Source organism: Loxodonta africana, chromosome 5 (genome assembly GCF_030014295.1).
Source record: "Loxodonta africana isolate mLoxAfr1 chromosome 5, mLoxAfr1.hap2, whole genome shotgun sequence".
Taxonomy (NCBI): Eukaryota; Metazoa; Chordata; class Mammalia; order Proboscidea; family Elephantidae; genus Loxodonta; species Loxodonta africana.
Genome location: NC_087346.1, coordinates 19610129 through 19682217, shown reverse-complemented (window position 1 = coordinate 19682217; position 72089 = coordinate 19610129). Strand labels below are relative to the sequence as shown.

The window sequence follows — 72089 nt, the reverse complement described above, 5'->3', positions numbered from 1 at the left end:
CCATTTGAAGACAGAGACAGGGATTGGAGTTATGCTACTACAAACCTAGCAGTGTCTAGGGCTACCAGACACTGGAAGAGGCAAGGAATGTTCCTCTCACTGTGGCTTTGGAGAGAGAATGGCCCTGCTGATACTTTCATTTCAGACTTGTAGATCCTGGAACCATGAGAGAATAAATTCCTGTTGTTTTATGCTACTCAGTTTGTGGTACTTTCTTATGGCAGCTTGAGAAAACTAATACACTTCTCAAGGAAGACTGACGAGATTGGGGAAGAAACTGGATATGAGTGGCTCAAACATCTCATTTTCTCTCTCCTTTGAAGAAATGTGTGCCTAGGCGGCAGCCATTCTCTGCTAATCCATGTGATGTGTTTTCCAGGTAGACTAGATATCTTCTGTACACCTCCTTCGCCCCATTCCCCACTCCCTTTCAACCTGGTCTCTGTACCAGGAGACTGGCTGACTTGGGTGGATTCTAGCAAGTGGTTCCTTTTCCTCTGGCTTCTGGATATGTGTGGCCTGGCAGAAGATTGAATGAAGGAAACACTTTTAGTCCAAGTTATTTATTGCTCTGGCTGTCTCCCAGCAGGGATGCCTATCTCCTCTCAAGGTGGTAGTTCTCCCTACATGACTCTCTCCTGTCAAGCTTGGTCAGTCCATGGGCACTACACTATCCCTTTTGGCTTTCTTATGCTCTGTCCACTCATTTCTAAGTAGTTCCTTTATGGAACCTTACATAAATGACCCTAATTATATTCTGAGACCACGGCTGATAACAAGGAACAGAGATTTTCGGGAAAGTAGGTTTAATTCAGAGAAATATTAGAAGCCTGATTGTGGGTCTATTTCCAACCTTCACTCTCTAATTCAATCATACTCATAATAAGGTTGTTAATATAACCAGTTAAACCAGCTGCCGTCAAGCTGATCCCAACTCTTGGCAACCCCATGTGTATTAGAGTAGAACAATGCTCCATAGGGTATTCAGTGGTTGATTTTTCATAAGCAGAATGCCAGGACTCTTTGCAAGGTGCCTCTGGGTGGACACGAACCTCCAAACTTTTGGTTAGCATCTGAGTGTGTTGAGTGTTTGCACCACCCAAGGACTCCAAAAGTTGGTAATAGATCACCATTTCTCTTAGGCTGATGTCTAATTTCAGAGTAGGTTCAGAATTAAAAAGGAGAAGAGAGGAGTGTTATTTATAACACTATAAAACTCTAATGGATCAGTGCATGATCAGTAACCTTGAGGAATAGAAAAGTCCTGGCATTGGAGGCCTAATAGAATATGTGGAGTGTGAGGTTTCTGCTGCGGCCAGGTAGGGGATATTAAGAGTCAGGTTTAAGTACTTTAGTTAATGTGGTCTTTGCCATTTTCCCCCCCTTGGCACTTTGCAACAGCTTATATTGAGTTTGTACAGCTGTGCATACTTTTTAAAAAACTGGAACAATCTTCAGTTAGATACCTTGGCCTTATCTCCTGACCCATGGCTGATACCCTGGGTAGAGATTTGTGTGAGGTAGGTTTAATTTAGAGAAATATTAGAAGCCTGATTGTGGCTCTATTTCCAACTTTAGTATGTAGGCTTCTGTGGTTAACCTTGAACTACACAGAGATACATGTGGCCAAGACAAGATTTTGATCAAAGTAAAGTCTCAGCTGAAAACAGGCAGTGCTTCGGCAGAAAGAGCGTTTGGGTACTGGTGGGCAGATACGTTTTTCAACCCTTATGCAGCATGTCTCTCAGTTAGTTCTTCAGCTGCCCATGACTCTAAAGGTCAAAACGCAGCTCTTCAGTACATGATACTGAATATTACTAGAATATCATTGGAATATTATTAGGAGTTAGTTTCTACATTGTTAAATGATAGACATTAGAAAGAAATTTCATTACCTTCCATGGAACGGCACGAAGGCCAAGGAGAGAGGACCTGGGCTCCTTTAGCCGTGTGTCTGCACCACTTGATTACAGACCCTCCCTTCCAGCACCTCTCAGTCTAGGGTCTCAAGTTTACTCTGATTAGTTAATAATAAAATCTATAACTAAGGTTTTAGATTTTGGAGACTCTGATTGTGACTTCACTCACAAAAATGGTGTGCATTTCATAGAGGAACAAACAAGAGGGAACGGAAAACTTCCTTCCATTTTCTTTAGTTGAGAGTACCCTGAAAGTATCATTAACCCAAGGCTGAAAAAGAACATCAAAAAAAGTTTGTAGCTGCCACATCTGTCTGCAGGAATCAGTTTGTTCAGGAAAAATTGGTTTTGAACCATATACTTTGGTTTATTGTCAGAATAAGAGAATGTAGAAAAGAAAGAAAAATAGGGAGATCCAGCTGGAAGAATTAAGTGGTTTATTTACTATGCCAGTTTATTAAGTGCATACTATTTTTTTATGCTAGGTTCTGGGGTGACAGTGGCCAATGAGACAAAATACTGTTCTTGTTTTCATGGACCTTATACTTTAGCAAAGGAGACAGTTAATAAATGATTAAAATGTATATATAATAAATATTTGAGATTTATAAATTTTATAAGGAAAATTACAGGTAAAGGAGGAAGAGATGTGGGGAGCCTTGTGCTGTTTTAGCACGAAGTAGTGAAAAGCAAAAGGCCTCTCTGAGAATGTGTTTTGAGCAGACACTTAAATGAAGTGGTGGAGCTAGGGATGTGACTGTCTTTTGGAATAGCATTCAGGTAAAGGGACTCGTGAGTGCAAATATTCTGAAGTGGGAGTAAGCTGGATTTGGCCACAGTTCAGAAAAATGCCAGTGCAATTCAGGCAGTGAATATGTGGAGGTTATAGAAGATGAAGCTCAAGAGACGGCCAAAGGCTTTTTTTATATGACCTAATCCCTGCTCTTACTTCATCTTTCCTGGCCCAAGTCTGTGATGGGGGAGGCCTGCTTCCTCAGGCAACGTTGTTGTTAATCAGTCCAGGGCTGTATTATCAACCACAATGTAAGCTTCTATGAGCCAGGAAGGTCAAAGGTAGAAAAGACCCATTTTCATTAAAACAACAAAATGTTCTTACTTGGCCCCAAATGGAAATTCAGTCTCAGTGGTCTGAATTATGGTCTCCAAATGATTGTCCCTCAACATTTCTGGTTAATGTGCCAATGGGAAGGAATAAATAAAACCCATGCCATCCTCTCCAAGTTCTGACCCAATGGAAAATAGATACTGAAGTCAGAGAGATAAAGACCCGTCTAGATGCTTTATTGCTGATAAAGCTGAAGTGAAGAGAAATTCTTTTGACCTGTGGCTACCATCACATTTCCGAATATGTTTGCCCTTGGATTAAATTTACCAGCCCCAAGCCTCCACCAGCCAACCTTCCGGTGGGGCAAAACAATCTCTGATACACTTATAGCATGGACCCAAAAACCCAGTGCTGTCGAGTCATGGAGGAACAGGCAATGTGGGCGTTGTAATGACAAGCCCCTTGGAAGGAAAAACCTAGAGGAGGTTCCCTAGTTTACCAGACACCACTATGTAAACTTCTTAGTCTTTACTAGGAAGGAGTGAGAGACGTGGGTAGAGGAGGGCTAGGAGTTACTCCATCAGAAATCTCTCACGGAAACCCAAAGACATGAGAGAGTAGACGCCATTAACAACTAACCTCTTGGCCCCCGGTTCCTCTGAATCCCGGAAAAGAATTGGGGTGATCTGAGGTTTCTCTTGCCCCTGAAGTGGTGTTCAAGTCAGTTCCATTTAGATTTCAAAGTGAAGGGTACCTCAGGTGATATATGCATTACGTTTGTAAAGTCACATTTCCTTTCTGAGGTACGTTGTAATACTGGTTAGATTTTGTGAGATTGGATCAGGCTTCCACGAATAATAAAACTGTAAATGCAAATTGTGGTTAGAACTAAAATTACACCTCTCACATACTTCGCTATCACTGGATATTTGTATTTCTTTCAAAAGCAAGTAATTTGTCATTATAGATTATAGTACTTTTATGGGGCATTATCCATAATTAATAATTCTAAATTGGCACATGAATTGTCACTTACTGTGAAGATAATTGTTCAGTGAAGTGACTCCACCCTCATATGACCCTATTTTTACCATTAAGACAATACCACCACATGTTTTAAATAGCAGGCCATTATCTGTTCAAGTAATACCCAGAATCATAGCCTCCGTCATGAGCCGTGTTTCATGTATGATATCCAGTTTCTAAGTGAAGAAACAACTTAAACACAGAAGGAAAAATATTTGTAAACACAAAATAATCCGTGTGTGTTTATGTGTTTCTGTGTGTGCTACTGTACCAACTTGGGACTCTTCTGTTTTAAAATTTCTGAAGTCACACATCTATAGTTAAAAACGCCCCTCTCCTATCAAAATGAAATTATCCCCAAGATTGTCTTAAATTAGAACAGAAGCAGATATAATGGGACAGATCTCCTCTCTAAAACTGCTGACGATGAGAACCAATCTCAAAGGTTCTTTTCCAGCTCTCTTTAAATGAAAGCACATGTCATCATCTGCTGTCAAATGCGTACACAGTCGCCCTGCCCCCAAAGCTTGCACTGCCACTGAGCAGACTCATCCCTGGCGTCTGTAAAGTGCCAAGCCGTGTAACTCAGGACGCATGTGCAGGACGGATTCTGGGAGGGTGTATGCAGGCCATTCTCTTTGCCTTCCCGCTTCTCCCCAATCCACTGAAACACCTCCTTGTAAATCTGGAGCAAAATTGTCATAAAGAATGTCACATGGTTTTTCCCCTTTCAAGGTAAGCTTGGGAAATGGAATTTTTAGAGGAAATCAGCAATGAAAGAAAAGTGTACAAGAAGCTTATGTCTGTGATGTGAACACTGTGCTTCATCTAATTCAGCAACCTCCTCACTGTTCTGAGCACCAAAGGCTTAGGTTCCAAGGAATGACTCCACTTCTGGCACTGGGGCTTTCATTGTAGAACCAAGTAATTTTGTGTGGAGATGGAGTCTTTATAACTGGTGATAGGGATGGTTGCTAATGAGACAAAATCCAAGTAAAAAAAAAAAAAAATTTTTTTTTTTTTAATTTTAACCCCAGATAATCCTGTTGGATAACAGATTCTGCATCTGAACAGCTGCTTCATTTTGCTCCATTCATGTCACCGATCATCATGAGTTGCTTATGGACGTAGATTGATTTCCGAAACTTTGCACTTTTGATCCTTCTTTTTTTTAAGAAGTCAAACATACTAAAAATAAAATAATGAATGCTTATTTAATTTCACTCTCCTGATTCAAAAAATGTTAACATTTTGCCATACCTTTCTGATATCTGTTTTTACGAAAAATGCTACGGATAAATGTTGAATCCTTCTTTGTGCCCTTCCCCAGATGCAATAATCATTGCCCATGAGTTGGTATCATTCCTATCCATGTGTTTATATTTTTATTATTTATGTCAGGCATTCATAAACTATAAATAGCATTACTTTTTATTTCTTAATTTCATAAATTCTATCATACTATTCATATATTTTTGCAACTTTCTTTTTTCATTTAAGACTTTATTTTGAGAGGTATTTTTGTTGACCAATCGGTTCTAATATATTCATTTTAACTATTATATAATATCCTAGTTGGAATTGACTCAATGGCACTGGGTTTGAGTTATGAATATAATACAGTATATTTGTCAGTTTTCCTAATGATGAACACTAAGATTTTTTTAAATAGTAACACTGTCTGTAACAATGCTGCCATGAAAATTTACATGTTACTGTTTGTACACATGTGTGAGAGTTTGTCTGAAGCATACATAACTGACGGTGAAATAGTTGCACTACAAGGTATCTGCTGCTTCAAATTCACCAGCGGGTGCCCTCCATAGGTTCCTGAGTGGTGCAAACAGTTAACACTCTCAGTTGCTAATGAAAGGTTGGAGGTTGGAGCTACTTCTGAAGAATCAACCATTGAAAGCTCTATGAAGCACAGGTCTGTTCTGACACATAGAGGGTCACTACAACTTGGAATGGACTCATGCCAACTGGTACTGATGGTAGCTACTCTCCATAGTAAATGCACCAGTTTATATGTCCATTAATGTGGTATCAAAATTTGCCTGAGAAGTTATATTCTCAGATGTTTTTAGTTTTGCTTTTTCCTTTTTGCATTTGATGGAAGTACAATGCTATCTCATTGTGGTTTTGAATTGCATACCTGATTATTGGGAGGCTTGAGTGTTTTATTTTCCTATGTTTATTAGCTATTCTCTGATTATCAGTCCATGTCATTTGTCTATTTTTCTATTGAATTATTTGCCATTTTTCATTGATTTGTAGGAATTCTTCATATATTCTTTATGCTATTTTACTGTTTACTTTTTTTCCTTAGGGAACGTTGATAAGACATACATTAAATTAATCCAAATGAGAATGACATTCATTGAACTCTGCAAGCCAAAGTTAAAACAACCTCTAAACTTAAAAATCAATAAGACCTTGGGAAATTCAAACCAAAATCTATACTTTCCACTAAATACACTAAGATTTTCTCCCACTTTGTTTTCTAAGCTTTTGTTTTTCACCCAATGATTGTTTCTGACAAGATCATTTCTTTATATCAGGGAAGCATGAGGAGCTCACTTACTTCCGTAATCACAAATTGGGCCTGATAATAGAAAAATGACAGAACACCTCTGTCTTCCAAGTTTAAGTGAAAATTCAGGTCTCTAAAGTTTGAATCATGATAAAAATTTGACACACTGTTAGGTACATATCATGTGTGTTAATGTGATTAAATTTTGTTTTTGGTTTTTTAGTAAACCCGTGAAGTGTTTTCTCCTGTTTTCACAAGTGACTACATACTCTGTGGGCAAAATGAAAATGCAGGGTCCCCTGTTCAAAACTCTTAAAAATTTCAAGATAATGATAGCAGAGCATTAAACCAAGTGTAAGGCCATTTTGAGCACAGGGCTTTTTCTGACTATACAGGTCACACGGCCATGTTTATTTTACAGTTTCTATACCCTCATCAAATTCCATCTATTATCTTATACTAACATATATAAAATGTATATTTTTCTATATTACACAATTTAATTTTGACTTTAAAAATACAAAATTCAATCTTTTAAATTAAAAATTATTTATAATATTCTTATATAAATTTAAGAATTAATAAAATATATACACTATTTTAGGGGTACTTAACTGAAAACAAAGATAGAAAAAAGCATAAAATACTGATATTTATCAATATCAACTTTATAAAGGATTTATTTCTCAATATCAATTTTATGGTGGTGATGAGCCAGCTGTGACGAAACTCATCCAAGTTTTTTGAGTGATAAAAAAATTTTTTTTTTTATAGGTACTATAAATTCTATTGAATACTTGCAATACCACATTCCTGGGGATAACCAACCAAACCTATTTAACCAAAGGGGGATATCAAACAAGATAAATTGGTTGAAACTAGCAGAACGCTAGTGTGGTTTAAGGGCTGTCACAGTGTAGGTGGAAGACCAGGTCAACAGGGAGAACAAATTAATAAGTCACGCTTCAAACAAATAGGTGAGTCAACAAATACTTATTAATCCCTTCCTGTATGTCTGTCTAGGAAGTTGGGAATACAGCTAAGAACAAGCCAAAAAAAAAGTACTGGTTTTTATTGAGCTTCAATAGCTGTCTCTGTAGTGTAAGGTGGTTTTAGAATACAGACAGAAGAAGTAGTTGTAGTCTGTATTCCTTGACTCTTTTCCCATAAGTGGAAAAATAGGAGAGGTTCAACATGTTAATGAGGCCGTGAGGAATGTAGGTGTTTTTCTTTTTGACGGTGAAATACCTAAGCTGTATCAGTCAAACTCTATCGCAAGGACTGGCATAAGCAGGAGCAAATGCCAAATTTCCTTAGATTCTGCCTGAAATTAGGCCTACAAAGTATTGTGTAAAATTTCCACCTGAAAATTAGAATGATGATATTTAGTTATGGTAAAGCATTAGTTCTAAATACCCCTAGTTTGTCCTTTTATTTCTAGAAAGCCATTGAGTTTTTACTTTAGAGGTCCAAATTTTTATTTTAATTGGAAACATTTTGAATATGACTACTTTTCAAATAATTGGCATACTACCTAATTTCTTAAAGGGAATATTTGCATAATGCATATAATTTTAACATAACCTCACTGTGACGGTACTGGACTTCTTGACACTGTATGACATGAGTCAGCTAAATCTGGGTGGGAGCACTGTCATCTCCCTGATCATTGAAATTGCTTTGATAAATCTGGCAAACCAAACCCGTTGCTATCGAGTCGATTCCAACTCATAGCAACTCTATACAACAGAGTAGAACTCCCCCTTGGGGTTTCCAAGGAGCGCCTGGTAGATTTGAACTGCCAACCTTTTGGTTAGCAGCCATAGCCCTTAACTGTTATGCCACCAGAGTTTCCAAATCTGGCAAAGGCATCTTCTTTCTCCATCATATCTTCATTCTTGTCTTTTGGTTAAAAAGAATGGCACTAACATAAGGTGGCACAGATTTTCCCTATCTGTCTTGATTCATTTCCTAACTCATTACCTATCTCCTTCCACTTTCTGGTAACTGTTAAGTAAAGGCGTCATCTATTACTTCTTTCTAATGTGGGTCTATAAATGATATATTATTGCCCATTTCTGGTTTTTCACTTTTAGTTTTTTGTTGTTGTTAGAATTCAAATACCTGTATTTTAAAACTGTTAGAGTAAGAGGAAACTGTTAAGTGACAACCTGAGGGCTTCTTTTATGAGTAAATACATGAAATTCGACAATTTGTCGTCTTCACATTATTTTTGAGTCATTTTTAGTTTTTCAAACTTATGGATAAATAAAACATTAACCTATAGAAAAACATGTTTATAATTAATTCAAAATATCTCAGTAATTTTAACTTAGTCTTAAGTATATAATTATTAAAATTGTGGTCATTTTGGAATTTCCTATTCAATATTTTGTGGATACAGTGTAGAATTGACCAGGTTACTAGACTGCAGAAAAATGGGTGCTTCAATTACTTTTACATTAAATAATTTACATAATTTAATATATACTAAATCATTTATATATTATAATAGTTTACATCTGTCATACATAATAATATATTCAATATATAAAAATAGCTTATGTCTTATGCTTTGGGCAAATTGCTGCAAAATACCTCTTTAAAGTGTTAAAAACAAAGATGTCACCTTGAGGGCTAAGGTGCACCTGACCCAAGCCGTGGTTTTTTCAATCACCTCATATGCATGCAAACGCTGGACAGTGAATAAGGAAGACCAAAGAAGAAATGATGTCTTCGAAATATGGTGCTGGTGAAGAATATTGAATATACCATAAACTGCCAGAAGAACAAACAAATCTGTATGGAAGAAGTACAGCCAGAATGCTCCTTAGAAGCAGGAATGGCAAGGCTTTGTCTCGCGTATTTTGGACATGTTATTCTGAGGGACCAGACCCTGGAGAAGAACATCCCAAGAGTCAGGTCCATTTCTGGTAGACATTCAGACTATCAATCAAAAATCCATCTGGAATGAAACCTGTGGGACTGGATTAGAATGAGAAATACTTGTATAAATTCATTTTTATCGTTGTTAGCCACCGTCAAGTCAATACCAACTCATGGCAACACCATGCACAATGGAACAAAATACTTCCCCTGACCTGTGCCATACCCCTGATAGGTAAGTTTGCAGATCAACTGTGTTCTGTTGTGCTCCATAGGGCTTTCATTGTTTGATTTTCAGAAGTAGGCCTTCCCTTCTATCTTTTCTTTCTTCCTGTCTTAGTCTGGAAGCTGCACTGAAACCTGTTTAGCATCATACCAACTTGCAAAACTCTACTGACAGATAGCTGGTGATTGCACAAGAGATACGTTGGCTGGGAATCAAGCCTGGGCATCCCTCCCTCATAAAGGTGAGAATTCTACCATGGAACCACCACTATATATATATATATTTTGAACCACCAACTTTTCAGTTAGTACTTAAGCACTTAACTGTTTAATCAATCCATTTGTACATGTGATTTTGTACAAAATCACATATTTAAGGTGCCCTTTAGTGGCGCAATCATTAAGCACTCAACTGCTAACCAAAGGGTAAGCAGTTCGAACCCACCTACCAGATCTGTGGAAGAAAAGACCTGGAAATCTGTGTCTGTAAAGATTATGGGCTAGGATAGACTATGGGGCAGTTCTACTCTGTCCAATAGGGTCACTATTAGTTAGAATTGACTTGATGGCACACAACTATGTATATACATATCAATGAAGCCTCAGTACTCAGTAATAATAAGCACACTCAGATCTTGGTTTCTAAATTCCATTCTTCAATAAGAAGAACATGCACCTCTTGGAGAAATGGTTGATTTGGGGCTGGGCCAGGGAAAGACATGATAATGATATGCCTGGAGTATCTTATAGTACCACAAAATAAGTAAGTGCTAAAAGAAAAATTTTAAAAAGATGAGGCATATCAAAAGGACACAAGAGCCAATTTGAAAGAGTTCAAAATGGCCAAAGCTGGAACAATTTTAGCAATACAGGTAGTCTTTGACTTTTGATGGGGCTCCATTCTAATGATACTATCATAGATCAGTTCTGACGTAAATCAAATACCTCATTTTTTTTTTTTTTAGTTTTCATTATTATTGCCTGTTATTATCAGTATCTTTATAAATAATAACATTGAACATCTGCAAGTGAACATCTGAAAATGATAACATCAGCAAATTATGCATTGCCACATAGTATGTAGCACATATTATTAAGGATAAGATGTACATACACACAAAAAAACAACAGGCAGTCATAAGTGCAGTTTGTCTTAACTTGAATACATCATAAATTGGGGACTACCTGTACTAAGCATTGGATTATAACCCAAAGAAAAAAACAAATATCCGTGAGTCTATCCCAAACTCATTGCTGTCAAGTCGAATTCTGACTCATAGTGACCCTATAGGTCAAGAGTAGAACTGCCCCATAGGGTTTCCAAAGAGCAGCTGGTGAATTCAAACCACTGACCTTTTGGTTAGCAGTTGTAGCTCTTAACCACTGTGCCACCAGGATTCCTATGAATCTGTAGAGATATAAGTAAATTAATGAATAAAAAAATAGAAGGGGCAAATCTTTCTTCAGAAGAATCCCAAGTAATATACGTAGATATTTGCCCTTCCACATGGTAAGTTTAATTCCCTTCTCCAAGACTGTGGGCTGAAGTCAGTGACTTACTCCCAATAATAGAATATCAAAAGAGAAAATATACATATATGTAATTTGACAAAGAAGAAAGCTGGGAGACACCAAGTGACAGAGTTAACATCATTAGTGATATCATGTGCCCACTGATACGATAGGCTAAAATAGGCATATCACTTTTGTTGTAGTCTTTCCAGACATTTATAATCTAGTCTAATTATGAGAAAATATAGGCAAATTCAAAATGAGAAATATTGTACAAAATGCCATTAAAACTCTCCAAGAAAGACTGAAAAGGTATCACAGAATTGTGGAAGATAAAGGAGCAGTACAATTAAATTCAATGGATCCAAGATTGGATCTAGGAACAGATAAAGGACATTAGTGGAAAAACAGGTGAAATCTGTTTGAAATCTGTGATGTACCAATGTTAATTTCTTAAGTTCGACAGATGCGCCATGATTTATAAGATATTACAATTAGAGAAAGGTGGGTGAATGGCATATGAGAACTCTCTATCTTTGCAATTTTGATATGAATCTAAAATTATTCCAAAATAAAAACAATTAAAACCCTATCTGAATATTCTGTTGCCTGAAGACTAAATTGTACAGTTAACATCCAGCAAAACTTCTATAAAATGATGAGAAAAAGGAGAGTTAACTTACATAAGTGCCTATCTATATGTCTATATACATATGCACACGCACACAATAAACAGTGAAGAAAATATGCACATCTACTATACTCTTCACTTCTCTAATGGTCAAAAGGCAGTAGTTGATATTTATAACATCTTTCTTTCACTAGCCACATTCCATGTTTTCTTACTCAAGCCAGGAACTCAGATGGTTGGGTTTCTTTACTTGATATGATGACCCAAAACTTTATTTCTTAAGGATATCAATCCATATTGGCTCTGCCTGTTTTGATTAGTGTAATTTTCCAATAAAATTTGTAAGTGGACTAAGTACTCAGAGGAGTCCCAGAAAAATCTCATTGATTCTACTCATAGTCTTTCCTACTACCATTATTTAATTTCCTCCCTGGTAATTGGGATTCATCATCCTATCCAGGAGAGAAGAAACGTCTCTGCTGTTGATTCAGCAGCACAAAGAGCTCAAAGTTTCTAGGTAGCAATCTCAACGTCTAATTCCATGGGACAATTCTTGTGTCCCCTGATGAAAGCATTCCACCATTGGGAGCTAACTGGCAAAGTTCAAAGTTGTGTGGATGAAAACAAAAAGTCTGAATAGAATATTAAATATAATTGTTATTAAAGCCACTCCCACTTCTGCTCTTTAATTTCTTGCTAAACAGAAGCAGACCCCCTTCTAGGAGATACAGGACTTTTCCTTTAATTTAAGGATGCCCTGATGGCCTTGACAAAGTTTTTTTAGAACTTCACTGCAGTTTATCTGCTTCCGCCCAAACTTCCTTCTTTCCCTCTCTCCTTCACTCAGGCTCAGACCTGTATTATGGCTCCTTTTCTATTTTCTTTCACAGTTGTTTATGTTATACATTTCTTGTATGTCTAATTATGTCTTGGTAACAGCTTCTCATAGAATCTAGTCTAACATAATAGGGAAGATATTTAAATAATTAAAACTTAGAAGCTTGGGGGAGGGGCCAGATGGAGTTGAAATTCAGATCTCCAAAATGGGACAATGTTCCATTGGTAATGGTGTGTCTAAACTTGGAGGAAAAGCTCTATGGGGCTTAGACCCATACTTCTTGCAAGTGACAGTAGCCTATAGGAACTCATAGCTCAGGGGGCACATCGAGGCTGACTCTGTAGCTGTTTGAAAAACTTCAAAATGGATTTGGTTGCTGCTACAGGAAGGACTTGCTCCTGCCAGAGTGAAGAAGCATTGCTAGTCTGAGAATTACAGAATGGAATCTGACAGCAAGCCACCAGTCACACACAGCAAGGACATAGTGCCTTCTCTCTCTTCCAGCTCAGCATGTCTCTCTTGCAATCCCCATTTGCAGAGCATAAGACAGTAGTGACAAAATAGAAAAAATGGTTCATAGAGTCCTGGGCCACAATATTAAAAAGCAAAGTATAGAAGGGTAGACTTGGAGCTGAAACAAACTAGAATAATTTGGGTATAATATTAAAGTTGGAATTAGTGATATGTTTAATCTTACAAAACACTGGAAATGCTAGAGGCTAATTTTACCCTCCTTGCTTATCTGTACTGCTGTTTAGGCTCTAAATACAGCATAGTATATTAATTTGGTGCTAGAAGTGTTCTGCTTCCTTAGTCATCATGAAGTCAAGCTTTTCTTTTTATAGGGCTTATATTTTTTTTTACAAAGTAGAACCAGTTGTCTTCCTGGGAAGGATTTCTTGAATTCAGTGGCAATTCTAGAGAGCAGGTTGCAATGTACATCACATTTGTTTTCCCTAAGAGAATGACATTTTAGGTAATATTAAACACAGTATCTGAGCTATATTACGTAATTAATAAGTGCATGATATAAAGATAAAAAAAAGTTATACATATACCCTGTATTGGTATATTGTTGTTGATGTATAACTCAGTAATAATTCACATTTGCTAATCTGTTAATTTTTACTATGTTCAGCAATTGTGTTATTAATTAATGAAGTAAATCATTATTTCATCTAATGTTTATTAAGGACAATCTATTTCACTCCCGGTACTTGTCACTGTATTAGAGCAGATAATACGACAGACAAGGACTTTGGCATTTTGGAGCATATAGGTGGTGGTAGTATTCAGGAAAAGAAATGCATTCAACAAATAATTACTCTATACTTTAATTTCAAATGTGTTAATAACAGGAAGGGCCTGCAAGCAGGAAAATTAATGGAACTTAACCCTGTCTGGAGTGTGTAAAGATATTCTTTCAGGAAATAAAGTTTGACATGAGACTAGAAGGAAGAGAATATTTGGTTAGAGAAAGGGATGAAGAGGAGAGAGACTTGCCAAAGAAGAGACCAAAATGGGTAAAGTCCTCTTGGAAAGAATAGCAGTTTGTTCATTGTGGTAGAATATTTCACCCTCATCAACTCACTTACTTGCAAACCCTCTATGAAGAAGGTATGCTCATTATTTCCCTTTTTGGGAGATTTATTGAGGACAAAGTAAGGCTTAGTAACTAGCCCAGGGCCACAGAGCCAGTAATTTGAGGTTAGACTTGAACTCGGAAATAATAAAGCCTCCTTTCTTAACCATGAGTTAAATTGCCTGTCCTTGCATTAAAATACTCGAAGATGGCTCAATTAGCAGCGACATGGGATTAATTTTTCCCAGCCACATCAACAGTGGATATATACCTGAACTTCATGTATGGGCTTGTTGTGAAGTAGTTTTGTCACCAAATTTTAAGAAACCTTTAATTTTGCTCTTGAACCAAAGAACATTTAACGAAAGATAAACTTTAATCTGTGGTGAGGAAAGTGAAACATAATACAAATTACCATTAAAAGCTTTTAGTTGCAAAAAATCTAAAGGATGCAAATGATGAACATTTTTTATACACAATGACTCTTTGGTTGTCAGTAAAGAGTGACTTTTTCCCATGTCATAATTTACTATTTCTCTTTGCTTATAGATAGAGAAAAAAAGTCACAACAAAATACCTAAGCTTTCACTAATGATAATAATGCTTAGTTAGTGCATGAATCTAACCAGGGACATGAAGGGCTTATGGAATGAAAACTATAAAACACTGCTGAAACAGATTAAAGAAGAGTTAAATAAATGGAAAGATGTTCCATGTTCATAGATTAAAAGACTTAATACTGTTGTGTCATTACTATCCAAAGCAATCTATAGATTGAACACAATACTGATCAAATTCCAACAGCCTTCTTTACAGAAATAGAAAAATCAATTCTCAAATTTATATGGAATGTCAAGAGGCCTTGAATAACTAATGTTGAAAGAGAAGAACAAAGTAGAACTCACATTTCTTGATTTTAAAACATATTATATAGCTGTAGTAATCAAAACAACCTCGTCCTGGTATAACAATAGACACATTGACCAATGGAATAGAATTGAGAGTCCAGAAATAAACCCACACATCTATGGTTAACTGATTTTTGACCAGGGTGTTAAGTTCATTTGATGGGTAAAGAAGAGACTCTTCAATAAACGGTGCTGGGAAAATTGGATTACCACATGCAGAAAAATGAAACAGGATCCATGCCTCACACCATACACAAAAACAAATTCAAAATGGAGTAAGGACCTAAATGTGCTAACTAAAACAATAGAATTCTTAGAAGAAAAAGTAGGGGCAACATTGTCAGGCCTTGTTATCTAAAATAGTAACAAAAGCACAAACAGCAAAAGACAAACCAGAGAAATGGGACCTCATAAAAATTAAAAACTTTTATTCATCAAAAGGCTTCACCAAAAGTGTGAAAAGACAAGCTACTGAAACTGGAGAATATCTTTAGAAACCAAATATATGACAAGCATCTAATAACCAAAATATATATAAAACTTCAATGACTTAATAACAAGAAGATAAATACCCAATCATAAAATGGTCAAAGGACTTGAATTTCACCAAAGAGGACATTTAAATGGCCACCAAACACATGAAATATGCTCAGCATCATTAGCCACTAGGGAGACGCAAATCAAAACCACAATGAGATACTATTTCATTCCGCTAGGATAGCTAGGAGCCCTGGTAGCACAGTGGTTAAGAGCCCGGCTGCTAACCAAAAGGTGGCAGTTTGAATCCACCAGCTCCTCCTTGGAAACTCTGCGAGGGACAGTTCTACTCTGTCCTATAGGGTTGTTATGAGTTGGAATTAACAGCAGCAGGCTTTTTTTTTTTTTTAGGATGCTAAGGTAAGAAAAAAAAAAAAAAATGTTGGTGAGGATGTGGAAATTGGAATCCTTATCCGTTGCACTATGTAGGCCACACAACCGTGTTGCTGAAAGTGAAGGGGACTTGAGGCACTTACTGCTGAAGATCAAAGACTGCAGCCTTCAGTATGGATTACACCTCAACATAAAACAAAAATCCTCACAACTGGACCAGTAAGCAACATCATGATAAACGGAGAAAAGATCGAAGTTGTCTAGGTTTTCACTTTACTTGGATCCACAATCAACACCCATGGAAGCAGCAGTCAAAAAATCAAAAGACACATTGCACTGGGCAAATCTGCTGCAAAAGACCTCTTTACAGTGTTAAAAAGCAAAGATGTCACTTTAAGCACTAAGGTGCGCCTGACCCAAAGCGTGGGTATTTTCAATCGCCTCGTAGGCATGTGAAAGTAAGACAGGGAACATAGGGCCCCCCATATCTGCAAACAAAATACAGGGAATGGGCCAGGACGCAGAAACAAAGCCATTCCCCAGAACAATGGGGCAGGGTATCAGAAAATAGCCCGCAAAATTTAAAGTTGTCTTTCAGAAGCAGCTGGAGAAAACCAACCCCAGGGACATGTGCAAAACATCCACGTGTGACTGCTGTGTGACCTTCCACCAGGGGCAGTGAGGTGCTGCAGCAGCAGATGGGGAATCAAACCCAGGAAGAGAAAGACTGTGCAGGCACGACACCCCATAATAAGTCCTGCTACTAATCCCAGAGGCCTCCGGGACAGGAGCTATCTTAGAAAGCTGCTGCGCATGTACCATAATTAACGTATCTCTGCCTATGCCTATGAATAAAGATGAATCTTTTCCCACCCCAGAACTTTTGAAAACCCAGGCCCGTCTTTTGCTCTGTGAGACAGAGGTAAGCGTTGCTTTAGGCCCTTCTCATCTCCGTTTGCAAGCCTCTTCAATAAAGCTTTGCTTGTGTGGAAAACTCTACGTGCCTTACTTGCTTATTCTTGACCAGTGAGAGGCAAGAACCCTATTCCAGTAACAAAAGCTGGACAAAAAATTAGGAAGATTGAATAAGAATTGATGCCTTTGAATTATGGTGTTGGTGAAGAATATACACTGCCAGAAGAACAAACAAATCTGTCTTGGAAGAAGTACAGCCAGAATGCTCCTTAGAAGCGAGGATGGTGAGACTTCTTTTCACGCACTTTGGACACATTATCAGGAGGGACCAGGACCTAGAGAAGGACATCATGCTTGGTAATGCAGAGGGTCAGCAAAAAAGAGGAAGATCCTCAATAAGATGAATGAACACAGTGGCTGCAACAATGGGCTCAAGCAAAGCAATGGTTATGAGAATGGCATAGCACTGGGCAGCGCTTCCTTCTGTTGTGCGTAGGGTCACTGTAAGCTGGACTGACTCTGTGGCACCTAACCAAAACAGCAACAACCCTTTGCTGGTGGGAATACAAAATGGTACAGTCATTGTGGAAAACAGTAGGTGGTCCCTCAAAAAACTAAAAATAAAACTACCATATGATCCAGCAATTCCACACCTAGGTATATACCTAAAAGACTTGAAAGGAGAGACTCAAATAGCAACTTTTATACCAATGTTCATTGCAGCACTATTCACTATAGCCAAAAGGTGGAAACAACCTACATGCCCATAAATAAATGAACAGATAAACAAAATGTGGTACATACATACTATGGAATACTCCTCAGTCAGCAGGAGAAACGAAGTCTTGATACACGCTACAATATGGCTGGAACTAGAAGACATTATGCTGAGTGAAATAAGTCAATCAAAAAAGGACAAATAGTGTATGACCTCACTTGCATAGAGAAACAAGAAAAGGCAAATGTATAGAGAACAAAGCTTATTAGCAGTTACCAGAGGTAAAAGGACAGGGGAAAAATGGGGTTAAAGGTGATTGATTAAGGGTACGATTGTACAGCTGATTATTGTAATTGCTGTCAATAAGTTGTTCACCTGTAAAAAGTAGAAATGGAATAGTTGTGTGGTAGACATATTCACAATAACAACAACAAAAAAAAAAGAGTAGCTACTGAGGCTGCTTGTATACAACTTCATGGGATTTGGTTTCTTGGTTTGGAGGTTTAGGATCATGGTTTCATGGGACATACCAGTTAATTGGCTTAATAACTTGATTAGTATCTCTGTTCTACATCCTTTTTCATTGTGTAGTACCTGGGGTCTTAAAAGCTTGCAGAATTGCCACAATTGGTCTCTATTTGCCTGGAGCAAAAAAGTAAGGAGGTGAGTCACGAATAGAAGAAAGATATGTAATGTGTGGCTAATTGCCTTCGTGAACAACTGCCGCCTTTGCAATGAGACCAGAAGTACTGGATGGTGCCCCGCTATCATTACTAAACATTTTGATCAAAGATTCTATAGAAGAATTCTGATCAAAAAGCGGAAAATGCAGAATTTCAAATTGTCATGGATTACAGACTTCGCGGGGCCACGAAAGTTGGATGAACCCCTGAAACTACTGCCCTGATATAATCGTTAATGTTTAAACCGGAAATATCCCTTGAAGTCTTCTTGGAACCAAACAATAGCTTATATTAACTAGCCATAAGCGTCATGCTCTTTTAAGAAATACCTACATGGGATCAAATGGACAACAGCAACTTGAAAGATTTGATAGGAATCTTAGGGGGCAGGAAATTTATGCCAATGGGAGAGGAACAAAACAGAAAAGGAGTGCAAAAAAAGTTTCAACAACTGAAAGAAGGTAATCAATGTCACTAAGTGATACACATAAAAATGGTTGAATTGGTGTATGTTTTGCCGTTTATATTCTCAACAACAAAATAAATTAAAAAAAAAATAATGCTTAGCTAGGATCAAATTCTAAAGATTATTTTGAATAATTTATTAATTATGACTGATTCTTGGTACTATCACAAAACAAAACTATGTGGTTTTGTTTTCCCCATTGCAAAAACTGAGTTGATAATTCCAACTTTATAAGCTAGCAAGAGGGTTAGGAAATATACATATGCATGAAAATATTCTCTGAAAGGAATTCAAAGTAGGAGTAGCACAGATAAAGGGCTGATGATAGTACATCATACACAAAGATCAGATGTAAGAAAGATTGCTGTTTTTTTTTATAATTTTTATTGTGCTTTAAGTGAAAGTTTACAAATCAAGTCAGTCTCTCACACAAAAACTTACATACACCTTGCACCATACTCCCAGTTACTCTCTCCGTAATCAGACAACCCGCTCTTCTCCCTCCACTCTCTCTTGTCCATTTTGTCAGCTTCTAACCCCCTCTACCCTCTCATCTCCCCTCCAGGCAGGAGATGCCAACATAGTCTCAAGTGTCCACCTGACCCAAGAAGCTCACTCCTCACCAGCAACCCTCTCCAACCCATTGTCCAGTCCAATCCATGCCTGAAGAGTTGGCTTCGGGAACGTTTCCTATCCTGGGCCAACAGAAGGTCTGGAAACCATGACCACCCAGGTCCTTCTAGTCTCAGTCAGACCATTAAATCTGGCCTTTTTATGAGAATTTGGGGTCTGCATCTTTTTTCTTTTTTTTCCCCCCACTGCTCTCCTGCTCCCTCAGGGGTTCTCTGTTGTGTTCCCTGTCAGGGCAGTCATCAGTTGTAGCCAGGCATCGTCTAGTTCTTCTGGTCTCAGGATGATGTAGTCTCTGGTTCTTGTGACCCTTTCTTTCTCTTGGGCTCGTAATTACCTTGTGTCCTTGGTGTTCTTCATTTTCCTTTGATCCAGGTGGGTTGAGACCAATTGATGCATCTTAGATGGCTGCTTGCTAGCATTTAAGACCCCAGATGCCACTCTTCAAAGTGGGATGCAGAAAGTTTTCTTAATAGATTTTATTATGCCAATTGACTTAGATGTCCCCTGAAACCATGGTCCCCAAGCCTCTGCCCCTGCTTTGCTGACCTTCGAAGCATTCAGTTTATTCAGGAAACTTCTTTGCTTTTGGTTTAGTCCAGTTGTGGTGACCTCCCCCGTATTGAGTGTTGTCCTTCCCTTCACCTAAAGTAGTTCTTAACTGCTATCTAATTAGTAAATGCCCCCCTCCCAACCCCTCTCCCTCCCCCTGTCATAACCACAAAAGAATATTTTCTTCTCAGTTTAAACTGTTTCTCAAGTTTTTATAATAGTGGTCTTGTACAATATTTGCCCTTTTGCAACTGACTAATTTCACTCAGCATAATGCCTTCCAGGGCCCTCCATGTTATGAAATGTTTCACAGATTCATCACTGTTGTTTATAGATGCTTAGTATCCCATTGTGTGAATATACCATAATTTATTTATACATTCATCCATTGATGGGCACCTTTGTTGCTTCCATGTTTTTGCTATTGTAAACAATGCTGCAATAAACATGGGTGTGCATATATCTGTTCGTGTAGAGGCTATTTCTCTAGGATATATTCCAAGGAGTGGGATTGCTCGATCATATGGTAGTTCTGTTTCTAGCTTTTTAAGGGAGCACCAAAATGATTTGCAAAGTGGTTGTACCATTTTACATTCCCACCAGCAGTGTATAAGTGTTCCAATCTCTCCACAGCCTCTCCAATGTTTATTATTTTGTGTTTTTTGGATTAATGCCAGCCTTCTTGGAGTGAGATGAAATCTCATTGTAGTTTTGATCTACATTTTTCTAATGGCTAATGATCGTGAACATTTCCTCATATATCTGTTAGCTACCTGAATGTCTGCTTCACTGAAGTGTCTATTCATATCTTTTGTCCATTTTTTAATTGGGTTATTTGTCTTTTTTAGCTGAGTTTTTGCATTATCATGTAGATTTTAAAGATCAAGCACTAGTAGGAAATGTCATAGCTAAAAACTTTTTCCCAGTCTGTAGGTAGTCTTTTTATTCTTTTGTTGAAGTCTTTGAGTGAATATAGGTGTTTGATTTTTAGGAGCTCCCAGTTATCTAGTTTTTCTTCTACATTCTTTATAATGTTTTATATACTGTTTATGCCATGTATTAGGGCCCCTAATGTTGTCCCTATTTTTTCTTCCATGATATTTATTATTTCAGATTTTATATTTAGGTCTTTGATCCATTTTGAGGTTGTTTTTGTACATGGAGTGAGGTATGGGTCTTGTTTCATTTTTTTGCAGATGGATATCCAGTTATGCCAGCACCATTTGTTAAAAAAGATTGTCTTTTCCCCATTTAACTGTATTGGGGCCTTTGTCAAATATCAACTGCTTATATGTGGATGGATTTATGTCTGGATTCTCAGTTCTGTTCCACTGGTCTATGTATCTGCTGTTGTACCAGTACCAGGCTGTTTTGACTACCGTGGCAGTATAATAGGTTCTAAAATCAGGTGGAGTAAGGCCTCCCACTTTTTTCTTCCTTTTCAGTAATGCCTTATTTATCCAGGGCCTCTTTCCCTTCCATATAAAGTTGGTGATTTGTTTCTCCATCACATTAAAGAATGTCTTTGGGATTTGGATCAGAATTGCTTCAAATGTATAGATTGCTTTTGGTAGAATAGACATTTTTATAATGTTGAGTGTTCCTATCCACAAGCAAGGTATGGTTTTCCAATTATGTAAGTCTCTTTTGGTTTCTTGCAGAGGTGTACTGTAGTTTTCATTGTATAAGTCTTTTACATCTCTGGTAAGATTTATTCCTAAGTATTTTATCTTCTTGGGGGCTACTGTAAAAGGCATTGATTTGGTGATTTCCTCTTCGATGTTCTTTTTGTTGGTGTAGAGGAATCCTACTGATTTTTGTATGTTTATCTTGTATCCCGGTACTCTGCCGAACTCTTCTATTAGTTTTAGTAGTTTTCTTGAGGATTCCTTAGGGCTTTCTGTGTATAAGATCATGTCATCTGCAAATAGAGATAATTTTACTTCTTCCTTGCCAATCTAGATGCACTTTATTTCTTTATCTAGCCTAATTGCTCTGGTTAGGACCTCCAACACAATGTTGAATAAGAGCAGCGATAAAGGGCATCCTTGTCTGGTTCCCAATCTCAGTGGGAATACTTTCAGGCTCTCTCCATTTAAGGTGATGTTGGCTGTTGGCTTTGTATAAATGCCCTTTATTATGTTGAGGAATTTTCCTTCTATTCCTATTTTGCTGAGAGTTTTTATCATGAATGGGTGTTAAACTTTGTCAAATGCCTTTTCTGCATCAATTGATAAGATCATGTGATTCTTTTCTTTTATTTGTGTGGTGGATTACATTAATTGTTTTTCTACTGTTGAACCATCCATGCATACCTGGTATGAACCCCACTTGGTCATGGTGAACTATTTTTTTGATATGTTGTTGAATTCTATTGGCTAGAATTTTGTTGAGGATTTTTGTATCTACATTCATGAGGGATATAAGTCTATAATTTTCTTTTTTTGTAATGTCTTTACCTGGTTTTGGTATCAGGGATATGGTGGCTTCTTGGAATGAGTTTGGTAGTATTCCATCCTTTTCTATGCTCTGAAGTACCTTTAGTAGTAGTGGTGTTAACTCTTCTCTGAACGTTTGGTAGAACTCTGCGGTGAAGCCGTCCGGAGCAGGGCTTTTTTTTTTTGTTGTTGGGAGTTTTTTGATTTCCTTTTCAATCTCTTCTTTTGTTATGGTTCTATCTAGTTGTTGTACTTCTGTTTGTGTTAGTTTAGGTAGGTAGTGTCTATCTAGGAATTCATCCATTTCTTCTAGGTTTTCAAATTTGTTAGAGTACAATTTTTCATGGTAATCTGATATGATTCTTTTAATTTCAGTTGGGTCTGTTGTAGTATCGCCCATCTCATTTCTTATTTGCGTTCTTTGCTTCCTCTCCTGATTTTCTTTTGTCACTTTGGCCAGTGGCTTATCAATTTTGTTGATTATTTTTAAAAAACAGCTTTTGGTCTTATTAATTCTTTCAATTGTTTTTCTCTTTTCTATTTCATTTAGTTCCGCTCTAATTTTTATTATTTGTTTTCTTCTGGTGCTGTGGGTTTCTTTTGTTGCTCTCTTTCTATTCAAGTTGTAGGGATAATTCTTTGACTTTGGCCCTTTCTTCTTTTTGGTTGTGTGCATTTCCTGATATAAATTGGCCTCTGAGCACTGCTTTTGCTGTGTCCCAAAGGTTCTGATAGGAAGTGTTTTCATTCTCATTAGATTCTATGAATTTCTTTATTCCACCTTTAACGTCTTCTATAATCCAGTTTTTTTTTGAGCAGGGTATTGTTCAGTTTCCAAGTGTTTGATATCTTTTCCTGGCTTTTCTTGTTACTGATTTCCAGTTTTATGGCCTTATGGTCAGAGAAGATGCTTTGTAATATTTCAATGTTTTGGATTCTGCTAAGGCTTGCTTTATGACCTAATATGTGGTCTATTCTAGAGAATGTTTCATATGCCCTAGAAAAAAAAATATTCTTGGTTGGTGTTGGGTGGAGTTTTGTGTATATGTCTATGAGGTCAAGTTGGTTAATTGTGGCATTTAGATCTTCGGTGCCTTTATTGAGCTTCTTTCTGGATGTTCTGTCCTTTACCAAAAGTGGTGTATTGAAGGCACCTACTATTATTGTGGAACTGTCTATCTCACTTTTCAATGCTGATAGAGTTTGTTTTATGTATCTTGCAGTCCTATCATTGGGTGCATAAATATTTAATATGGTTATATCTTCTTGATGTATTGTCCCTTTAATCATTCTATAGTGTCCTTCCTTATCCTTTATGATGGATTTAAATTTCAAGTCTATTTTGTCAGAAATTAATATTGCCACTCCTGCTCTTTTTTGATTGTTGTTTCCTTGATATATTTTTTTCCATCCTTTGAGTTTTGGTTTGTTTATGTCTCTAAGTCTAAGGTCTGTCTCTTATAGGCAGCATATAGACAGATCTTGTTTTTTAATCCATTCTGCCACTCTCTGTCTCTTTATTGGTGCATTTAGCCCATTTACATTCAGCATAATTATGGTTAGGTATGAATTTAGTGCTATCATTTTGATGTCTTTTTTTGTGTGTTGTTGACAATTTCTTTTTCCCACTTAATTTTATGTGCTGAGTAGATTATCTTTATATTCATATTATCCTTTCCTCATATTTGTTGTTGTTGATTTTGTTTCTGCTGAGTCTGTATTTTTCCCTTGTAGTTTATTTTGATGAGTAGGATAGTTTTTCTCCTTTGTGGTTACCTTATTATTTACCCCTATTTCTCTAAATTTAAAACTAACTTTTATTTCTTTGTATCGCCATATCTTCCCCTCCATATGGAAGGTGTATGATTACATCTCTTAGTCCCTCTTTATTTATTTATTTTTTTGTTGTCTTCTTTTATATAATAGCATCACTGTTACCCTGTTTTGGGCTTTTTTTTTTTTTTTATAATTTTGCTTTTTTTTTTTTTTTTGGATTTCCTTGTCTGGGTTGACTTCTGGTTGCTCTGCCCAGTGTTCTAGTCTTGGGTTGATACCTGATATTATTGATTTTCTAACCAAAGAACTCCCTTTAGTATTTCTTGTAGTTTTGGTTTGGTTTTTACGAATTCCCTAAACTTGTGTTTATCTGGAAATATCTTAATTTCACCTTCATATTTAAGAGACAGTTTTGTTGGATATATGATTCTTGGCAAGCATTTTTTTTCCTTCAATTTTTTAAATATGTCATCCTATTGCCTTCTTGCCTGCATGGTTTCTGCTGAGTAGTCTGAACTTATTGGCTCTACTTTGTAGGTGACTTTTCATTTATCCCTTGTTGCTCTTATAATTCTCTATCTTTGGTTTTGGTAAATTTGATTTTAATATGTCTTGGTGACTTTCTTTTAACATCTACCTTATGTGGAGTTCGATGAGCATCTTGGATAGATATCTTCTCATCTTTCACAATATCAGGGAAGTTTTCTGCCAACAAATCTTCAACAATTCTCTCTGTATTTTCTGTTATCCTTTCCTGTTCCAGTACTTCAATCACTTGTAGGTTATTTCTCTTGATAGAGTCCCACATGATTCTTAAGGTTTCTTCATTTTTTTTAATTCTTTTATCTGATTTTTCTTCAAATATATTGGTGCCAAGTGATTTATCTTAAAGTTCAGAAATTCTAGCTTTTACTTGCTCAGTTTTGCTCCTGACTTTCTATCGAGTTGTCTAATTCTGTAATTTTACTGTCAATCTTTTGGATTCCTGATTGCTGTCTGTCTACGGATTTTTCCAGCTTATTAAACTTTTCATTATGTTCCTGAATAATATTTCTAATTTCTTCAATTGCTTTATCTGTGTGCTCTTTGGCTTTTTCTGTGTATTGCCTCATTTCCTTCTGGATGTCTTGAAGGATTTTGTGTATTAAACTTTTGTATTCTGCATCTGGTAATTCCAAGAATGCACTTTCATCTAAACATCCCTGGATTCTTTGTTCTGAGAGCCTGTTGATGTGATCATGATCTGTTTCTTTATGTGACTTGATATTGACTGTTGTCTCTGAGCCATCTATAAGTTATTGTATTAGTTTATGCTTGCTTACTGTGTTGTAGCTCCTTGCTTTGTTTTATTTGGTATACCCCTATGAGTTGCGTGAGTGAGCTAGCTTGATTTTTTTCCCCTTTGGAGCTCTGGTGTCCTGTCCCCAGCTGGCTAGAGCTGTTATCAGGTATATCAGTCTAGGAGTCCACTCAGTCTTCTTGTATGAATTCACCTCAGGTTTCCAGGTAGCTGATCATCAAGTGTGTGGTACAGGCTCTGTCTTACAGTCTTAGAGGGGCAGGGGTGATTGGCATATATACCGGTATCTCATTGCAGCAGGGGTCATGTTCTGAACAAGGCAGGGGGCTGGGAACTGACCCCCCGAGTGTCTCTGAGGAAAGCACATCCCTGTTTCCTAGATCATGAAGGTGGGTGGGTTCTGCAGACAGACCATGGGCACCCAAAATTTTTGGTTGTAAGGACTGAGACATACCAGTTATGCTTGGACCCCTATCGTGGGTGGCTGGGTTACCTGAGTGGACCTACCAGTCCTTAGGTCCCTGATGTGGGTAGGTGAGGACCTTGTTTAATAGGCAAAGCAATGTCAAACATCAAATACCCACCTCTCCACTGCACAGCTGAAATGGTTGGAGTCTGCCAACAAGGGCTTATTCTCCCGAAATAGGCCCACACAGGTCCATGCAGAAGGGAAAGTTGCTTAACGTCCATGGACTGTTTATGCCTGGACAGGAGCTGCTTCTGTCCCGAGCTCCCCCAGTTAGTGGAGCTAGCAAATTTTCTTTTCCCCCAATTGCAAATTTTTTCCTTCCCCAAGGCCGGGAGGATGGCTCTAGGTACTCAATAGAGCCTATCTCAGGCCCAGGGAATTCAGCTGCTGAAGCCGGCTTCGGGGTGGGGGGGCATGGTAAAATACACACAAGTACTTAGCTTTTGCTGAGAGCGTCATTCTTCTCTGGTTCCGGAGGTGTGGGTAGGCTGTGTGGCTGGCCACTTCTCCCTGAGGAAACTGCAGCCACAGGTTAGTGCCAGCCCGGCTCCGCTGCTGCTCTGGGAGTGGTGCCTGAGGGCTCCCCATGATTCAGGTCCGGTAACTCTTCTCTACTTCTGAACAGTCCCTTCCTTCCCCTGCCCCTCAGTTCATTTTCTAAGCTTGCCTTTGATGCTCAGGGCTCCCAGCTTGTTACAAATAAACTTGTTGCACTTGTTTTTTCGGGTCTTTGTTGTAAAGAGGGCTTGCTGGAAGGGTCTGTCTATTGTGCCATCTTGGCTCCGCCTCCACTTTTATCTGCAGTGTTCTTAAAAAATAAAATTTAGTATACTGTTTTAATTTTGAAATGAATGCTGTGAAGAAAATATAAAGTCAAACAAGAAGATCAAGCAAGATTAAAAAAACCCTGCCTTGGGTGATGCCCTGAGGCAGACAGTTTTAGTAGGGGTTGAAGGTGGAAACAGAATCTAGTCCAGTGAAGAATGACTTCAAATAAGAAAGGTAGTAATTATTTTAAATACACAACAAGTGGCTAGGAATGATGGAACTGTGGTGCTAAGAGATCAAGTGGTTGATCAAAGAAGTTTTTTTTCTTTTCTTTTTTTTCTTGTGTGTTCATTTTTAAATGTTAGTAACTACGATGTTTATAGGTTAATGGCAAGGACTGGATGATCAATACATTGACTTAGGTATGTGAATTGGGGTGAAAACTACAACCCAAATGCAGGTCAAAGGATGAGTGGGAGTAGAAAAATAGTAAATTGAAGAGTCACCTCCTTCTTTGTGAATGGGGTAAACAAGTGTATTTGTATTCACCTAAAAAAAAAAAAAATTATTTATTTATTTTTTTTTAAATGTTTCCATGGCATGGTGTGCTGAATCTGTCCTGAAGTCCCTGGGGGTTCAATCAAAGCAAAGTTTACAGGATCAATGTGCTGTCACGGCTTGCTCCAGTCTCTTTTTCTTTGTCCCCAGGAGTCTGTTATCATGAATCATTTCTGAAATTGAGTAGGAGCCTGCTGGCAAAATCGTTAAATGCTAGGCTGCTAACTGAAAGGCTGATGGTTGGAACCCACCTAGTGGCTCCAAAGGAGAAAGACTGGAGATCTGCCTTTGTGAAGATTAGGGACTAGAATACCCTGTGGGGTAGTTCTACTCTGAGACATGGGATCACTATGAGTCAAAATCGACTCAACAACAAATAGCTACATAGCCCTGACACAATTATTTCAAAGGTGTGTCAAAATACGTGTCAAAACTATTTTCACCCTTTGCTGGAATCATTTTCCTTGCATATTTGAACATATGTCAGGTAAGACTGTCAGTTAGCCCTGTCTTTGATACCTTCAATACTCACCCACAGGGACAGACTGTTTTTCCAAAAAGTCTCCCCATTTGATTACTCATCACTGACATGTACTTTAGGAACTGAACGGGAATCCACGTGCATTTGTCTGGGCTGACTGCAAACTCTCCTTAGTTCTCAGTCTTAGCTTTTACCATCCAACAAAGGCCAACCCTTTGTGTTCACAAGAGATGGATTTTTACTTTCATCTCCAATATCATATCCGAGCCCTCTGACACTTAGGGTCTAGTGACATCAACCAGAAACATTACAAGGAGAATGTAGGCACACTTATTTTGTACCCCAGTCTTGCCATGCTCTAAAGAACTGCAGGATACTTAACAAAAGTGCAATTCAGAACATTAGAGGCCAGTTCACAAGTGTATCTTTATGTATGTATGCATGTATTTTTAAGCTTAAAATACATGGTTTTGGGGTAAATTTAAATGGTTCAGGTAGTCTTCAGTGATCTGCTTTCTAGAACAGCCTGGTATTCATAGCTGAGGTCCTCAAGAAGAATTAATTTACACCATATGCCAGCTTCACTTAAAGATCTGCAGTAGGTGCTCAAAGACGTGTCATGGATAAGATAAAGGCCAGTTTGAGGGCTTCCCTTTTCATGTGGGCAAAGAACCTCATAATGTACTCAACACAAGCCAAGAAAAACGGATACTGATGATCTTTGCTATATTATTGGTGATAATGTGCCAAACGTGTGTTTTATAACTGAAACCCCGTATTTGAAGTAGGCTTGAACCATTTTTTCAGAGTGATCTTTAGCTTCTACTGTAGCGTTCTGAGGGGTGAAAAACGCCACTAGGCCAGATTTCTTTTGTGTGTCTGTGCGTGTGTTTGTTTATTGTGCCATAAAAGAAAAGCTTTTATACTGACTGTATAAACTTTAGAAACATCTGATGTACAAAGAATATCCAAAACAAAGAAAACCAAAGGTTAAAAAAATTTCAAATGAATAAACAAATTGTTGCCAAATGTCAACCCCCTAATTAATCTATGAACTTAGGGCTGAACTAATAAAAATATTACAAAGTTTGACTAGGTATGTTGTTGTTTAGCTGGATTTTTTTTTTCAAAGCCAATTAAAATTTACTGAGTTAAATATTAGGCTACTAACAGATTTTTAAATAACAGTTCATAACAGGAATGACCTGTATTGTTTTAAACATCCATCCATGTCAAACTTTAAAGATGATATAACTAATGCTGGATCTTTAACTTTAATCAAAATATAATTCTTACATATCTAGTTCTAGAGGTTCCAATACACTAAAATACTACATTCTTAAGAATTATATTAAAAGAATCTATATTTAAACTAAACTATAATGAAACTTAACTAAACTAAAAAGAGAGAAAACAAAATGACTTGTAAGAGAGAATGCAAAAGCAGGTGTCTTGCGGTGGTCGTGGATGTTTGGGGGTCTGCAGCTGTATCAAACCTGAATGTCACCCTGGATACCTGAGCCCTCATTGCTTAATGTTTCTCCTTCCTTGGGGACCTGCTGATCCAGGGGATCCCCTGATACTTCCTGGCCTTTGCTAGTTGCATTTGGAACAGCGGGGGCAAAAGGGTTACTTGGGAAAGATGGAACTTGAATGCTACTTTTTCTTCTTTGGTTATTTTCTTCTCTTAGCTCACTGAGCTTTCTCTCAGTTGCCACAGCTGTCAGCCAACTTTCCTGAGCTTTCTTCTCATAGAAGAGAAGTTTGTTTTGATAAAAGGAGGTGGTTCTTTCCAGTTCTGTGTCCAGGTCTTCGACTATCTTCCTGTAGAGTTTGCACTTCTCATGTGCATAGCTCATGTTTCTATGCACCTTGGCAAGTTTCTTTTCTATTTTGAAGCAATGATTTTTCTCTTCAATTGACTTTTTCTGAAGTTGCCTCACATGATCTTGATAAAGTGGAGGCAAAGTTTCCAGTGTCAGCTGAAGCTTCTGAATTTCGTTTTCAAGCTGTGAATTTTCACACTTCAAAGATGCTTGCTCAGTTTGGAGGCTCTTTATTTCACCTGTAGCCTCTTCATTCACTTGGTTTTCTTCAGATATTTTTTTCAATTTTTCTTGCTTTTCTCTGTAAAGACTTTCAAGGCAAAAATTTAAGTTAACAATGTCAATGAGCTTCTTGACATCTATGTCTGACTGACGGACTAGGTGATCTCCCTTTTCTGATAAGCTCTTTTGATCCAATTCCAAGCTACCATCATTTACAGAATCTTCTCCTTGGGGAACAGGCACACTTATGATCTTTTGCACAGTCTCAGTCAGGGAATTTACCTGCATCTCCTTTTTATTCACAACTTGATTCATTTGTGCATTTGAGGTTTCAAGCCTTTCCTTCTTTGCCTTTTTTTCCTGCAAGCTTTGCTCCCAACAGGCAGTTTCCTGGGCAAGCTCTTTTAGACTTCCTTGAAGATAAGCGTTTTCCTTCAAACCATCCTCTAATTTCTCGTGAAGTTGTTCTACATTGTTCTGAAGTGATTTTAAGATGTTTTTTGCATCAGTCACTTGTGTTTGGAGGGATTTGGATGCATCTTCAAGTGACCTTATCTGTCCTTGAAGGTTATCCATCAGTGGTCCATGAAAGGAAAATTTGGGAGGCTCACTTTTTGATCCTTGTTCTGGAAAATCTACTGTATCCTCAAGTGAAGGCCTGTTGAGATTTTCGTTTAGTGCTGCCAAAGACAGAGTTTGAAGCATCAGAGGACTAGTCTCCACCACACGGGACTCAATGCCTTCAAAGTCTTGTCTAATCAGACCAATCTTCTCACTCAATTTATGGCATTCTTCCATCAGGCCAGAAGCCCTTTTGACTAGCTCTTGTTTCCTCCTTGAAGGATATAACCTGTTTACTATAAAAACCACCACAGCAGTACACATCAGAATCTTCCAAGGAAACTCAAAGAGACATGAGACTTGTCTTAAGCATTCAGACCACAACAGCAGCACACCACCCAGTTGCTCTAGGGCCGGCTGGAAAGACATGTTTGTGGCAGTCAACAGGCCCTCCATGACTCCAAAAAGTACCACAGCTCTATCTCTGGTTGTCAGTGTCCAGTAGGCCACAACTGACCATGTGGAACACCAACAAGTGCCTGACACCCAGCATCAGTTGATTGGGGGAGGGGGAGGCCAGCCAGATTCTATGCAAAAGTGCTCTCTAACTTTTCTCTGCTCAGTGCACAAATAGAAAATGATGTCCCTTGTATAGTGCATTCGGGGACATACAAAAGGCTGATTTCAACTAGAGGAGAGCAGTCCATGAGCTCTCACTCGTCTAGGCCTTATGTGGCCATGCAGTAATCCAAGAGGAGCGATGCCATGACTGGCTCCAGAGGACAGCAGGCCATAGGGGAGCACTCCCATGCCCGCGTCCCTGGGTAAGTTTGTTTCTCCTGATTTAAAGTTCCTTTCTGCTGCAGGAAAGCCTGATCCTATATACAAAGATCACGGATATCTCCCTCTCCTTAAGCTTCCCTCTCTCCTTTGTGTTTGTCAGTGCAGCTAGGCAGGGTCAGAGGATGACAGGGTCTCACCAAGGGTATCAACTAAGAGGTGTGAATTTCAATCCTACCCTGGCCTAAAAACCTGCAGTATATTAAAAACAGGGGCAATTCAAAACATTAGAGTCAGGTTCACAATTATCTCATAAAGAAAGATAAAGTTCCTTTATTTTTTCATTTAAAATATTTTTTTTAGTTTTTAAGTTTAAAAATTATTTTACAAAAATTGTAACATGTTTGAGTCAGTACACAACTATTGATAATTGTAAGGATTACTCAACTATTCTCTAGTGTTTCCAAGTAGAACCTTGTGGATTTGAACTGCCGACCTTTGGTTAGCAGCTGTAGCTCTTAACCACCACACCACCAGGGTTTCCAGATTACTCATAGAATACTAAAAAATCAACTTATACATGATAACATTTTTTTTGTGTGTTTGGTCGAAAAGCAATACAATGAGTTAATCTAATAATCTGTAGTATCAAGTCCTATACATTTCTCTAAATAGCAAAACAAAAGACAGGTATTTTCCAAATGTAAATATGTATAGTATTTAGATATTTTCTGTGAGAAAAATGGAAAGTTAATACAAGTACAGACACAAAAGAAACAATGTATACTTTCTATATGGGAAAATTTGGCTCACATGTTTCTTAATGGGAGATGGGTGGGTCAAAACTCTGTTATTTAAATACATTTAAGTAGATTTAAAAGAGTGAATTAACAGATTTATTTTAAAGTCCCAATAACTATAAAGCTCCAGAAAGAGCATATTCGAAACTAGTTAAATATATAGGAGATGATAGATTTTTAAAAATTCCTTCAGGAATATATCAGCAAAATGTTTAAAGACCGCTGGCTTTAACCATTTATGTTTATTGTTCTAGCTGATGTGTTTGCTTTAGCTTTTGCTGCGTTTTCTCTTTTTTCTGGGATTTTTTTATTCCTTTTCCACCTTTCAATCTGACTCCTTACTGCACTCAATTTGTTTTTAGCATGCTTGCCTGCCTCCCTTCCTCCTTTCCTGTTTCCCTTCCTCTTGTTTTTTGTTCCTTCCTTCAATTCTTTGCTTTCTTTTGTCTATACAGTTATTTGGAAATTTTTCTCACCAGTTTCAATTATACTAAAGTGTCATTCGAGTTATTTAAAAATATAGACTTTTTTTTTTTTAACCAAATGTCTCATATATTTGTTAGTGGGATCAATCTCTTAACGCAGAAGCATAAAAACAAATGAAGAAACCATAATTTTCCGAGTACATGTTCAACTGTACAGTTTTCAACTCAATATAGTAGAATGAGAGTGAGCCCGAAAGAGGGTAAATCTGTGTGCCATCACATGTGCGACTCCTTACAGACCCAGCTTGGTTCTTCTCCAATGTCTTCTCTTGGAATTGAACTCGATTTTATTACCAGTTTTCATTCAAATCCATTGAGGAATGGGGCAATTCTGCTTTTGTTTTTGGCCAGGAATCTCTCAATCCTGAATATCTTATGAAATGACATGGCAAGGATGGCAGGTGGCCACACTCCCCACAGCGGCCAGAGAAAGGGAGAAAGTGAAAAACATACCTCTGAGTTTATGCTTTTCAATATCAAAGAAAAGAGTGAGATGATATTTTCTGATTTAGTTCTGAATAGGTCTAGGTCTTTAGATTAGTTAAACTTATCTCTGTTCACCCCTTGATATTCCAGTTATCATCCTGGTTAAATAGTTTATGTTAAATTATTTTGGAAAATTGCCATCAATTGTGTGATTTCTATAATAATATTATGCACAGACAAGTACAGGTCGAAATTGTGTCAAAGTGCCTGTAGGAACTTGTTATCTAGGTCATATAAACTTTGGATCTACTCTTCTAGTGAAATAAAGGAAATCTATGACCCAAAATAATAAAATCATGGCATGCAAAATTTATAAATCCTTTAGGTTTTAATGTTAAAATGCAACTCTAAAAGCTTGGTTGGTGATAGTAGATCCTCATTTGATGGGTATGAAATCAAGTACTGGATTTCTAGTAAATATCGAATGCCCAAACCAAACTCACTGCCATCAAGTGAATTCTCACTCATAGCAACCCCCTGTGGTCCCCAAGGCTGTAAATCTCTATGGAAGTAGAGGCCACATCGTTTTCCTGTGGAGCCAAACAGCAAACCTTTTGGTTAGCAGTCCGTCACTTTAACCACTGCCCCACCAGGGCTCCTTAGATGTTGAATGCACAAGGAAACAAAACTCACTCAGAAATGGGTCTTTAGGTAAAAATGAATTCTCAAGAACTGGAAAATTGTGATATATTGCTAGATAATGCAACAGTCTCCTAACGTATATGATTCCCTAAGTCCATTTCCAGCATACAAGACAAGTAAAAATTGCCTGATTTGGGAGGCTTGAGATTGCTTGTGGATAATTATTGTTCACATGCCTGACTTTTCTGATGATACAACATGGGTTTTTTTTTTTTTTATAATTTTAAGCAGGATAGGCTCTCTCATTCTAAGAGACTTGAAGTGTGTTCCAGCTATTTATAGAGCCTTTACTCTCCCTGTTTAACTGGTGGTAAATTATTTCATGTATTTCCTAATATTTCTGAGTTATAGCATTAATAAAAATTGATTTTTTCAAGAAATAATATTCTTCATGCAAGATTGTGACTCCTTCCTTCTTATACGTACTTTGAAACGTTTGTTACCTTTACTCATCACTGTATGACATTAATATAGAAATCACAGTTGCAAAGGAAGCTTCCTATGAAGCAAAAGTTGGGTAATTTACAGGCAAGTAGGAAAAAAAAAAAAATTTTTTTTTTTAGATATGGATTCAACTCTCAGTCTCACTATTTTCACACTGGATGGTACTCAGCCAAGTAATTATTTTTGTTTTTTAATGAAGACAATAATAATACCTACCTTACAGAGATGTTTTTATGTTAAATCAAATAAAGTATAAATAAATTGTCAAGTGGGAAACTCTTATTTTACTCTCTTCACCTGCTTATAAAGTGAATATAAAACTTTCCCTTTCTAGTCACTTAAATATCTCAAAATGTCAGGAGTACGTTGTCCTTGATTCTATGTTTATGATTTATAGTTTAGTGATTTGTTTTGTACGGTTTCTTGGCGACTGGGATGGTTAATGTTATATGTTAACTTGGCTAGGCCATGATTCTCAGTATTGTGACAGATATTGTGTAATCATCCCCATTTTGTGATCCCATATGAGCAGAGAATCACTTGAAAGGCGAGTCAGTTGAATGCCAGTCAGTTTCCTTGGGAGTATGGCCCACATCCAACATATATGGCAAAGCTTCCTCTGGATCCTGGATCCTTTCTCTGGATCTTGTGATTCACTAGTTCCCACAACCCCATGAGCCAGCATCCTTCACCTGACCTGCCAGTTTTAGGTTTGTCAGCCCCTGCAAACACATGAAGACTCCAGTCTGACACCTAATCCACAAATTTAGGACTTGCCAGCATTCATGACTGCATGAGCCAGTTCCTTGAGATAAATCTCTCTCTCTTTCTATACAAACCAAACCCATTGCTGTAAGCTGATTCCAACTCATAGTGACCCTATAGGACAGAGTAGAACTGCCTCATAGAGTTCCCAAGGAGTACCTGGTGGATTTGAACTGCTGAACTTTCGGTTAGCAGACAAAGCACTTAACTGCTATGCCACCTGGGTTCCCGTATATGTATGTGTATACATATATGTATCTGTATATGTATGTACATATATATACACACACACACACTTGACTGGTTTTGCTCCTCTAGAGAAGCCAGAGTAAGACAGCAACGCATTTGCATAAAATCAGCATAATAGCCACAATGATGTAGCTTAGCTTGCAGAATACATCAAGAACATATACAGAATACTGAAGATGAGAAAAATTGATCTTCTTTGTCCACTATGAATCCTGTGCATATTAGGATGGAAAAATAAAAGGAAAAATTTAAAATACGGAACTAAATGAACAAAATGATAGCTGAATCTTTACTCAAAGTTAAAACAAAGGGTAACAGTTTATATACATCCTTAAATTACAATAATGTCACGAAGCGGCAAATAACATCAGATAATTTTTTAGATGATATACTGACTTTTCCCTATCACACAATAACTGGAAAAAGCAAATCATCTTTTCACAGACACTAAGGAGAGAATCACTGCCAAAAAAAATTTGGCCTTGCAGCTGTTAAGGCCAAGGTGAAGTAGATTGTATCTGTACAAATAAAACTTAAAAAAAGCATCGTGTGCTCTGTATCACGAATTTTTGTAGTATTCTCCTTATTGACTATGGAATGTACAGAATATGAGTGGAGATGCACACCTGCTTTATAAAAACTAAAAATTTATAAAACTAATCCCAAGTAAATCAGAAAAACCCCTAGTTCCACTTTCTTCCAGGTAATAAGCATGAAAGTTCTAGCTACTATACTGAGTTCTTTTTTTTTTTTAATAATTTTTATTGTGCTTTAAGTGAAAGTTTACAAATCAAGTCAGTCTGTCACATATAAGCTTATATACACCTTACTCCATACTCCCACTTACTCTCCCCCTAATGTGTCACCCCACTCCCTCCTTCCAGTCTCTCCTTTCGAAACGGTATTGCCAGTTTCTAACCCTCTCTACCCTCCCATCTCCCCTCCAGACAGGAGATGCCAACACAGTCTCAAGTGTCCACCTGATACAAGTAGCTCACTCCTCATCAGCATCTCTCTCCAACCGATTGCCCAGTCCCTTCCATGTCTGATGAGTTGCCCTCGGGAATGGCTCCTGTCCTGGGCCAACAGAAGGTTTGGGGACCATGACTGCCGGGATTCTTTTAGTCTCAGTCAGACCATTAAGTCTGGTCTTTTTATGAGAATTTGGGGTCTGCATCCCACTGCTCTCCTCCTCCCTCAGGGGTTCTCTGTTTTGCTGCCTGTCAGGGCAGTCATAGGTTGTGGCCAGGCACCATCTAGTTCTTCTGGTCTCAGGATAATGTAAGTCTCTGGTTCATATGGCCCTTTCTGTCTCTTGGGCTTATAGTTATCGTGTGGCCTTGGTGATCTTCATTCTCCTTTGATCCAGGTGAGTTGAGACCAATTGATGCATCTTAGATGGCCGCTTGTTAGCATTTAAGACCTCAGATGCCACTCTTCAAAGTGGGGTGCGGAATGTTTCATAATAGAATTATTTTGCCAATTGACTTAGAAGTCCTCTTAAGCCATAGTCCCCAAGCCCCTGCCCTTGCTCCGCTGACCTTCAAAGCACTGAATATCTTCTTTAGTGAAATGTGTGTTCATATCCTTTGCCCACTTTTTGATTGGATTGTTTGTCTTTTTGTGGTTGAGTTTTGACAGAATCATATAGATTTTAGAGATCAGGTGCTGGTCGGAGATGTCATAGCTGAAAATTCTTTCCCAGTCTGTAGGTGGTCTTTTTACTCTTTTGGTGAAGTCTTTAGATGAGCATAGGTGTTTGATTTTTAGGAGCTCCCAGTTATCTGGTTTCTCTTCATCGTTTTTGGTAATGTTTTGTATTCTGTTTATGCCTTGTATTAGGGCACCTAATGTTGTCCCTATTTTTTATTCCCTGATCTTTATCGTTTTAGTCTTTATGTTTAGGTCTTTGATCCACTTGGAGTTAGTTATTGTGCATGGTGTAAGGTATGGGTCCTGTTTTGTTTTTTTGCAAATGGATATCCAGTTATGCCAGCATCATTTGTTAAAAAGACTATCTTTTCCCCAATTAACTGACACTGGGCCTTTGTCAAATATCAGCTGCTCATATATGGATGGATTTATATCTGGGTTCTCAATTCTGTTCCTTTGGTCTATGTGCCTGTTGTTGTACTAGTACCAAGCTATTTTGACTACTGTGGCTGTGTAATATGTTCTAAAATCAGGTAGAGTGAGGCCTCCCACTTTCTTCTTTTTCAGTAATGCTTTATTTATCCTAGGCTTCTTTCCCTTCCATATGAAGTTGGTGATTTTTTTCTCCATCACTTTAAAAAATGTCATTGGAGTTTGGATCGGAAGTGCATTGTATGTATAGACGGATTTTGGTAGAATAGACATTTTTACTATGTTAAGTCTTCCTATCCATGAGCAAGGTATGTTTTTCCACTTATGTAGGTCCTTTTTAGTTTCTTGCACTAGTACTTTGTAGTTTTCTTTGTATAGGTCTTTTACATCTTTGGTAAGATTTATTCCTAAGTATTTTATCTTCTTGAATGGTATTGATTTGGTGATTTCCTCTTTGATGTTCTTTTTGTTGATGTAGAGGAATCCAAGTGATTTTTGTATGTTTATCTTATAACCTGAGACTCTGCCAAACTCTTCTATTAGTTTCAGTAGTTTTCTGGAGGATTCCTTAGGGTTTTCTGTGTATAAGATCATGTCATCTGCAAATAGAGATAGTTTTAATACTTCCTTGCCAATCTGGATGCTCTTTATTTCTTTGTCTAGCCTAATTGCCCTGGCTAGGACCTCTAGCACAATGTTGAATAAGAGCGGTGATAAAGGGCATCCTTGTCTGGTTCCCATTCTCAACGGAAATGCTTTCAGGCTCTCTCCATTTAGAGTGATGTTGGCTGTTGGCTTTGTATAGATGCCCTTTATTAGGTTGAGGAATTTTCCTTCAATTCCTATTTTGCTGAGAGTTTTTATCACGAGTGGGTGTTGGACTTTGTCAAATGCCTTTTCTGCATCAATTGATAAGATCATGTGGTTTTTGTCTTTTTTTTGTTTATATGGTGGATTACATTAATGGTTTTTCTAATATTAAATCAATCTTGCATACCTGGTAAAAATCTCACTTGGTCGTGGTGGATTATTTTTTTGATATGTTGTTGAATTTTATTGGCTAGAATTTTGTCGAGGATTTTTGCATCTATGTTCATGAGGGATATAGGTCCATAATTTTTTTTTTTTTTTTTTTTTTTGTGATGTTTTTACCTGGTTTTGGTATCAGGGAGATGGTGGCTTCATAGAATGAGTTAGATAGTATTCCATCATTTTCTATGCTTTGAAATACCTTTAGTAGTAGTGGTGTTAACTCTTCTCTGAAAGTTGGGTAGAATTCTGCTGTGAAGCTGTCCGGGCCAGGGCTTTTTTTTGTTGGGAGTTTTTTGATTACCGTTTCAATCTCTTTTTTTGTTATGGGTCTATTTAGTTGTTCTACTTCTGATTGTGTTAGTTTAGGTAGGTAGTGTTTATCTAGGAATTCATCCATTTCTTCTAGGTTTGCAAATGTGTTAGAGTACAATTTTTTGTAATAATCTGATATGATTCTTTTAATTTCAGTTGGGTCTGTTGTGATATGGCCCATCTCGTTTCTTATTTGGGTTATTTGTTTCCTTTCCTGTATTTCTTTAGTCCATCTGGCCAATGGTTTATCAATTTTGTTAATTTTTTCAAAGAACCAGCTTTTGGCTTTGTTACTTCTTTCAATTGTTTTTCTGTTCTCTAATTCATTTAGTTCAGCTCTAATTTTTATTATTTGTTTTCTTCTGGTGCCTGATGGATTCTTTTGTTGCTCACTTTCTATTTGTTCAAGTTGTAGGGACAGTTCTCTGATTTTGGCTCTTTCTTCTTTTTGTATGTGTGCATTTATCGATATAAATTGACCTCTGAACACTGCTTTTGCTGTGTCCCAGAGGTTTTGATAGGAAGTGTTTTCATTCTTGTTGCATTCTATGAATTTCTTTATTCCCTCCTTAATGTCTTCTAGAACCCAATCTTTTTTGAGCAGGATATTGTTCAGTTTCCAAGTATTTGACTTCTTTTCCCTCATTTTTCTGTTATTGATTTCCACTTTTATGGCCTTGTGGTCTGAGAAGATGCTTTGTAATATTTTGATGTTTTGGATTCTGCAAAGTTTTGTTTTATGACCTAATATGTGGTCTATTCTAGAGAACGTTCCATGTGCTCTAGAGAAAAAAGTACACTTTGCAACTGTTGGGTGGGGTGTTCTGTATAAGTCTATGAGGTCAAGTTGGTTGATTGTAGCAATTAGGTCTTCCATGTCTCTATTGAGCTTCTTACTCGAAGTCCTGTCCTTCTCCGAAAGTGGTGTGTTGAATTCTCCTACTATAATTGTGGAGGTGTCTATCTCACTTTTCAGTTCCGTTAAAGTTTGTTTTAAGTATCTTGCAGCCCTGTCATTGGGTGCATAAATATTTAATATGGTTATATCTTTCTGGTCAGTTGTCCCTTTAATCATTATGTAGTGTCCTTCTTTATCCTTTGTGGTGTATTTAAAGTCTATTTTGTCAAAAAATAATATTGCTACTCCTGCTCTTTTTGGCTTGTTGTTTGCTTGATATATTTTTCCCATCCTTTGAGTTTTAGTTTGTTTATGTCTCTAAGGTGTGTCTCTTGTAGGCAGCATATAGGTGGACCATGTTTCTTTATCCAGTCTGAGACTCTCTGTCTCTTTATTGGTGCATTCAGTCCATTTACATTCAGTGTAATCATAGATAAGTATGTATTTAGTGCTGTCATTTTGATGCCTTTTTATGTGTGTTGTTGACAATTTCATTTTTCCACTTACTTTTTTGTGCTGAGACTTTTTCTTTGTAAATTGTGTGTTCCTCATTTTCATAGTGGTTGAATTTATGTTTGCTGAGTTGTTATGTTTTTCTTGGTTTTTATTTTGAGTTATGGAATTATTAGACCTCTTTGTGATTATCTTAATATTTACCCCTATTTTTCTAAGTAAAAACCTAACTTGTATTGTCCTATATCGCCTTGTTTGCCTCTCCACGTGACAGTTCTATGCCTCGTATTTAGTCCCTCTTTTTGATTATTGTGATCTTTTACATATTGACTTCAATGATTCCCTGTTTTGAGCATTTTTTCTTTTTAAAAATTAATCTTAATTTGTTTTTGTGATTTCCCTATTTGAGTTGATATCAGGATGTTCTATTCTGTGACCTTGTGTTGTGCCAGTATCTGATATTATTGATTTTCTGACCAAACAATTTTCTTTAGTATTTCTTGTAGTTTTGCTTTGGTTTTTGCAAATTCTCTATGCTTGTGTTTATTTGTAAATGTTTTAATTTCACCTTCATATTTGAGAGAGAGTTTTGCTGTATATATGATCTTTGGCTGGCAGTTTTTCTCCTTCGGTGCTCTATATATGTCATCCCATTGCCTTCTTGCCTGCGTGGTTTCTGCTGAGTAGTCTGAACTTATTCTTATTGACTCTCCTTTGTAGGAGACCTTTCTTTTATCCCTGGCTGCTTTTGAAATTTTCTCTTTATCTTTGGTTTTGGCAAGTTTGATGATAATATGTCTTGGTGATTTTCTTTTTGGGTCAATCTTATATGGGGTTTGATGAGCATCTTGGATAGATATCCTTTTGTCTTTCAGGTCAAGGAAGTTTTATGCCAACAGATCTTCAACTATTCTTTCCGTATTTTCTGTTATCCCTCCCTGTTCTGGAACTCCAGTCACACATAAGTTATTCTTCTTGACTGAGTCCCACATGATTCTTAGGGTTTCTTCATTTTTTTTAATTCTTTTATCTGATTTTTTTCAGCTTTTGGTGTCAATTCCCTTATCCTTCAGGTGCCACACTCTGTGTTACAGTTGCTCAATTCTGCTCCTCTGACTTCCTATTGAGTTGTCTCTGTAATTTTACTGTTAATCTTTTGGATTTCTGAATGCTGTCTCTCTATGGATTCTTGCAGCTTATTAATTTTTCCCCTATGTTTTTGAACAATCTTTTTGATTTCTTCAACTACTTTATCAGTGTGCTCCTTGGCCTTTTCTGTAGATTGCCTTATTTTATTTCTGAGTTCATCCCTGATGTCTTGAAGCATTCTGTGAATTAGTTTTTTATATTCTTCATCTGGCAATTCCAGGATTGTATCTTCATTTGGGAAAGATTTTGATGTTTTAATTTGGGGAGTTGTAGAAGCAATCATGGTCTGCTTCTTTATGTGGTTTGATATCAACTGCTGTCTCTGAGCCATCACTAAGATATTGTAGTGATTTATTTTATATTTGCTCCCTGAGTCTTATCTTGTTTTGTTTTCTTTCAATATGCATAGATGGGCTACTAGATTGTGCTGTCTTGATTGTTGTCACCTTGACTCACTTATGTCCTATTACCAGCTGGTTTGGGCTGTTACCAGATATATAAGCCTAAAAGTCCATTCACTATTCTTGATTAGAATCTGATTTTGGGTTACCAAGTGCGTGGTGCAGACTGTCAGCTATCCATCTAGAGGAGTAGTGGTGGTAGTTGTGTGCACCAGATTCTAGTAGCAGCAGGGGTTCACACTCTGGTGGGGGCAGGATGCTGACAGGCTTCCCCCAAGTGCCAGTGAGGTAGGTGTGTCTCTATTCCTAAACCACTTTGGTGGGTGGGCTCTGCAGCTGTACCTTAGGCACCCAATGCATGTACCTCTACAGATTGGTAGGTGTCACCATCCTCAGACCCCCAAGGTAGGAGGCTAGATAGTCTGGTTGGAGCTTCAGCCCTCAGTTCCCTGTTGTGGGTCAGTGAGGGCTCTGTTTAATAGGTAGAGATATCAGACCTGGGAAACTTGTCTTTCTAGTAATCCGCTAAAACAATTACAGTCAGATCCCTATCAGAAATGTCTTTGCATTATAATAGCCACTTTGTTCCCTGTAGGGAAGAAAGCCCAAGACTGTGGATCTCATATGCTTGGCTGGAGCTGGTTCTGTATTTTTAGTTCAATTTCGGGAAGTCAGGGAATGATTTTTGGTCCCTGGGTTTTTTGTAGCTGCTGCTCTCAGGCCAGGAGAATGGGTTAGGAAAAGACCAAAAAGAAAAACCACAGAGCACTTCACTCTCTGCTTCAGGAAATTCCAATGTTAATGAAGCCGCCTGGGAAGGGGAGGGAAAGGATCAGATAGATAGGAGAGAGTAGCACCTCAGAATATAGACAAAGTTATTTATCTTGCTTGGTGATGACTGTTTTATCTGAGATTCCCAAGGGGTGTGTAGCCTGTGTGTGTTGGCTGGGTTGAGATTGCCCCCGAGGGTCAGGCCCGTGTCCTGTGCTTGTGCTGTCTTAGAAGCCGTGGTCAGTTCCTCTGCTCCCAGTCCAAAGCCCAGTGCCAAGGTTCCCCGGCTGGGACGCCACACTCCAGGTTCCAAAACCAGTCACTGCCTCCCGGTGACTTCTCCTCCTGTCAGCCGTGTCACTGCGCTGCCTGTGTGCACTTGTTGGGCTTCTCCCGAGGTCACTTCTGGGGGCTAGGGCTGCATCCTGTGTTTGAGAGATCTCAGGATGCTGTGCTCAGCTCCCCTGTACCCAGTCCAAAGCCCGTCACCAAGATTTTCTGACTGGGACTCTGGCTCCAGGCTCTGAAAACAGTCTCTGCTTCCCCATGGTTGCTCGTTGTCAGTCTCTGTCACTCAGGTCAACTGTTTAGATCTGTGTTTGATGGTCAGGGTTCGTAGATTGTCATGTATGTGATCGATTCACTTGTTTTTCTGAGTCTTTGTTGCAAGAGGGATCCGAGATAGCTTCTACCAAGTCAGCCTTCTTGGTCCCACCTCTATACTGAGTTCTTTAAAGACATTTCTCTGTTCTGAAATCCCTCTACATTGAGAAATTTAGATTTAAATAGCAAATGATACACAAAATGATATCTTACTTTTGGATATGTTTTCACGGTTTAGGAAGGAAAAACAATAATGTTAATACTAAAACAATTAATGGCTACCACTTATTGAAACTGAACTGACATAGTTCAGACATGGTGCCAGATATTTTTAACATAGTTTAGTGTACTTGAAGCTTCATAAATCATCAACCAAATAGGACAAGTTAGTAGTATAGTTTTAATTTTTCAAATGGGAAAATGTAGGCTCAGAGATTTGCCTAAGTTTATACAGTCTAAGAGTACCAGAACTAGAAAGCAAATAGGTTTTTCTGATAACGAAGCTGGCAGTTTTGAAGAATTGAAGAAAGGCTATTGGCATACTCTTTAAATTTCTAATTTAATTATTTAAGTTGAAGCTTGTAGGTATTCAAGATAATATTTAAGAAAATCTACCAGCTATATGTGATTTTATTTTCAAATGCCCCTGTAAGCTACTCTTTTTTATTAAAACAAACAACAGAAAACAAAATTTATATAGGATACTTTTAAGTAGAGGGTTTGTACATTTAGCTAACACTAAATAATATGTTCTTTATTTTCAGCATTCAATTGCCCCTTCAAAGTAGGAATGTACTAACCTTTCTCAAGAGCTATCATGTTTTTCAGCAACAGCAGCAGCCAGAATGGGATTTGAAGAAAACATATTTGTAAAGTAGGGGTTTAGATACTAATCTGAGCTTTTCAGTTCCATAGACTTAGCTATTTAAATGGTAGAGTGGGATAACAAAGTGCATAGTCAGTTAAAAAAGTAAATTTGTGAATATAGTACTGAGAAGTGGCAAAATATAATTAATGATCGTGTTTAAAAAACTTAATTTATCAGAAGAAAACCGATTATATGAGAGAAAAGGAAAATGCTACACAGCATTTATTTTAAAAACTGGCTGAGCTATGCATTAAATAATTTCATAATACTAAAATGTTTCTAAAATTGCACAAAGGTCTCCTTTATTTTTAGGTAAAATTTTTTTCATTAAAATATAAGTTATACAATAAAACTACATGATCTTAAATGTACAGCTCAAAGATTTTCTGCAAATAAAAATGTTATACCTTTGTAACCTCTCCCAAGATATATATATATATATTTTCCAGAAAACTCCTTTGTGCTCTCCCCCCAATTATTTGTGTGTTTGCTTGTACGAATAGTATTTCTTTTTCATTTATATTGCTGCATAATGTTTCATCGTATTATTATAAGATCATTTATCTATTCTGATGGATATTTATTTTTCAGATTTTGGTTATTACATATATTACAAATATTTTTGTACACGTGTTTTGATATATGTATATATAGAACACTTTTGTGTATATGCCTGGAAGAATATGTGCATGTTAAGTAAGCTTTAGTTGTTTCTAGGTGCCATCTAGTCAATCCCAACTCTTAGTGATGCTACATACAACAGAATGAAACACTGCCCAGCCCTGTGCCATACTCATGGTAGTTGTTATGCTTGAGCCCATTGTTGCAGCTACTGAGTCAGACTATCTCGTTGAGGGTCTTCTATTTTTTCACTGACCCTCCACTTTACAAATCATGATGTCCTTCTCCAGGGACTGGTCTCTCCTAATAATATGCCCAAAGTACTTGAGACAAAGTCTCACCATTCTTGTTTCTAAGGAACAATCTGTCTGTTCTTCCAGGACAGATTAGTTTGTTCTTCTGGCAGTCTATGGTATATTCAATATTCTTTGCCAATACCATTATTAAAAGGCATCAATTCTTCTTCAGTCTTCCTCATTCATTGTCCAGGTTTCACATGCATATGAGGTGATTGAAAACACCATGGCTTGGGTCTGGCACACCTTAGTTCTTAAAGTGACATCTTTGCTTCTGAAAACTTTAAAGAGATCTTTTGTAGCAGTCTTGCCCGATGTAATGTGTCATTTGATTTCTTGTTTACTACTTCCATGGGCGTCGATTGTGACTCCAAGTAAAATGAAATCCTTGACAATTTCAATCTTTTCTCCATTTATCATAATATTGCTTATTGGTCCATTTGTGAGGATTTTTGTTTTGTTTAAGTTGTGGTATAATTCATACTGAAGGCTGTAGTCTTTGATCTTCATCACTAAGTACTTCAAGTACTCTTCGCTCTCAGCAAGCAAAGTTGTGTCGTTTGCATATCACAGGTTGTAAATGAGTCTTCCTCAAATCCTGATCCCCCATTCTTCTTCATACAGTCCAGCTGCTCAGATTATTTGCTCAACATACAGACTGAATATATATGGAGAAAGGATACAACCCTGATGCACACTTTCCTGACTTTAAACCACGCTTGTTCTCTTCAAACAATTGCCTTTTTGTCCATATACCACTTCCTCATGAGCACAATTAAGTGTTCGGAAATTCCCTTTCTTCACAATGTTAGCCATAATTTGTTATGATCCACACAGTCCAATGCCTTTGTGTAGGTGATAAAACACAGGTAAACATCTTTCCGATTTTGTCTGTTTTCACCCAAGATCCATCTGACATTGGCAGAGATATCCATCATTACACGTTCTCTTCTGAACCTGGCTTAAATTTCTGGCAGTTTCCTATGGACATACTGTTGCAACTGCTTTTAAATGATATTCAGGAAAATTTTACTTGTGTGTGGTATTAATGGTATTGTTCAATAATTTCTGCATTCTGTTGCATCATCATTTTTTGGAATGGGCAGAAATATGGATCTCATAATCAGTTGGCCAGGAAGCTGTCCTCCAAATTTCTTGGCAGAGACAAGTGAGCAGTTCCAACGCTGCACCCCTTTGTTGAAACATCTCAGTTGGCATGCCGTCAGTTACTGGAGCCTTGTTTTTCACCAATGCCTTTGGTACAGCTTGGACTTCTTCCTACAGTACCATCCATTCTTGATCATATGCTACTTCCTGAAATGGTTGAATATCGGCCAATGCTTTTTGTTACAGTGACTCTGAATATTCTGTTCATCATTTTTTGATGTTTAACCATTTAATATTTTCCCCATAGAATCCTTCAGTATTGCAACTTGAGGCTTGCCAAATGATTTTCCAAAGCAGTTCTATTAATTTCTGTCAACATTATAGAAGAGTACCCATTTCTGTACATTATCTGCTATAAGATAAGTATTATCAGTCTTACAATTATAGGTCTTCTACTGGGTGTACTGGGTGTGTAGAGAAATCTCATTGTGGTTTTAATTTGAACTCTCTTATGACTGAATGCAGAAATTATTCAACAATATCATTAATATCACACAAAAGTAAAATTTTGCTGAAGATCATCCTAAAGCGGCTGCAGCAGTATATCAACAGGACACTGCCAGAAATTCAAGCCAGATTCAGAAGAGGACATGGAACCAGAGGTGTCATTGCTGATGTCAGGTGAATCTTGGCTGAAAGCAGAGAATACCAGTAAGATGTTTACTTGTGTTTTATTGACTGTGCAAAGACATTCAACTGTGTGGATCACAACAAATTATGGATAACATTGTGAAGAATGGGGATTCCAGAACACTTAAATAGTGCTCATAAGGAACCTTTACATAGATCAAGAGGCAGTTGTTTGGACAGAACAAGGGGGTACTGATTGGTTTAAAGTCAGGAAAGGCGTATGTCAGGGTTGTATCATTTCACCATACCTATTCAATCTGTATGCTGAGCAAATAATCTGAGAAGCTGAACTACATGAAGAAGAATGGGTCATCAGAGTTGGAGGAAGACTCAATAACAACATGAGTTATGCAGATGACACAACCTTGCTTGCTGAAAGTGAAAAGGACTTGAAGCACTTACTGATGAAGATCAAAGACCACAGCTTTCAGTATGGATTACACCTCAACATAAAGAAAACAAAAATCCTCACAACTAGACCAATAAGCAACATCATGATAAATAGAGAAAAGATTAAAGTTGTCAGAGATTTCATTTTACTTGGATCCACAATCAACACCCATGGAAGCAGTAGTTAAACAAATCAAAAGATGCATTGCACTGGGCAAATCTGCTGCAAAAGTGTTGAAAAGCAGAGATGTATGTCACCTTGAAGACTAAGGTATGCCTGACCCAAGCCATGATGTTTTCAACCAACTTATAAGCACATGAAAGCTGGACAATGAATAAGAAAAACTGATGAAGAATCGATGTTTTTGTGTTGTGGTGTTGGAGAAGAATATTGAATATCCTATGGCTGCCAAAAGAATAAACAAATCTGTCTTGGAAGAAATAAAACTAGAATGCTCCTTAGAAGCAAGGATGGTGAGACTATGTCTCATGTACTTTGGATATTTTGTCAGGAGGAACCAACCCCTGGAGAAGGACATCATGCTTGGTAAAGTAGGTCAGCAAAAAAGAGGAAAACCTTCGATGAGATGGATTGGCACAATGGCTGCAACAACGGGCTTAAGCCTAAAAAATGTTGTGAGGATGGCTCAGGACTGGGCAGTGTTTTGTTCTGTTGTACATAGGGTTGCTATGAGTCGGAACAGACTGAGGGCACCTAACAACAATGACTGATAAGGTTCAGCTGCTTTTCATAAAGAGTTTCCATCCTCTTCAGCGAAGTGATTTTTTTAAGGCTTTGGTTTCCCCCATCCTTTTACTGTCTATTTTCTCTGAATTGTAAGAGATCTTTTTCATTTTGGAAACCAAATCATTGTCAGTGTACGTACTGCAAACTATGTACTTCTCCGTGGCTTAACATTTACTCTCTCAAAGTGACTTTTCTGGAGAGTTCTTCATTCCAATATAGGCCATTTAACTATATTTTCCTTCATGTTTAGTTTTTTTTTTTTTTTTTAATTTTTATTGTGCTTTAAGTGAAAGTTTACAAATCAACTTGGTCTCTCATAAAAAAATTTATATACTTTTCTATATACTCCTAATTGCTCTCCCCCTAATGAGACAGTCCGTTCCTTCCCTCCACTCTCTCTTTCATGTCCATTTGGCCAGCTACTGAGCCCCTCTGCCCTCTCATCTCTTCTCCAGATAGGACAAGCCAACATAGTTTCAAGTGTGTACTTGATCCAAGAAGCTCATTCTTCACCAGCATCTTTTTCTATCCCATTGTCCAGTCCAATCCCTGTCTGAAAAGTTGGCTTTGGGAATAGTTCCTGTCTTGGGCTAACAGAAAGTCTGGGGGCCATTACCACTGGAGTCCTTCTAGTCTCAGTCAGACCATTAAGTCTGGTCTTTTATGAGAGCTTGAGGTCTGCATCCCACTACTCTTCTGCTCACTCAGGGGTTCTCTGTTGTGTTCCCTGTCAGGGCAGTCATCAGTTGTAGCCGGGCACCATCTAGTTCTTCTTGTCTCAGGCTGATGCAGTCTCTGGTTTATGTGGCCCTTTCTGTCTCTCGGGGTCATAATTACCTTGTGTTCTTGGTGTTCTTCATTCTCATTTGATCCAGGTGGGTTGAGACCAATTGATGCATCTTAGATGGCCACTTGCTAGTGTTTAAGACCCCAGATGCCACTCTCCAAACTGGGATGCAGAATTTTCTTAATAGATTTTATTACGCCAATTGAATTAGATGTCCCCCGAAACCACGGTTCCCAAACCCTTGCCCCTGCTTTACTGGCTTTCAAAGCATTCAGTTCATTCAGAACACTTCTTTGCATTTGCATATTGTTTTATGACATTGGTTAACCGCCCCACACATGTTTAGTTTTTTATATTCTGCTGAAAAAAATATTTGTCTACTCCAAGAATCTATTCTACATTATTTTCTAGAAGTTTGTTCATTTAAAATGTTTCCCGTTAGGGTATAAAATCCACCTAGAATTAAGTTTTATATATGCTATGACATAGGAATACAGATTTCTTTTTTGTATCTAGATACTTAGTTTATTCAGCACCTTTGTACTGCAGTGACAGTACCAGTTTTTCATAGATCTGCTGACTACAAATGTTTGTTTCTGGACTATCTATTCTGTCCCCTTATGGGGCTGTTCTATTCTGTCCTATAGGATCATATGAGTTGGAATTGATTCAACATCAGCGGGTAATCCTATTTGTCTTTCCTTGCCTGAACACCATATTGTATAATGATCTTTTCAGTAAACCAGATAAACTGATTTATTTAATTAAAAATAAATCTGTTGGTTTTTCATTTTAAAAAGGTATTTCTTAATTACTCTATCATTACAATAAGTATTGTTTCTGATAATAGAAATAACCCAACTTTGTTCTTCTCCAGATTAGATCGGCTATCACTGACAGTTTGTATTTTTACATAAATTTTAGTTTTAGCTTGTCATTCCAGGACCACTTCCCCCAAGTCACACACATATAAAATATTGATAGGGATTGCATTGAATCTACAGCTCAGTTTGCGAAGCATTAACATAGTTAAAATATTTTTTTCAAACCCTGAGTATGGTATAGCCCTCCATGTTTTTATGTCTTTAATTTTATTAAATAATGTTATGAAATTTCCTCTGCAGTGGTCATAAGACATTTTGTTGAATGTATTACTAGGCGTTTGGCTGATCTTTATGTTTTTTAAAAGGATAACATTTATTTAGATTTTTATTTTCTAATTGTTCATTACTCCTAATGAGAAATACAGTTGATATTTGTATATTGACCTTTAATCTAGTTAACCTGATGATTCAGTGAATTAATTTTAATAATTTTCTGCTGCTTTTCAAAATTTTAAAATTAACAAAATCATGTTACTTTTCAATAACAAGATCATATTCCTTACTCTCATTTACTTGTATGTTTTATTTTATTATATTTGCCCTTTGTACTAGTTGAAATCCAGGAAATTTTAAACTGAAGAGTACACAATTTATCTTATTCTTAATCTCTGGAGAAAATTGTAAATAATTTTCCACTAAATATTTTTTTTGTGTTATTCTTTATTAGATTATATGAAGTTCCTTCTGTTCTTAGTCTGCTTTTAGTGTTTAATCTTGAATGGGTGTTTAATTTTATCTATTTTTTGCCATTTATTGAATTGATCATGTGATCTCTTTCTCTTAATCTCTTATTGTGATACATTAAATTGATTGATTTTCAAATGTTAAGTTTAGCCTGCATTAATGTAATAATTGTAACTTGATCAAGATATATTGTCACTTAATATATATATATATTTTTTTAATATATAAATGGGCTTTATTTTATCATTGTCTTAGAATTCTGGAGAGAAGCTGAACTGGTGAGATAGATGACAATAGCTAGGCAGATGGATAGATAGACAGATTTTCTTCAAGGAATTATCTCATTCAATTGTGAGGAACTGTCACATTTTTAAAATCTGTAGGTTAGGAGACAAGTCGGAGACTCCTGCAGGCTTTAGTCCTAAAACTATAGGTAAGGCAACTGGAAGAATGAAGAGAGAATTCTACCAAATTATCTATTTATAGCCTGAAAGCAGAACACCCTAGGGAAACTCCCTTTTTGTTCTTAAGGTCTTGAACTGATCGATTCAGGTCCAACCACATTAGGAAAGGTAATTTGTTTTACTTAAGGCCAACTGATTTACTCACATTTAACTACCAAATAGCAGTGACTAGAATAATGTTTGGTCAAATAACTGGGCACCATAGCCTATCCACGTTGACACATCCAATTAACCATCACAGTAATATTTTACATAGGATTTTACATTGATTTTCTTGTCTGATATTGATATTAAGGTTATGCTGGTCTTAGAGAATAAATTAGGTAGTATTTTCTCTTTTCCCGTTTCTGGAAGAATTAGTGTAATTTAGTGTTATCTAATACTGAAATGCTTGGAATAATTTTATGATGAAGCCCACTGGATCTTGGAGATTTCTTTGGGGTAGGGTTATAAATGAGCAATTCAAATTATCTAACAGGTATGAGGCCAATCAAACTTTCTATTTGTTGTTCTGTCAGTTTTGCCAAGTGGTATTTTACCTATAAAATTTTCCATTTCATCTAAATTGTTAAGCTCATTAGCATAATGTTTTTCTAATATACTGTTATTTTAAAAAGTCTGTAGGATCCTTTGTGATGTTTCCATCATTATTCCTGGTACTGGTTTTCTGTCCTTTTTGTTTCCCTTTATCACTACGCTACATGTTTGTAAATCCGTTTGCTTTTCACTAAAAAAGAAAAAAAAAAAAAGCTTTAGGCATTCAGGAAATAAGACCAATACGCTGGTAAGGTGACATCACAACAGTTTGTCATCAGAAGTTTCATCATTTATGCTTTATGCAACAGCGAAACTAGAGTGTAAAAGAAAAAAAAAGAAGAAATCAAGAAAATAAAATGTGAGTCATTTTTTTTTTTTTATTCAACCAAACTAACATTCAGGTATAAAGACCACAGTCATATTGCCTTCAACAAGCAAGAATTCAGAAAATATTGTCCGCATGAGCCTTTCTATAGCGATATACTATGGAACGTTTCAGATAACTAAAGTGACTAGACATCAGTCTGAAGACTTGTAAACACAAAACCACAGCAATGATCTTCCTTAGACTTTGTATTGTTATCTACATTATAATTTCCCACTAAAAAAAAGTCATGGTTTCTTGAAGAAAACCCTGATTCCAGCATTTTCCTTTGAAGTAAAATAGAGCTTCTTGGAGAAATGTTTTTAGATCTGGGGCAAGGAGGCTGTCAAAGACCGCTAAAGTTGTACCAAAAGAATATGATAGCCAAATTAAAGAACCAAAATGGGTCAAAGTATCAATAGTGATAATAATTTCCATGTATCAAAACATGTCAAATATGTTTGGGTCTATGGAGCTATAGCAGTACAAATGATCCTTATTAGATACTTTTGGAGAATGCTAAGAAAAAAAAAAAAAGAAAAGAAATACTCTTTATTTTAAAACTGGTTAATAAAGGAAAAGAATCAAACTTCTATCTAGCCTTTCCTTTTCACAATAAATAAAGATGAGGAAATGCTTTCCTTTACAATAATATTCCAGCAAGTAAATGAATAAGCAAAAAATTAAAATATCATCATTTTGCAGTCACAAATAAATTAATGGATGTAGGCATTGAATGTCAGTGGCTACTGTGTGAAAGAAAGAAAAAGAGTGAGAGGGAAAAAGGGAGGGAGGAAGGAAGAAAGAAACTGTACTACTAAAAAGGCAGAGTGAACAAACCCCACCTTTATCACTTCCTCATTGCCAGCCACTTCTTTGGCAATACCTCTTTGACTCTAACTACCCAGAGCTGGGTCAAACTTCATCCCTGGCCACTTGGGGTCGGGTCTTCGGTACCAGTGATAGGCTCAGGAGTCTTCACAACTCCCTGCATTTCAGACCAGTAGGGCTCTCTCTGTCTCTTTCCCTAGTCTCCAAGGACTAGGTCACAAGTTAGAAGGACTCTATTCTTCTCCATCAACTCCCCACGCAGCCTTTCTTTGTCACCCAGCTACCCAAAGCTGGTTCCTTACAACTTCTTGTGCTGCCTTTCCCTGAATTAGCCACCCCAAGCTAAGTCAGAGTCTCATTGACCCTGTGGATTTGTTAATTCACTATAATGGCTCACAAAATTCACGGAGACTATTACCTAAACTTAGTTATCCATTTATTATAATCAGAAAAGATACAAACAATAAGATGCATTAGGCAAGGTCTGGGAGATTTGCAGGCATGAGGCTTCCATTGTTTTTTGGGACTTGCCACCCTCTCCTGTTTCTGAATGTTCTCACCAAACCTGGGATGCAGAGAAAAGAGGAAGCTCCAAGGTCCAGCATCCTTTAGTCATTGGGACCTCACGCATATGCATGACTGGGGCCTTAATGCATAAAAAAAAAATAATAATAATGCATAGTTATGATCAATTCAATGACTATGGATGATTGCATCATGCTCTCTCCCTTCCTGAGGCCTATTGTTAGGGTGGGGTCTGTGTAGCACCTACTCACATTTAAGTGTTACCTGACTATTTCATAAAACAAAAGCTCCTTGATTGCTGGTAAATTCCAAGAGCTATTTTCAGAAACCAGAGACGAAGGCCAAATCTAATTCTTTGTCCCACACAGATCATTATTGAAATTCCATTGACTATGCAGATCAAATTGTGAAGAATCTACATATTAATATTATTGCATTTTCCAATCTGTGAACATGGTATATTACTCCATTTATTTATGTCTTTTCTGTATATATTTTAGCTAAAATTACTGAGAGAAGGAGTCTGGTCCAACTCGAAGTTTTGAGCCAAAAATAAGTAATTTTTTCTGGCCACCTGTATAAGGAGCATCCATAGTTGAGGTTATTACAGGTCATCACAAGGGAATCAGATGTATGTCAGTGCACAAAACAGTTGGATAGTAAATATTTTACTATTGTAAATATGAAATGCCAGATAACAAGATAGTTGATAAATGAGAAGTAGGTGTAGTTGAGTCCCTACTGTAAAAGCAAAAGTCATGTTAAGCCAGAAATAAAAAACAATTGAAGTTTGTTTAATATGCAATTCGTAATTGGGGTAAAATTTTGACTACCCAGTGCCATCGAATCAATTTTGACTAGGAAGGCAAAAATGTTCTCAAGAGAAAAAAACTTCCAAAGATTCTTATATAACATCTTACTGATATTGCCATGGAAACAGGGCCAGAACAATGTTTTTATATTAACAGTTTACCCTAAAACACAGCTTCTAGTTTGACCTTGGAGTTTTTCTCAAAAATGACTGAAAAAAAAAACCCAGTGCCTTACTGTACATAGGTAATTCTTTAAAAGAGAAAATGCCTAAGACAAAATGGTCTTTACTCATTTATCTAGGCAATTGTTTGACTCAAAGGAGACTTTAGAAACCAGTTCTTTCAAGGCTCAAAGTCCAAAAGAACATCTCAGGGCAATGGCCGGGGTGGGTCACCCCAACTCCATGGACCCCAGAAATCTGGATTCCAGGAGAATTAAACTCGGTTCCTCACAATTCACCCAGGGCTAAGGGTGTTGTTCTTGTTAGGAGCCTTTGAGTCATTTTCAAACCATAGTGACCCCATGTGACAGAGTAGAACTGCCCCATAAGTTTTTCTTGGCTATAATTCCTATAAATGCAAATCACCAGGTCTTTTCCCCGTGGAGCCAATGGGTGGGTTCAAACCATCAACTTTTTGGTTAGCAGCCAAGCCCTTAACCATTTACACTACCAGAGCCCTTTAAAACTGGGGGTAGGAACACGTTTTCAGGGGAGGGTGGATAGGACATCAGTATGATGATAATTGTAGGCCCATTATTCACAAATTGCACATAGGAGAATGGAACTGTAAAAGGAAAAAGAAGAAATCCTTTGTAATCAAAACCTATATTTTGTAAGACCATTTAAGGGAGTATTTTTGTATAAACTCACCAGGTTTCACTCTATACATGGTAATTTGAGCCTCAGGAAACCATATACGGCATATTCTCTCATTTCAAAAGATGGTACTCCTTAGGAAAAAAAAAAAATTAAAGAGAGAGAGATCATACTACCAAAAAAGGAAACTTAAAATTGGGCAGAATAAAACTATCAAAATTTATATCTATTTTTTTAAATGCTGGAAAAACTTTATCATCAGAAGGAATTCATTGGAAAAGCATTACTCTATATTTTATTAGGCATATAAACTTTGGGATCAGTTATGTACTAGTCAGTTACAGGATTTTAAAAGCCAGGCAGTTAAAAAAAAGGCACAAATCTTTACTTCATTCCTTATTACACAGTGTCTTTTTTACATTTGTTCAGAAACTACTTAGATAATAACCAAACATGAAAGACATGAACTAATATATGTTTTTCCAAGAGAAATACACTTATTCCTAGTTGATCATTAGTAAAAAGTTAAGGGTATTTTTACACAGTCTTGTATATTTTTTCCTTTTGAAATAACTTGAAACAGAGCATATAAATGTATGTTTTTAGATTGGAGCTTGGAGGTTTCTATCTATGCGTGGATCCACCTGATTCTGCAATGTTCCCAATTAAAGATGTACAAGTGATTATAAAAAAAAAAAAGGATGGATCAATGAATGGGAGATGATGCTCCCCCAAAACAAACTGGGAAACCAAGCTAATCAAAGGAAAGGTACTGAGATTGTTACACGGTTGCAGTGGGTCAACTTTCACAGATCAAAAATCCTTCCATGATCTAAACTATGAAACCATATTTACTCTATTGTAACAACAGTAAAAAAAAAAAAATTTTTTTTTTTTTTTTTTACTGTTGTTAAAGTGTTGGAGCTGACTTGACAGTATTCTTAGAAAAATTCTAGCTTTGCCTACATGTACCACAATGGTCTTATTCCACATTAAGGGGAATTAGCTTTCCATCTGGGCAAGGAGAATGTGCATGCTTAGTAAATTTCATAATAAATTGTTCCTTGGTATTTAGACTCTGAAAGCATACGAATTTATCTTCATCAAACAGTATAAAATATCACAACATGAGGCTATTTTGAAAAGATATTGTTGTTGTTGTTAGGTGGCGTCAAATCGGTTCCGACTCATAGTGACCCTGTGCACAACAGAATGAAACACTACCCGGTCTTGCACCATCCTCACCATCATTGTTATCCTTGAGCTCATTGTTGCAGCCACTGTGTCAATTCACCTCATTGAGGGTCTTCCTCTTTTCCATTGACCCCTATACTTTGCCAAGCATGATGTCCTTCTCCAGGAACTGATCCCTCCTGACAACATGTCCCAAGTATGTAAGACACAGTCTCATCATCCTTGCTTCTAGGGAGCATTCTGGTTGCACTTCTTCCAAGACAGGTTTATTGGTTCTTTTGGCAGTCCATGGTATATTCAATATTCTTTGCCAACACCACAATTCAAAAATGACATCTTTGCTTTTCAAGACTTTAAAGAGGACCTTTGTAGCAAATTTACCCAACGCAATGTGTCTTTTGATTTCTTGACTGCCGCTTCCATGGCTGTTGATTGTGGATCCAAGTAAAATGAAATCCTTGACAACTTCAATCTTTTTTCCATTTATCATGATATGGCTTACTGGCCCAGTTGTGAGGGTTTTTGTTTTCTTTATGTTGAGGTGCAATCCGTACTGAAGGCTGTGGTCTCTGATGTTCATTAGTATGTGATTCAAGTCCTCTTGACTTTCAGCAAGCAAGGTTATGTCATTTGCATCACGCAGGTTGTTACCAAGTCTTTCTCCAATCCTGGAGAAAGAAGATGCCCCGATCTTCTTCATATAGTCCAGCTGCTCAGATTATTTGTTCAGCATACAGATTGAATAGGTATGGTGAAAGAATACAACCCTGATGGACACCTATTCAGATTTTAAACAAATCAGTATCCCCTTGTTCTGTCCCAACAACTGCCTTAGGATCTATGTAAACGTTCCTCATGAGCACAATTAACTGTTCCGGAATTCCCATTCTTCACTATGTTATCCATAATTTGTTATGATCCACACAGTCGAATGTCTTTGCATAGTCAATAAAACACAGGGAAACATCCTTCTGGTATTCTCTGCTTTCAGCCAGGATCCATCTGACATCGGCAATGTTATCCCTGGTTCCACATCCTCTTCTGAAACCGGCCTGAATTTCTGGCAGTTCCCTGTTGATATACTGCTGCAGCCAGTTTTGAATGATCTTCAGCAAAATTTTGCTTGTGTGTGATATTAATGATATTGTTCTATAATTTCCACATTCGGTTGGATCACCTTTCTTGGGAATAGGCATAAATATAGATCTCTTCCAGTCAGTTGGCCAGGAAGCTGTCTTCCATATTTTTTGGCATAGGCGAGTGAGCACCTCCAGCGCTGCATCTGTTTGTTGAAACATCTCAATTGATATTCCATCAATTCTGGAGCCTTGTTTTTCACCAGTGCCTTCAGAGCAGCTTGGACTTCTTCCTTCAGTGCCATTGGTTCCTGATCATATGCCACCTCTTGAAATGGTTGAATATCGACTAATTCTTTTTGGCATAATGACTCTGCGTATTTCTTCCACCTTCTTTTGTTGCTTCTTGAGCCATTTAATATTTTCCCCATAGATTTCTTCACTATTGCAACTCGAGACTTGAATTTTTTCTTCAGTTTCTTCAGCTTGAGAAATGCTGAGTGTGTTCTTCACTTTTGGTTTTCTATCTCTAGCTCTTTGCACATGTTATTATAATACTTTGTCTTCTCGAGCCGCCTTTTGAAATCTTCTGTTCAGTTCTTTTACTTCATCATTTCTTCCTTTTTTTTAGCTGCTTGATGTTCGAGAGCAAGTGTCAGAGTCTCCCCTGACATCCATCTTGGTCTTTTCTTTCTTTCCTGTCTTTTCAATGACCTCTTGCTTTCTTCATGTATGATGTCCTTGATGTCATTCCACAACTCGTCTGGTCTTAGGTCACTGGTGTTCAATGGGTCCAATCTCTTCTTGAAGTAGTCTCTAAACTCAGGTGGGATATACTCAAGGTGGAAACCATGGTGGCTTAGTGGTTAAGTGCTACAGTTGCTAACCAAAGGATTGGCAGCTCAGAGCTGCCAGGCACTCCTTGGAAATGCTATGGGGCAGTTCTACTCTGTCCTATAGGGTCGCTATGAGTTGGAATCGACTTGACAGCACTGGGTTTGGGTTTTTTTTTGGTATACTCAAGGTCATATTTTGGTTCTCGTGGACTTGCTCTGATTTTCTTCACTTTCAGCTTGAACTTGCATATGAGTAATTGATGGTCTGTTCCATAGTCGGCCCCTGGCCTTGTTCTGATTGGTGATATTGAACTTTTCCATTGTCTCTTTCCATAGATGTAGTCAATTTGATTCCTTTGTTCTCCATTTGGTGAGATCCATGTGTACAGTCACCATTTCTGTTGGTGAAAGAAGGTATTTGCAATGAAGAAGTTGTTGGTCTTATAAAAATCTATCATTCAATCTCTAGCATTGCTTCTATCACCAAGGCCATATTTTCCAACTACCGAGCCTTCTTCATTTCCAGCTTTCACATTCCAATCACCAGCAATTGTCAATGCATCCTCATTGCATATTCGATCAATTTCAGGTTGCAGCAGCTGATAAAAATCTTCTATTTCTTCATCTTTGGCCTTAAGCAGTTGGTGCATAAGTTTGAATAATAGTGGTATTAACTGGTCTTCCTTGTAGGCATATGGATATTATCCTATCACTGACAGTGTTGTATTTCAGAATAGATCCTGAAATGTTCTTTTTGATGATGAATACCACACCATTCCTCTTCAAGTTTTCATTCCCAGCATAGTAGACTATATGTCTGGTTCATAGTGGCCAATGCCAGTCCATTTCAGCTCACTAATGCCTAGGATATTGATGTTTATATGTTCCATTTTATTTTTGATGATTTCCAATTTTCCTAGATTCATACATTGTACATTCTAGGTTCTGATTATTAATGGATGTTTGATGAGCACTATGATATTTTTTTTATGATATTTAGAGAATGTCGTTAAGGTTCATGTCTGGCTGGGTGGAGGGTAAAAAGAATAGGATATAGTAAAGGATCATTTAGGTAACACACACCTCATATTGAACTCAAAAAGAGCTTCAGTTTTTGACTTTTACATTTTCTGTAGTCAAAGTTATAACCTAAATCATAATATCTTTTTTTTTTTTTAAATAATATTCATTTAGTGGAATTAGTGTCTACCACTAGTCTGTCAGTTTGTCACACTGTGGTGGCTTGCATGTTGCTGTGATGCTAGAATATGTTTCACTGGTATTTCAAATATTAGCAGTGTCACCCATGGTGGACAGGTTTCAGCCGAGTTTCCAGACTAAGACAGACTAGGAAGAAGGATCTGGTAGTCTCTTTCTGAAAAAACTGGTCACTGAAAACCTTATGAATAGCAGCAGAGCATTGTCTGATATAGTGCTGAAAGATGATTCACTAGAGTAGGCATTTAGATAAGTTTAAACTCTTATTTTAGATTTTTTTCATTTTTATTTATACATAACTTAAAAAAAAAATGTTCTGAGTTTCTCTTGACCCCTGGAAGTTGAATTTCATTGGTTGAGTTCCTTAGACAATAAATTTCATGGATCATCATTCCATAACCTTTGATAATATATTATTATAGGAACACATACAGTTCTGTGTTTACTATAATCATGTCGATAAGAACAAGAGGCAATGTAGTCAAAAGGCAGTATATTGAGTATTCAGAACATGAGCTCTCTAGTCAGAGAAGTGGTCTATTATTGGTACAGGTTCTTGTCCAAATTATGTATTTTTCTAAGTTTCATTTCTTGTCTTTAAGTAAAGACCTAAATATTGCCATGATAACTAGATATTGTAGCACTATGAACTGTGCCAAGCATATATAAATGTCCTATAAAAATTTGTTAATGTAAATTCTATTAGGAGTATCATCTAGACCTTTATTAGATTATTTCTATATAAATCTCTAAACATAAAGAATTTTGTTTAGAATTTATTGCCAGGGGAAAAAAAAAAAAAAACTTAGTCTCCCAGAAAGAATTGCTATGCTTCCCTCTTCCAGACAAAAAATGCAATGTAACTTACTTATGTTTATTTATCTTTTCATTCTCAGTGCCAAGAAGTTTTGTATCAAATATAAAGGCCAATTCTAGAAAATTTATTTACCTTCATGCTTGGTATATTTACATTCTTTCTCTTTCCTTGGTCTTACTTTCCTTTTTTAATATCTTAGTAATAAACACTTTTAGTAGTGACAGATTTCTAATGCTTTCTTCAAAAGGGGAAATATTAATAGAAACTGTAAATCAGTTTGGTATCTGAGCATAGTTTCACAACTGGTGGACTAAAGTTGTCAAGGAGTCTTTTATAAGGAGATAAGAGCACATTTCAAGGAAAGAGGGAATTTAGATTCATAGTTCTGGTTAAACGAAATAGGCCATGTTCTGCAAGTGAATGCATATTTAAAAAAAATTCTAAGTATTAATGACATTTCAACAGCTTACTTAATAATGATCATCAAAGAGAACCTATAGGAGAAATGTAAGAAGGATTCGGCATGAGAAAAATCTATAAAAATAATACACTAATTTAATAGAAGAGAAAGAATAATCATATATCAATTGACTCAACAGAAAAATCTCTTGATTAATTCAAATTCTTCATTTTTTTTTTTAATTTAAAAACCTTTATTAGCAAACTAAGAAGCCCTGATGATACAGTGGTTAAGAGCTCAGCTCCTAATCAAAAAGTCGGCAGTTCAAACACACCAGCTGCTGTGTGGAGGAAAATACCTGGCAAACAGCTTCCATAAAAACTGAAGTCTAGGAAACCATATTGAGCAGTTCTACTCCGTCTTATAGGGTCGCTGTGTGTTGGAATAGATTCTGTGGCGATCTATTTTTAGTATTAGCAGACTGGTAATAGAATTTCCTTTAATTGATAAAGGTTTATTATGGATTATATTACATCTTAATCCTTGTACCTGTAAATATGATCCTATTTGGGGGGGTTCTTTTGTTATGTTAATGAGGTCATATCAATGTAGGTTGGGTACTAATCCTAATCACCCTGTGTTATAAAAGAATAGGCACAAATACAAGCACAGGTGGAAGACAGACACCAAGAAATGCCAAGAAAAACCAAGGAATGCCAAGGACATCATGGGGCTACTGACAAGGCAGGGCCTCCCCCTACAGCCACTCCCTGAATCAAACTTCTACCGCCTAAACTGTGAGAAAATAAATTCCTGTTCTTTAAAGCCACTCCCTTGTGGTATTTGTGTTATGGCCAAAAAAACCAAAAAAAAAGCCAAACCCAGTGCCATTGAGTCGATTCCGACTCATAGCGACCCTATAATAATTAAGACAAGGTTAAAAACCAAACAGAAAAAAAAAAAAGGAAAATGAAAAAGAGAATACAGCATAGATTATTCTTAATGGAGAAGGTTTAGATATATGCCATTTAATATGCAAGAAAACAAAAGTTCCCCAGACATTGCTAAGGTTTAACATAGAACCGGAAGCACTGGTAAGAGCTCCAAAGAGTGAAAAAATAAATAACTAAAAGCTAAGTGGACTGTAAGGGAATTCTAAAACTGTCATTGTTTGCAGATGATTTGATTGCCTACCTGTAAAACTAAGCCAAATCAGTAGACAAAATGTTGAACTGAGTAAAATATACAGCAAAAAAGCTGTAGCATTTCTTCAATCTAATACTTTGCAACTAGAACGTAAATGTTAAAAATTTCATTATCAATAGTAAAACAACTGTAAAATACCTAAACGTCAACCTCCCCTAGTAGATCCATGATCCCTATGGAGGCAATTTAGAAACTTAGACAATGAAAAGAATGTATGTATATAATCTGAATATATTGGAGATATCCCAGGCTCTTTGATGAAAAGAAGTAATATTATAATGATGTAAATTTTCTCCTAATTAAGGTTTGGATACAATGCAGACCCATTAAAAATTTAAGTTCATTTCTTGTTTTTAAGGAAAGTTGAGTACTTTTTTTCTCTAAATTTAACCTGAAAACTAATAGTTCATGAGAACTATCTAATTTTAAATCACTAATGCTATTGTTAGTTGCCATTGAGTTGGTTCTAACTCATGGTGACCCCACATGCTTCTACTAAAATCAGTTTAAACAGCTGGACAAAATATATTCAATAATAATTCGATTCTGTTGGAGGACATTCAAACAAGCATGACTTAAAAGTCTATGATCCCTGAAAGAAGAATATATAAGTTGAGCTCCATTTCCCTATATGCTTTATTTTTACAGGCATTGCCCAAATAACAGTGTGTGGGAATAGACCAAAAGGAGAGAGAGCAACTTTACAGGAGTAAAGAGAAACCTTGGTGCTCTGGGCTGCTAAAGAGGCTGGCTGGCACTTGAGAGGCAAAATCTCAGGGAAGGGAAAACTAACAAAAAGTTCTCCAAAATCTTTCAAGTCATGACTCTATCCCCAAGTTGGACATGCACGAGGTAAGAATCCAAGACTTCCAGCCAGAAAAAAAGCAAATAGGAAGTTAAAGAACTGAGGAGATGGCTGTCAGATGCCTGGTGCTGGGAAGAGAGAGAGTAGTTAAGTCCTGCCAGATTAGAAACAGTCTTGGCAGACACCCCAGTCTTTTAGTTGAAACCCCACAAGATCCATGCTTTAAGAATAAGGGCCATCTCTAGCAGTAAGAATTACATCCCAGAGTAAAAGCTATGTCTTAGGAGTAAAGGAAATACGGAAAGAGACTAAGCTATCAAAAGTCCGAAGTCAAGCCTCGAAGAAAAGATACGTTGCACGTGATCACGTTAGAAACTGACAACTTTGAAAGCCACATTCCATAATTTATTGTAATAATATTCTGGTTCTCAGTTTCTAACAAATAGACTTCTAATACAATCTACCACGATAATATGCCTGACTTTTTTTTTTTTTTGACGTGATTCTAACACTGCTGTAAACTTCATGAAGTGTAGATTCTATGCTATTATTTATCTCTGTATCAACAGCAAGCCCTATAACACTATTATATGGTTTCAATAAATGCTTGTAAGATAAATAACTATTACTATTTATGGAACCTATTCTATCTGAGGGAAACCCTGGTGGTGCAGTTGTTAAGAGCTACGGCTACTAACCAAAAGGTCGGCGGTTCGAATCCACCAGGCACTCCTTGGAAACCCTATGGAGCAGTTCTACTCTGTCCTATAGGGTCGCTATGAGTCAGAATCTGCTCAAGGGCAATGGGTACCCTATCTGGATGTCCTGGCAGTGCAGTGAGTGGTTAAGCGCTTGGCTGCTAAGCAAAAGGTCGGAGGTTCAACTCACCAGGCTCCTAGCAGGAGAAAGGTGTGGCAGTCTGCTTCTGTAAAGATTACTGCCTCGGAAACCCTATGGGGCAGTTCTCTGTACTACAAGGTCGCTATGAGTCAGGGTCGGCTTGACATCAACGGGTTTTTTACCCTATCTGATGCTTTCAGTCCCGGCTACTCCTTGGACTTCACCTGACCTAGTAGTACTCCTTGTCCAGGTGAGCAAAGAATGCCTATCTCAACTTTTAAACTCAGGGCTTCGTTGTCTACTGCTTTGAATGCTAAATCTCTTGACTCGTCAAGTATAAGACATAAAGTCAGATACCTCAATCTATGACAGATTAATGGTGGTACAATTACGCCAGTTATGAGTAAATATTACTTCTACAACTAAATTGATTTAATTAACATATGTAAAGAGCTCAGAACAGTGTCTGGCACATAGCAATTATTTTAAAATTCATCTAGTCAAAGAAATTGCAGATATTTCCAAAGAAAAAGTAGATATTTGTGACTAAAACTTGATGATTAATATTGCTAATCAGATGAAGGATAATGAAAGTAAACCTAATATTTAACAACTTTAAAATTACAGCAGTGGTGTAATGAAATGGAAATATTTGCCTTTTTGGAAAACATTTTAAAAAGCTCATCTACCACAGTCTAGTACACAGAATTCTCATCTTTTGCCAGTATTATGTGCCAAAAGATAAGTTTATAAAACAACGTTTGCCGTTTCTCACTATTATATTGTGTGAGGTTGCTTGAATCTTGATCAGCAATATTTAAATGGCTGAGCTGTTCTCATTATTTATTCATTAGATGTTATTTTATAGAAAAGCAAGGTATATATTGTATACTTAATATGTTTAATAATGAAAATGTATATTGAGGTAAATATAGTAATATATTGGGAAATTGGATAGAAGAGTGAAAATGAAACATGCTTTCCACAAAATAAACCTCAGGATTTTAATGTAACACTAAGTAAATATCTACTGTCAATTACTAAGTTCATACAGAGTAAGTGAAAGCAATTATCTTATTTTCTTTTTCTAAAAATAGGAAAACAGTTAAAAAGTATAATTTCCTTATTCTTCCTCGATGTTGCATTTCAGCACAATAAACATAATTGGAATAAAATTTTCCATAGATAATATATGAGTAATATGTTATCTAAGAACTTTAAAAAGTTTCCATTTCACCTTCCACTTATGGTCAATTCGCTTGCATATTCCTTCTTGTTCTTCAAAGAAGAGATTACATTTATACCAAGTGAAAAGTTTCAATATATGAGATACAAATACACATCTGAACATTTGCTTTGTCATATAATGAATTGATTTTACAAAGCTATGAACCATCTTGAGTTTATGAGCTTTTGGAAATAATGACTTTCGTTAGAGTTTGTAATGCATTCTACGTGATAGCATAAAAAAAAATTATCAGCAGAGTAATCTCCCCTTCATAATGATCACCTTCATTGGGTAATAAACTGCTCTTGTATGTTCATAAAATACTCTCTGTGGAATATTTTCAAAATAATATGCATATAACTTCACATTAGGTTTTTATGAGCAGTGAATAGGTTACTATATTCAAGACCAGACTTTAAAAAAAAAGTCTCTGCTTTGAAAAAAAAATGTGCTTGTGTAGAAATATAAAAGTTATCAATACTTATCAGACTTATGCCTATCAACTTAGCAGAAAGCCTTCCCTTTAGTGTTTACAAACTTAATTAGACACATATTTGCTGGTCTTACCTCTGACCTCTTGTTCCTATATAACAGGTATTGTTATTTTTCATATGTTCTCATTCCTTCCCCTTAAGGATAAACGGTCTTTTATACTATAATATCCAGTGCTGTCAAGTCGATTCCAACTTATAGTGATCCTATAGTAGAAGAGAAAATATATATTCTACCAACAATAGCAATAAGAAATAGTACAAATATTATAATATCTTCTTGAACTTTCTTTTAGTTATCCATGAGTATAAATAACCCTGTTAAATGATATAGTAAGAAGAATATATTACCTTAGATATATTATGTGTACAATGACTTTTTAAATTAAGATATAATATTATCATTATTATTGATTTAAGTATAATCAACACCCACAGCAAATTTCATAAACTGACTGATAACATATCTCTTGCATAATTTCCTAAGGAACATATAACAGCGTAGAGGACTGCAATACCAAAGATGAACTCACAGAATAAATTCTGAAATTTAAGACATTTTTAAATCATATCCTTACATTAAGGACTCTTACCTTCTGAACTTTCAAACTTTATATTTATGTCCTTATGACTTCATTGGAAACCCTGGTGGTGTAGTGGTTAAAAGCTACAGCTGCTAATCAAAAGGTTGGCAGTTCGAATCCACCAGGTGCTCCTTGAAAACCCTATGGGGCAGTTCTACTCTGTACTATAGGGTTGCTTTGAGTTGGAATCAACTCGACACAATGGGATTGTTTGTTGTTTGTTGTTTATGAGTTCATTATTTCTGCTTTGTGATGATATGTATAATTTCACTGTATAGAATGTAAGATCTTTATAGGCAGGGTTTTGCCCGTTTGACCTTTGTAACTTCCTCAGTTACTAACAGTGTTTTCACAAAGCAAAGTTTCCACAAATGTTTTTGAATCGATGATTAAATCAGCATTTCATCTTTCATTTCAATGACTTAAAGGTCAAATTAATAATTAGAGCTAATATTTACTGAGTGCTTTCTAGGTAGTAGACATTGTTCTGAGAATGTTTGATTTAATCTGCACTAAAACCCAAAGTGTAATAAGAATGACTGTGTTAGTGAATGGCTTGTGTGAATTATCAGCTCCTGAAAATCTCTAACATGTAATTTAATTTTATATTTATTTACATATTTTAGGTAGAAAATTTAGGGAAAATATTCAAAGAAAAACAAAATTAATTTTAAAAAACAAAACAGATTTATTGTTGGGAAGAATCAGAGGTAGAAAATAACATTAACTTCTTCAAAGTTTCCATTATCTTGGGAATAAAGTTAACCAAGTTTAAAAAGTAGCAAAAAAAAAAAATTGTTTCCAACACTTACTATGCTTATAACAATACAATCTCCTGGATTTGTATTGTTGGACCAATTCAGTATCACTGTGAGATAAATGCAGTGTTTTATCAAATACCTTTAGGATCACGTGTCCTGTTGCCATTGTCATTCCATTTTGAAAAATATGTAATTATCAGATGGCCTCCCACCTCTCACATCATAGAAATAGTTGCTTTCTTAAAAATATATGACTCACGTAGTTTACTTTTGAAAACAAATAAGAAAGCCACTTAGTTTATTTAGTTTTTTTCAGGAATTAATTTATGTCATTCACATAATTTAGTTTAATTTTGGTTTTGTTTTATTTTCATTTAAGTAAAAGTGGTATATAATCAATCCCTGACTTTGCCAAGTCTTTTAAAAAGTGTCACAGTTATATAAAGAATGATTTAATGAACATATCTTTTTCTCGATTTGGAGACATAATTTATCTAAATTCAAGATCCAGTGAAAATCAATATCTCATTAAATGCTAAGAGCAAATTAATGTTTGTCTTAAATGCTTTATTTTGGAGCAGCTGGGAATGCCACAGCGGAAGCTGAGAAAAAGCATTTAAACAAAAAACAAAGAACAAAAAACATGGTGTCAAGCAAGGCTTACTCCAGGCATTTAAGAATGAAAAGGAAAACTGCTCCTCACACACTTGGCTAGGACATGGGAGTTCTCAATTAAGAGATTGATTTTCCTTTAAAAGTAGAAAAAGGACAGGAATAAAGAAAAAAAAAAAACTTTCAACATGGTCCTTGTGAATTACAGCAAGAGTTTCTTTTATTAGGGACATGCTGCAGGTGTGTATCTTCATTTAAAAGCTGTGTCTTTTATTTTAAATGTGGTGATTTCCCCCTGTGGTCATAAATTTAGGACAGCTTCTATTAAATTTAATTACTTTCTGTAGCAGCACGCAGCTGGGGAAGATTTAGCTCCCAGGAAAGGGTGCTGACAAATAGATGGCTCTTCTAAACAAAGATCATGCTGTCTTGTGTATGTTCATTCATATAGCCAAGATTGAAAAATTGAGCTGTGCAATACAGGCAGGCATTTGGTTAAAGAAAATAAAAGGCCAAATCACTTGCAATACCATGATTGCTATTAGAAAATCTGAATACTTTCTTTACGGAAATACATTTTGTGCAATGAGAAACAGTGATTATTTATTATTCTATATCCACTGATTTGGAAAAAAACAAATGAGGGAAACTTTCTCAGTAAAAACTACCATCTAAGAACTGATCATGGCTTTAGAGACATTATTTTTTCTGCACTTATGTTATAAAAGCCTTGTAGAGTTTAATGTGAATGGCTACAAACAACATTCAAAATACCCTAGAAGCAATGAGATCTTCTTTATTCCTATAATAAAAATAAGAAAACACGTATATGGGGCTGTGAGATGTATAGCCCACAGGAGTATAGTTATACAAAGATACAACCAAATTAAGGATGGTTTCACCAATAAATGTAAATATCATTGTTGGTCTTGCTGATAAGATTACTATTAGTTGAATTTAGTTGTACTGAGAGTGACAAAAGTATATTGAGAAGTGAGTATCTTCCTATTTTCTATTCAAGGTCATCTAAACTTCCTTTTTCCCCAGGGTTAGGCTGCTAACCAAAAGATTAGCAGTTCAAATCCACCAGCTGCTCCTTAGAAACCCTATGGGGCAGTTCTACTCTGTCGCATTGGGTCATTACGAATTGGAATTGACTCAACGGCAACAGGTTTATCAAACACTGCAAGCTACAATCATTACCAGTTGCCCTCTAGTCGATTCTGACTCTAGTGACCCTATAGGTCAGAGTAGAACTGCCCCACAAGGTTTCCAAGTAGGGCCTGATGAATTCGAACTGTCAGCGTTTCGGTTAGCAATCGCAGCTCTTAACCACCGTGCCAACAGGGCTCCACAATCATCATAGCAGGTTAATTAACCAATGCTTTTTTTTTTTTTTTAACAATAAATGGAAAGCCAAAGACAGAAATTACATTTTCTGTGTCTGTGTGTTCTGTGGTCTCTGTGTGGTGAAAATGGTTAATGTGCTCAGCAGCTAACTGAAACGTTGGAGGTTCAAGACTACCCAGAGGGGGCTTAGTAGAAAGACCTGGTGATTTGCTTCCAAAAAATCATCCACTGAAAACCCTACACATCACAGTTCTATTCTGATACTCACTTCATGGGAAAGTTGCCATGATCTGGAGTAAACTAACAGCAACTAGTGACATACTTGTGGTGCACAGGGCTTCAAACCCCTGCTGACCATTTGCATTTCTAACAAGTTCCCTGCTGAGAATTTGCATTTCAAGTTTCCTGGAAGTTATACATAAGAATTACCTGGGGATCTTGTTAAAATGCAGATTCTGAGTCAGTATATCTGGGGTGAAAATGCAAATTCCACCCAGAATGAACTGAAGTGAACTAGCTCGAAGTCCTTGTTGTACGTGTACTCTTAGAAAACAATAAGACTCTTTTTTGGGGGGAGGGATTTAATAGGAAATAGTAAGTTGAGCCATTAGAAATAGGTCAGACTCAACTGAGTAACAGAATCTTTATGGACAGCAAAAGAGAAAATGAATGGCAAAATACAAAAACAAAACAAAACAAAGACATTAATAATAATAGATTAATAGAAAAAGAAACTATAGGGACATACAATTCTTTGTAGTAAAAGAGTAAATATTAAGATGAAGGAACAACAGTTTTGCCCTTCTCCTCTGAGAAGGGAATGAACATCTCTGCATGTGAGGCAGTTTTCAAAGTATTCCAGAAAGTGAGCTTCCACAAAGAAAAAAGTGGTTCTGAAAACTCATCAGTCTCCCAGACAAGTCAAACTTAAGTTCACACATTGCACACACAAGTTGCCTCAAATGTAGTCCCAAGATCCCAAGAAGCCACAAGACTACTAGGATGAAGACCCAGCTAGTAGCAGTGATCCCTTCACGGGTGCTATATTTATCTGGCCTCATTGAGTCGCACACTTGAGACAGTTACACAGTGTTGGCAAAGTGAAAGTCATTTTTGTTACTCATAGAAAACAGATAACAAATAATAGTGACAGATTTATGATAAGCTGGTCCCCACTGGGCTTGGAAAACTGCCTGGGCAGAAATGTAGACTCCTCTACACATGCCTGACGTTGCACCATAGAAGAAGACTCCAAAGTCCTTTCCTCACCTGGCTTTATACCCCAGGGGCTACGTGACTGCATGCACTAAGCACAAGTGCAGATCTAATGGCCTGACAACCCAAGGAAAGTTATGGTTAGACATTTAGGCACCAGCCTGAATGGGAATATTACCTCATTAACCCTGCTGCTTATCTGGCCAAAACATCAGGCTTCAAAGTGAGCTGTAGTTTGTCCTGAAGCCTAACGATGCTAGCAGAGGGAGAAATGAAGTGGACTGGGGAGGTGGAGGTGCGAGGGCACGGTGGGGGTGGAGGTTGAGGGTTGGGGAGTGGAGGTAGAGGGGTGGGTGAGGAGGCATGGCCATTGTACTGTCTGAGAGATTGCCTTCTTTCAGTCCACCTACTGGGACAACTTTCCTGATTTTAAACCATGCAGCATCCCATTGTTCTGTTCAAATCACTGCCTCCTGGTCTATGTACAGTTTCCCAATGAGCACAATTAAGTGTTCTGGAATTTCCATTTTTCCTAATGCTATCCATAATTTTTTTTAATCCATAATTTGTTAAGATCCACACAAATACATTTGCATAGTCAATAAAACACAGGTAAATATCTTTCTGATATTCTCTGCTTTCAGCTAGCATGCACTGACATCAACAGTGACATCTCTCGTTCTATGTCCTCTTCTGAACTGCTTGAGTTTCTGGCAGTTCCCTGTCGACGTACTGCTACGTTTTTGAATTATGTTCAGCTCAGCATAATTTTACTTGCATGTGATACTAATAATATTGTTGGATAATTTCTGCATTCTGTTGGATTAGCTTTCTTTGGAATGGGCACAAATATAAATTCTTCTAGTCAGTTCACCAGGTTGCTGTCTTCCAAATTTCTTGGCACAGACAAATGTCCAGCATCATGTCCCTTTGTTAAAACATTTTAGTTGGTGTGTGCTCAATTCCTGGAGCCCTGGTTTTTGCCAGTACTTTCAGTGCAGCTTGGACTTCTTCCGTTCATGATCATATGCTACCTCCTGAAATGGTTGAATGTCGACCAATTCTTTCTGGTACAGTGGCTCTGTGTATTCCTTCCATCTTCTTTTGCTGCTTCCTGCGTCATTCAGTATTTTCCGTGTGGGTCTTTCAGTATTGTAACTCAAAGCTTGAATTTTTTCTTCAGTTCCTTCAGCTTGATAAATGCTGAGCGTGTTCTTCCCTTTTGGTTTTCTAACTCCAGGCCTTTGCATATTTCATTATAATACTTGGTCTTCTTGAGCTACCCTTTGATATCATCTGTTCATTTCTTTTACTTCATCATTTCTTCCATTCACTTTATCTACTCAAAGCTCAAGAGCAAGTTTCAGAGTCTCTTTAGTACCCATTTTGTTTTTTTTTTTTCTTTCCTGTCTTTTTAATGACATTTTTCTTTCTTCGTGTATGATATACTTGATGTCTTTCCACAACTCATCTGGTCTTAGCTCATTAGCATTCAATTCATCAGATCTATTCTTGAGATGGTCTCTAAATTCAAGTGAGACATACTCAAGTTCACTCTTTGGCTCTTCTGCATGTGTTCTAATTTTCTTTAGCTTCAACTTGAGCTTGCATACTAGCAGTTGATGGTCCATTCTGCAGTTGGCCCCTGGCCTTGTTCTGACTGACAATATTTAGCTTCTCCATCATCTCTTTTCACATATATAGTTGATTTGATTACTGTATATTTGATCTCAGGAGGTCCATGTGTAGAGTCGCTGTTTATGTTTTTGAGAAAAAGTATTTGCAGTGAATAAGTCATTGATCTTACAATCATGCAGTCTCCACGGTCATTTCTATCACCAAGGCCATATTTTCCAACTACTGATCCAACACTAGGTACAAGAAATAGCATTTCTAACACATTGAATTCCTAATTTTTTTCCAAGAAAAACTTGCCACACTGGTAAAATAATATAAATATTTACATTTATTTTACCCATTGATGAATTCACTCCCTTCTGGCTTTTAGAAAATATTAAATGTATGTTGCACTATTTTTTTTATGTATATTATGAAAATAATAAATTCATTAATTACTACATCACCTCACTTCCTCCTCACCACGTTGTCTGACATCAATCAGCTGACCAACAGTGGAGCTGCCTCAACAGCTCAGAGCATGTGTATCAAGTTCCTGCTCGTGTCTAAGGAGCTGCGCAGACAGGAGATGAAGGCCAGAGGAGGGAGAGATTAGTACAACACAAGTTAGCCTTGCTGTATTTCTTGATTTACCACCGCTGTCTTTGTAAGTTTCAGGGAAAAAAAAAAAAAAAAAAAGCTATGCATCAGAACAGTTTTTGTTCATTAGTGGAATAGGAAATTATTAGCGTATTTATTTCTATCAGAGAGATTAAAAAATACAGATTAGAAAAATATACATTTAACACACATTTACTCATTCAACACATATTACTGAATTCATTGAAATGCACTTTTTACCACTGTGGTTATACCCTTTTGTCATATGTTTAAGAAAAATGCAATCATTAAAAAACTATATATAGGTATGAATTAAATGCTGAGTATTAAAAGTGTTTCTTAATTGTTGGGATTTCAGTAAAGATGGTATCGGAATGTCAGTCTTAATTGTTGAGGTGTCAGTTTGTGCTAGTGCCAGCCTTCTTAGGGATAGAAAAAATAATCCCAGAGAGCTTCAATGATTTGCTCAAGTAGTAGTGCTAAAAATTGGAACAGAGAGATCAAATGGCTCTTTATTCTAATTACATTTCTTATTCAGTTTCACTGTACTATCTCTTACAGAATTTCAAGAAAAGTCTCAATAACGAAAATGAACTTGATCTGGACCAAAAGATGGACAGAATTTAGAAACAATAAGGAGAGAAAGAAATACCTCCCAGCCAGCAAATGGCATGAACAAAAGCGTGAAGCAGTTACCATGGTTGCAGTACATTAGAGAGCGTGAGCACAGAGAGCTCTGTCGGGTAAATACAAATAATTTGGTGAAGAAAAGGCAGAGAAGGTCCAGGAAGAAAACAGAAGTTGCCTGAGGGAGAAATCCAGGCTCAGTTTTAACAAATGTGACCTTTGTTAGAATCAGGATGACAATTTTATTAGGCTAATGCCTAGAGACGATAAAGGAAAGCATAACTTATTTTCTTCTCCACCACCACCAAGAGAGTCATTATTCTTACACACATGCTTTTGCAACATGAAAGTTATCAACTCATGGTGGCAGAATTAATTGCTGTATCACTGGTGGTGGTTGTAGGGCACCAAGATTTTGGCCATAGATACTTAAGAAACAAAAATGACTCTA

General features: G+C 36.9%; 1 pseudogene; it reads right to left on the bottom strand.

The window, feature by feature from the left end:
• Positions 1 to 32656: 32656 nt before the first annotated feature.
• On the bottom strand, positions 32657 to 32811 carry LOC100672899 (large ribosomal subunit protein eL39-like; annotated as a pseudogene).
• Positions 32812 to 72089: the final 39278 nt, after the last annotated feature.